Here is a 71461-nt window from a genome sequence, read left to right on the forward strand (position 1 = left end):
TTCCACATTGTAACATTACAGCCTTATTATGAAATTAATGAAATCATTTCCCCCCCTCATCAACCTACACACAAAACCCCATAATGACAAAGCAAAAACAGGTTTGAAACATCACATTTATATAAGTATTATGTAGCACCTTTAGCAGCGATTACAGCCTCAAGTCTTCTTGGTTATGACGCTACAAGCTTGGCCCACCTGTATTTGGGGAGTTTCTCCCATTATTCTCTGCAGATCCTCAAGCTCGGTCAGGTTGGATGGGGAGCGTAGCTGCACAGCTATTTTCAAGTCTCTCCAGAGATGGTCGACCGGGTTCAAGTCCGGGCTCTGGCTGGGCCACTCAAGGACATTCAGAGACTTGTCCCAAAGCCACTCCTGCTTTGTCTTGGCTGTGTGCTTAGGGTCGATGGAAGGTAACCTTTGCCCCAGTCTGAGGTCCTGAGCCCTCTGGAGACGGTTTTCATCAAGGATCTCTCTGTACTTGGCTCCGTTCATCTTTCCTTCGATTCTGACTAGTCTTCCAGTTCCTGCCACTGAAAAACATCCCCACAACATGATGTTGCCACCACCATGCTTCACCGTAGGGATGGTGCCAGGTTTCCTCCAGGCGTGATGCTTGGCATTCAGGCCAAAGAGTTCAATCAGATGAAAATCTGACCAGAGAATTTTGTTTCTCATGGTCTGAAAGTCTTTAGGTGGCTTTTGGCAAACTCCAAGTGGGCTGTCATGTGCCTTTTATGAGGAGTTGCGTCCATCTGGCCACTCTATCATAAAGGCCTGAATGGCGGAGTGCTGCAGAGATGGTTGTCCTTCTGGAAGGTTCTCCCATCTCCATAGAGGAACTTTGGAGCTCTGTCACAGTGTGACCATCGAGTTCTTGGTCAGCTCCCTTCTCGCCCGATTGCTCAGTTTGGCCGGGCAGCCAGCTCCAGGAAGAGTCTTGGTGGCTACAAACTTCTTCCATTTAAGAATGGAGGCCACTGTCTTCTTTTAGACATCCAATGCAGCAGAACCTTTTTGGTACCCTTTCCCATTTCTGTGCCTTGACGCAATTCTGTTTCGAAGCTCTACGGACAATTCCTTTGACCTCATGGCTTGGTTTTTGCTCTGACATGCACTGCCAACTCTGGGACCTTATATAGACAGGTGTGTGCCCTTCCAAATCATGTCCAATCATTTGAATCAATCAAGTTGTAGAAACATCTCAAGGATGATCAATGGAAACAGGATGCACCTGAGCTCAATTTCGAGTCTTATAGCAAAAGGGTGTGAATACTTATGTGACTAAGGAATCTGTTTAAAAAATTTTATACATTTGAAAAAATGTCTAAACCTGTTTTCACTGTCATTATGGGGTGTAGATTGATGAGGACATTTTTTCTATTTAATCCATTTTAGAATAAGGCTGTAACATAAAATGTGTAAAAAGTCAACGGGTCTGAATGCTTTCCGAATGCACTGTAACAAGCAGACTAAGCAGTTACTACCTCAAGTTTAAAAACTCACTGAGTGACAAATAGATGTGAAGTGTAAAGCCTGCAAAACAAGGACAGCATATTGTGTACTTGTAGATACTTTAAAGATATTTTTTTTAAAGGATCCTTGTGAAGTTTTATAGCTGTCACATATACAACACTGCTCAAAAAACAAAGGGAACACTAAATTAACACATTCTAGATCTGAATGAATGAAATATTCTTATTAAATACCTTTTTCTTTACATAATTGAATGTGCTGACAACAAAATCACACAAAAATGATCAATGGAAATTAACCCATGGAGGTCTGGATTTGGAGTCACACTCAAAATTAAAGTGGAAAACCACACTACAGGCTGATCCAACTTTGATGTAATGTCCTTAAAACAAGTCAAAATTAGGCTCAGTAGTGTGTGTGGCCTCCACATGCCTGTATGACCTCCCTACAACGCCTGGGCATGCTCCTGATGAGGTGGCGGATGGTCTCCTGAGGGATCTCCTCCCAGACCTGGACTAAAGCATCCGCCAACTCCTGGACAGTCTGTGGTGCAACGTGGCGTTGGTGGATGGAGCGAGACATGATGTCCCAGATGTGCTCAATTGGATTCAGGTCTGGGGAACGGTTGGGCCAGTCCATAGCATCAATGCCTTCCTCTTGCAGGAACTGCTGACACACTCCAGCCACATGAGGTCTAGCATTGTCTTGCATTAGGAGGAACCCAGGGCCAACCGCACCAGCATATGGTTTCACAAGGGGTCTGAGGATCTCATCTCGGTACCTAATGGTAGTCAGGCTACCTCTGGCGAGCACATGGAGGGCTGTGCGGCCCCCCAAAGAAATGCCACCCCACACCATGACTGACTCACCGCCAAACCGGTCATGCTTGAGGATGTTGCAGGCAGCAGAACGTTCTCCACGGCGTCTCCAGAATCTGTCACATGTGCTCAGTGTGAACCTGCTTTCATCTGTGAAGAGCACAGGGAGCCAGTGGCGAATTTGCCAATCTTCGTGTTCTCTGGCAAATGCCAAACGTCCTGCACGGTGTTGGGCTGTAAGCACAACCCCCACCTGTGGACGTCGGCCCTCATACCACCCTCATGGAGTCTGTTTATGACCGTTTGAGCAGACACATGCACATTTGTTGCCTGCTGGAGGTCATTTTGCAGGGCTCTGGCAGTGCTCCTCCTGCTCCTCCGTGCACAAAGGCGGCGGTAGCGGTCCTGCTGCTGGGTTGTTGCCCTCCTACGGCCTCCTCCACATCTCCTGATGTACTGGCCTGTCTCCTGGTAGCGCCTCCATGCTCTGGACACTACGCTGACAGACACAGCAAACCTTCTTGCCACAGCTCGCATTGATGTGCCATCCTGGATGAGCTGCACTACCTGAGCCACTTGTGTGGGTTGTAGACTCCGTCTCATGTTACCACTAGAGTGAAAGCACCGCCAGCATTCAAAAGTGACCAAAACATCAGCCAGGAAGCATAGGAACTGAGAAGTGGTCTGTGGTTATCACCTGCAGAACCACTCCTTTATTGGGGGTGTCTTGCTAATTGCCTATAATTTCCACCTGTTGTCTATTCCATTTGCACAACAGCATGTGAAGTGTATTGTCAATCAGTGTTGCTTCCTAAGTGGACAGTTTGATTTCACAGAAGTGTGATTGACTTGGAGTTACATTGTGTTATTTAAGTGTCCCCTTTATTTTTTTGAGCAGTGTATATACAGTACCAGTCAAAAGCTACACCTACTCATTTAGGGGTTTTTCATTCTTTTTACTATTTTCTACATTGTAGAATAGTAGTGAAGACATCACAACTATGACATAACACATATGGAATCATGTAGTAACCAAAATAGTGTTAAACAAATTGAGAATCTTCAAAGTTGTCACCCTTTGCCTTGATGACAGCTTTGCACACTCTTGGCATTCTCTCAACCTGCTTCATGAGGTAGTCACCTGGAATGCAATTCAATTTACAGGTGTGCCTTGTTAAACATTATTTTTTGTGACATTTCTTTCCATCTTAATAAGTTTGAGCCAATCAGTTGTGTTGTGACAAGGTAGGGTTGGTATACAGAAGATGGTCATTTACCAAAAAGGGCAAAGTCCATATTATGGCAAGATCAGCTCAAATAAGCAAAGAGAAATAACAGTCCATCATTACTTTAAGACATGAAGGTTAGACAATGCGGATCTTTTCAATAATTTTAAAAAGTTTCAAGTCAAGTTGCAAAAACCGCAAAGCACTATGATGAAACTGGCTCTCATGAGGACCGCCACATGAAAGGGAAGACCCACACTTACCTCTGCTTCAGAGGATAAATTCATTAGAGTTAACTGCACCTCAGATTACCGCCCAAATAAATGCTTCTCCGAGTTTAAGTAACAGACACATCTCAACATCAACTGTTCAGAGACTGTGAATCAGGCCTTCATGGTCGAATTGCTGCAAAGAAACCACTACTAAAGGACACCAATAAGAAGAGGCTTTCTTGGGCCAAGAAACACGAGTAATGGACATTAGACCAGTGGAAATCTGTCCTTTTGTCCGATGAGTCCAAATTTGAGATTTTTGGTTCCAACCACCATGTCTTTGTGAGACACAGAGTAGTTGAAGGGATGATCTCTGCATGTGTGGTTCCCACCGTGAAGCATGGAGGAGGTGTGATGGTGCTTTGCTGGTGACACGGTCTGTGATTTATTTGGAATTCAAGGCACACTAAACCAGCATGGCTTCCACAGCATTCTGCAGCGATATGCCTTCCCATCTGGTTTGCGCTTTAATTATTATTATTATTATTTTTTAAATGTAACATTTATTTATCTAGGCAAGTCAGTTTAAGAACAAATTGTTATTTAGAATGGCGGCCTACACCGGCCAAACCCGGATGACGCTGGGCCAATTGTGCGCCGCCATATGGGACTCCCAATCACGGACGGTTGTGATACATCCTGGATTCAACCCAGGGTGTCTGTAGTGATGCCTCTAGCACAGAGATGCGGTGTCTTAGAACGCAGCGCCATTCAGGAGCACTTAGTGGGACTATCATTTGTTTTTTGGCCAGTGTAGGCCGCCATTCTAAATAACAGCATTGCTTGCTGTTTGGGGTTTTAGGCTGGGTTTCTGTACAGAACTTTTGAGATATCAGCTGATGCAAGAAGGGCTATATAAATACATTTGATTTGATTTTTCAACAGAACAATGACCCAACACACCTCTAGGCTGTGTAAGGACTATTTGACCAAGAAGGAGAGCAATGAGTTCTGCATCAGATGACTTGGCCTTTACAATCACCTGACCTCAACCCAATTGAGATGGTTTGTGATGAGTCGGACTGCAGAGTGAAGGAAAAGCAGCCAGTATTTGTGGGAACTCCTTCAAGACTGTTGGAAAATCATTCCAGGTGAAGCTGGTTGAGAGAATGCCAAGCGTGTGCAAAGCTGTCATCAAGGCAAAGGGTGTCTACTTTGAAGAATCTAGAATATATTTTGATTTGTTTAACACTTTTTTGGTTACTACATGATTCCATGTGTTATTTCATAGTTTTGATGTCTTCACTCTTATTATACAATGTAGAAAATAGTAAAATAAAGAAAAACCCTTGAATGAGTAGGTGTAACTTTTGACTGCTACTGTGTGTATGTATATATATATACACACACACACACACACACACACACACACATATTATAATATACATAAAATAGTATAGTATGCTTTTCCTTCACTCTGCCTAGTTAAATAAAGGTAAAATAAAAATAAATGGGGAAATTGACTAGAGTTTAAGTTCAAGTATTTTTATTTATTTCAAACAACCAGATGAGGATGCTTCAAAAGAGCTATTATTATTACTCATAACCATTATTGCTTTTTTTCTGTTATTACTACTGACATCACAACCAGCTACGTAGTCATTAGAGGCATATTATGATTGTTATGTCAAATGAAACCAGTGACACTCAACACATTGGCACACAACCATCAAATTAATAATAAAAATATATATAAAAAAAACAACAACAACAAGAGTCCAAACCACTAACCACTAGGGGTACCCCAGAAATAAAGAGCCAAAAAATATAGAATACTCTTATTATCATCAATAATACACCATCATCTCTAAAACAATAAATGGCAACAAAAAAAGCGAGCGGGAATTCAGTTCATGTTATTGCCTTTAGGGAGCAGTGAAAACCAAGAGGAAGTAAGAAGCGCTTGTAGTTCCCATTGGAGCGGTGACGGCAGATAGCGAGTCAAGCAGAATAGTTCATGTTTGAAGACGCAGCATTTTCTAAACTATGGCGGGCAGTTTGAAAGAGAGAAGCCGTTTTGGGATGAAGGGAGTAAAGCAGGTGTGTGTGAACGTCAAGGTTACGCGTCTTAAGCAAAATTTTCCAGTCAGTTTTTAGTATCATCAAACACAAAATAAACTCCACACCGTCTCCACCTCTTTTTGCTAAACCCATTTCATTTGTCCTGTAACTATAAGGCAATAGAGGTTTCAAAACCTTGTCTCTTTCCCTATATTGCTCAGTCGGTCTCCTTTTAAGGTCTATACTGGTTAGGAAGAGAATTGATCAGCTTGTTACATTCTATTACACATTGTAATTTATTTCTGTCTGTGTTACCCAACATCGCCCCTCCCCACCTCTATCGCTGAAGGCACTGTTAAACGAATGTCTCACTTGTCCTCTCTTGCTCCCTCCCTCTTCACCCCTCCCAGCGTTACACCCCTCCCTGTCTGTTCCCGTGTCCGCCTTTTAAATTCGGTCTTTCCCCTGGCTCTTTGGCCCCATTTAAAAATGTTTTATAAGAGTGCACAGCGTTTCTTGGGCTTGGTCTCTGGCGGCTCCAGTGCCGCCAGGATGGCCTCATCAAACACGTTCTTCAGACCTCGCTGAGAGAGAGAGAGAGAGAAAAAAGAGAGAAAAAGAGAGGAATAAGTTAGTCAATTTACTTTTTGACCCACTAGCCTAGTTTCACAATGGCCAAAGTTGCACAAGATGGCACTATGAAATGCTGTCAACAGTAGCCATCATCCGGTAGTAGTTTGAAGTGAGTAAGTATGACATCCAACAACACGAAGGAGAACAGAGTGAGAGGAAGTTAGAGGAAGCTACTTTTCAGAAACCACACAAGCCACTTACACCCACCATTTCCTGTTTCCCTGAATGAGGGCCAGACTTAGGAGATAGAGATTGTGTCTCTCACACACACAGACACGCACCTGGGTGAGGGCGGAGCACTCCACATATTTGACGGCCCGGAGGTCCCGGGCCAGCTTGTCTCCGCTCTCGGGGGCCAGGGGCCGCTGCTTGTTCTTAGCCAGCTTCTCCACTGTGTTGCTGTCGTCCCTCAGGTCCATCTGGGTTCCCACCAGCAGGAAGGGTGTACGCGGACAATGGTGGGAGATCTCTGGGACCCACTGTGGGAGAGGAAGGGGGGGGCATATTAGGTTCTGATCCTGCATTATATTATGTCCATAGAGTATGGGAGGGTTTCATGTTGTAAATAATTTTATGGAGGTGTGAGTAATGGAGAGAGAAAGAGGGAGGGGAGAGAAAGAACACTAACCTCAACTCACGAAACACACAAACCGAAGAGGAACATAATGTTATGTTTATAGAGAATCACAGGTGTAAAGACATGGGCTAGAAAACACTAGTCCCACGTGTGTGTGTGTGTGTGTATCTGGGGGTGTTGTGAAATGCAGATGACTCATACGTTCCAGCCAATGGACACTAAAGTTATATTCCACACACACACACACCTTCTCACGGACGTTCTCAAAGGAGGAGGGCGATACGACAGAGAAACACACAAGGAAGACGTCTGTCTGGGGGTAGCTGAGTGGTCGCAGTCTGTCATAGTCCTCCTGACCTGGGGAGGGCGACAGAGAGAGACAGCAAACATTTGAGGAGTGTTCATCAAGGCTACATTTCATATGCAAGAACAAGCCTAAATAAGACAACTACACAATGGGCTCTACATTATCTTGCGAATAATTGAGCTCAGTGGACTAACACACTAGTAGACTAACTCACAAACACAAAAACACGTTTAGACACCATGGTAAATCCTATCACTACATAGGCCAAGGTGAGTTACCCATGCAATGTTCAAACGCTTAGATGGCTGGAGAGAAACACAATCCATAATCCCAATGTAAGCACCATGTGAAAGTAATACAGGCAGACCATGGTGAGTGAGAAGAAGGTATTGCAAGTCGATGCTCAAGACACTGTAGTTAAGATGAGCTCATGTAGTGGGGAGCGGCCATTTTGTTTTACCTGCTGTATCGAACAGCCCCAGAGTGTAGGGCTCCCCTCCGATCATCACGGTCACTGCATAGTTATCAAACACCTGAGGAAGAGGCAGATAGGAGAGAAATAGAATAAATCATTAGGGATTTCAATGTAAAATGTTGAGTTTTGATTGATTTTATTTGACAGTTACAACAAAAAAAGAGAAATTTCCAATGTAGCCCCCTCCCCCCAAAAAGTGATTGAAAAGTCTGACGGAGATTGAATAGTCCCTAGTAGAAGGTTCCAGGTGATGGGAAGGGAGCTGAGGCAGTGGGCTGGAAAGGCAGTATAGCTTGAGTGGTAGGGGCATTGATGATACAGCCAGGGAGAAACAAATGCAGTCTGACGAACAGGCCAGGAGCTCTTCATCAGGACACCACATCCGTTTCTGGCGTTCAGTTCCGCCACAGAAGCTGCTCCCCAGCAGGTATTGGTTCTCCATTGATGAAAATGTGGCACCCACCTGCATGATGCCATGGCTGCCGAAAAAGCTCTCAAAAACAACCACATGTCGAGAGTGGTTAGTAAGCAGACCCTTAGCCTTCACTGCCATCCCCGGACATCACATACAGTTGTCATTCGCAGCAGATTTAAATCCAAATAGCTAGATAACAAGCTGTCAAGCCAAACAAGTAGACTTTTAATCTCAGACCTGCAACTTTGTGAGTCATGACAACCAGATGTCGGTGAAAAAAACCCAGAGCAATCAAAACCCTCAAAATATATATTTTTAATGTAACAAAACATGGATATTTTTTTAATAACAAAACATATACAATGGGTGTGTTTGTAAATTCACTCTGGAGTGCCACAGTGCACTTTGGGTATCAAATTGTCCATTCGCAAATTCTAAGCGTTTCACTCTCAGAGCGCACACTGTGGTCCTCGGCCAGAGCGTCCAAAGGCAGTCAAGCACCCAAGCTAACTGGCTAAAGGTGGCTAGCTTGCTAGCTACTTCCAGACACAAATGAGAGAACACCTCACTCTGGCAATTTTACTCGCCCTAGCAGAGCTGGTTAGGCTGTTTACATGTTATCTAGAACAGTGGTTCCCAAACTTCTTATAGTCCCGTACCCCTTCAAACATTCAACCTCCAGCTGCGTACCCCTTCTAGCACCAGGGTCAGCGCACTCTCAAATGTTGTTTTTTGCCATCCACACACACTATATGATACATTTATTAAAACATAAGAATGAGTGTGAGTTTGTCACTTCCCACGAGCCGGGTTGTGACAAAGAGCTCTTATAGGACCAGGGCACAAATAACAATAATCAATAATTTAGCTCTTTATTTAGCCATCTTAATAACCCACCACAGGTTAATGAGAAGGGTGTGCTTGAAAGGATGCACTTAACTCTGCAATGTTGGGTTGTATTGCAGATAGTCTCAATCTTAAATAAGGCAAGAAGACAAAAATAAGGCAAGAAACTTTGAGCGCAGCCCTATCCAGAAATCTGGCAGTGGCTTCTGATTAAATAAATATGCCACAGAATCACTTGTTGCAATTTTGATGAGGCTCTCTTGTTCAGATATCAGTAAGTGGACTGGAGGCAGGGCATGAAAGGGATAACGAATCCAGTTGTTTGTGTCGTCCGTTTTGGGAAAGTACCTGCGTAATTACGCACCCAGCTCACTCAGGTGCTTCGCTATATCACATTTGATATTGTCCGTAAGCTGGAATTCATTTGCACACAAAAAAATACAATGATGGAACAACCTGTGTGTTGTCCTTGTTAATCCAGACAGAGAAGAGCTCCAACTTCTTAATCATAACCTCAATTTTGTCCCGCACATTGAATATAGTTGAGGAGAGTCCCTGTAATCGTAGAATCAGATCATTCAGGCGAGAAAAAACATCACCCAGATAGACCAGTCGTGTGAGAAACTCGTCATCATGCAAGTGGTCAGACAAGTGAAAATGATGGTCAGTAAAGAAAACTTTAAGCTCCTCTCTCAGTTAGAAGAACGTGTCAATACTTTGATAACCAGTGCACTTCTGTATGTTGTAAAAGCGTTACATGGTCGCTGCCCGTATCATTGTATAATTCAGAAAATACACGAGAGTTCAGGGGCCTTGCTTTAACCAAGTTCAAAACGTCTTTCAAGCTGTCAGGCAATCCCTTGGCAGCAAGAACCTCTCGGTGGATGCTGCAGTATACCCAAGTGGCATTGGGAGCAACTGCTTACACGTGTGTTACCACTCCACTATGTCTCCCTGTCATGGCTTTTGCACCATCAGTACAGATACCAACACATCTTGACCACCAAAGTCCATTTGATGCCACAAAGCTGTCCAGTACTTAAAAAATATCCTCTCATGATATCCTGGTTTCAACTGGTTTGCAGAAGAGGTCTTCCTTAATTGACCCCCCATAAGCATAACGGACATATACCAGGAGTCTGTTGACTCATCCAGCTGTAACGCATATAATTCACTGGCTTGTATGCGAAGCAGTAAATGTTTCAAAACATCTCCTGCGCTGTCACCGATGTGCCGTGAAACAGTGTTGTTTGATGAAGGCATTGTCTGTATAGTTTTTTTGGCCTCTCCCCCAGCCATATCCGCAGCAGCAGGAAGAATTAAGTCCTCCACAATAGTATGGGGCTTGCCTGTCCTAGCCACTCGGTAGCTCACCATATAAGACGCTTCTAGCCCCTTCTTATTAATGGTATCGGTTGCTTTTGTAACCGATGTGAAATGGCTAGCTAGTTAGCGGGGAGCGCGCTAATAGCATTTCAACCGGTGACGTCACTCGCTCTGAGATCTTGAAGTAGTTGTTCCCCTTGCTCTGCAAGGGCTGCGGCTTTTGTGGAGCGAAGGGTAACGATGCTTCGAGGGTGGCTGTTGTCGATGGGTGCAGAGGGTCCCTGGTTCAAGCAAAGGTAGGGGCAAGGAGAGGGACGGAAGCTATACTGTTACACTTTTATACATGTCTTACTTCTCGCTCAAAAAACTCCTGCGGCTTATTTTTTAAAATTGTCATGGTTCATTTCTAAGTGTCTGCGCAAGAGTGAAGGTTTCCCGCGAAGAGAGTAACGGTCAATGTGTTTGGATGTAAATTATTTGACTAGGCTACCTTTATTTGACATTGTGTTGCTATTTCGCTGAACACTAGATGGTTTCATTTTATTTTTGGCAGTGAAATGAGGCTACTCAGGGGAGAAATAAACATCACCCAAATGTATAGCCCCGTTGGAAAATATAAATGTACTGTTTGAAAATGTGTTTATTTTTTTATACAAAAATTATAAAACATTTTTTAAATGTGAATCACATTTTTATTTGGTGTACCCCCGACAGCATTGCGCATACCTCTGGGGGTACGCATACCCCAGTTTGGGAATACTTGATCTGGAGCATTGGTGACTAACTATGCTGCTGGCAAGAATTGATTTACGTTTTTTTGCAGATGTTTACTGACACCGGTCATATTCAATAGCTGTTGCACGTTCGGAAATTCCTCAGTTATTCTATGCTCTGGCACACCCCGATGAGAGTGCTCTGAAATTTGAGTAGATAGCCAGAGTGAATTTTCTAACAACCCTCAGACGAGTGTGTGCTGAGATCGGGAATAGATGGCCAGCATGAATTTACAAACTCAATCAATATTTACAGAACTCTCTGCCTAGGCTACCTTCCATGGCAACCATGGAACTGTCTGATGAACATGGAGGCAGTGCTTAAAAGTCAAAAGCCAAAAGTTACTCAATATGTTGATGTTCCTATACTGTTGTCAGTGTTAAGTGTCCTCATTCCCTATTAGATATCAGATGAGTGAGAGACTGGTTGCCTCGTTCCAAACCTCTGGAAAGTCTTGTACTATACAGTAGAACAGGGTTCCCCAACTGGTGGCCATGGGCCATGATTTCATTTGTCCCCCCAAGTTTTCGGGGCAATTTTATTTTTTATTGTTGGACATAAGAATAAGAAACCAGAAAATCTGCTCCATGTCATTCTAATTTGGGATATCTGTTCCAAAGTATTCCCACGCATTATAGAGAGATACACTATATTATATATACACAAATGTAAGCAAAGTTTGAAATGATTATGTTTTGGGATTCTTGCGTTCAATTTGCAGTAATTATGTTCCGCCGGCCCCCTGATCATCCGCTCAAGAAAATAAATACATAAATAAATAAAAAAATGTAAGAAATGGCCAGCGGATGAATCTAGTTGATGATCTCTGCAACAGAAAGTCTTGTACTATACAGTAGAGCTGCGCGATATGGTCAAAAATTGATATCGGGAACTATTTTGCTCGATAACAACAAATACATACACACACACATATACACATATATATACACACATACATACCTTTAAAAAATTGAAGGGACATATACTTTACATTAGCAAGCAGGGCTCTAAACAATTGTTTTCCGGTGCCAAGTAAGACAACTGAGAGGGTAGCCTATGATTCAAGCTGTTTCATCCAACATATCCAGGAAATGCATCACTGATATTTTGATGTGCAGCCTGGCAAAATTGGATCCAGAATTATCAGATTTATTGTGGGCTATTCAGAGAATTTGCCAGCATCTTTGTGCACATTGGCCTATATTATTCACCACCTGAGGAAGTGGACACTCTTCGCTAGATTGCCAACGCTAAATATGATTTTGTTGCTAGATAGATGAATCAATTAGCCTACATGGCTATCAGTAAATGTAGGCTAATGTCCTACAAAAACTTTACAGCGCTAGGCTAGCCTATTCATTCCAAATCAAAACGAACTATAGTCTACTCCGGTTGTAAAGTGGTGCCATGAACCCAATATTAAGGGGTGAGAAATACATGATATACTCTCAGATATCTTTGACTCTCCTCTATGGAACTAGAACAACAATAGTTGCTTTGAAAACTATTTTCCCCGCAATAGCCTTTTTTAAAAAGCAACTTTCATATGCTTGTGCTTCTCAGAATGCAACGCTCTCTCCTCCGTGAGCAGGGAAAGGAAATTAGAGGGAATAAGAGTCAGCACCCGACAGTGAAACAGGGAAAGGAAGATACTTTCATAGCAGGAATCAAAATAATGCATAGGCTATTGCTGTTGGCCAAATCATGGTTTTAGAACCATTGAAATGAACTGGACTCTTTTGGAGTCTTTCCACAGAGCGAGTTTACAGTTGGCCTACATCATACCTGGTGCACGTGTGGATACAGGAATATGGGTCATGCTGTGGTTCCGTTTCATAACCTAGGCCAATATTCCATCATACTGAACACATGGAAATCCCTATTTTTTTTGGTTCCCTCCACAGAACAGTCTATGACACAGAGTGGTAGTTGGTCAAAGGGATCCATGTTGTCAACTAAGTAAGCCTTGATTTAAAACATGTGGAAGACCTACAATTAGCTACATATTGCATAGGGACACTACATAGACGTGTGGCGCCCCGCCATTCATAACTTGACACAAGTTCTTGTGTTGTGTACGTAGGGTATCGTTTAGGTCTGAGACCGAATGTTTCACATTGTTCTTGTTCCTCTTTAAGGTACCTCCCACTAGAGGCAATGAAACAACCGACTGTTCAGTAAGAATGAGAAACAGTCTGACTCAGCTCATTTATATGTGCTGAAGAAACCACTATGCCTTGTCCCAAATGCTGCTGAATGGCATCGCCATTTCTCATGTTTAGTCTCCGTCGCACAATGCTGGTTGACTCCCATAGGGCAGGTTCATGGGCAGTATAATTTCCAAGCTTATCTTTAGGTCAGCAAACTTAAGGACAATTCTAATCCTGTGCTCCAAACACACTCTTTAGCCCAACCAGTGTTTCTCCTACCATTACTACCATTGGGGCTCCCGAGTGGCGCGGCGGTCTAAGGCACTGCATCTCAGTGCTAGAGTCATCCCTACAGACACCCGACCCTACAGACACCCAGGCTGTATCACAACCGGCTGTAATTGGGTGGCGCACAATTGGACCGGCGTCATCCGGGTTTGGCCGGTGTAGGCCGTCATTGTAAATAAAAGTGTTATTAACTTCTTTAGGATAGGGGGCAGCATTTTCACTTTTGGATGAATAGCGTGCCCAGAGTGAACTGCCTCCTACCCTGTCCCAGATGCTAATATACGCATATTATTATTGCTATTGGATAGAAAACACTCTGAAGTTTCAAAAAATGTTTGAATGACGTCTGTGAGTATAACAGAACTCATATGGCAGGCAAAAACCTGAGAAAAAATCCAAACAGGAAGTGGGAAATCTGAGGTTTGTAGTTTTTGAACTCAACCCTATCGAATACACAGTGGGATATAGGTTATTTTGCACTTCCTAAGGCTTCCACTAGATGTCAACCGTCTTTAGAACTTTGTTTCAGGCTTCTCATGTGAAGGGGGGCCGGATGGGACTATTCAGACTATTTCACATGAGAGGTAGCTCTTGTTCCATTGCTTTTCTACAGACAATGGAATTCTCTGGTTGGAACATTATTGAACATTTATGATAAAAACATCCTAAAGATTGATTCTATACTTAGTTTGACAAGTTTCTTCGACCTGTAATATAACTTTTTGAACTTTTCGTTCAACTGGACCAGATCGCACTTTTGGATTTGTTTACCAAAACGCCCTAACAAAAGAAGCTATTGGACATAAATGATGGACATTATCGAACAAAACAAGCATTTATTGTGGAACTGTGATTCCTGGGAGTGCATTCTGATGAAGATCAAAGGTAAGTGAATATTTATCATGCTATTTATGAATGATGTTGACTACACAACATGGCGGATATGTATTGTGTAACATGAAGTCCTATGAGTGTCATCTGATGAAGATCAAAGGTTAGTGATTAATTTTCTCTCTATTTGTGCTTTTTGTGACTCCTCTCTTTGGCTGGAAAAATGTCAGTTTTTTTTTGTGGAGCTTTCAATGTAAAGCATTTTTTTTAAATCAGACACTGTGGCTGGATTAACGAGAATTTTATCTTTAAAATGGTGTTTAATACTTGTATGTTTGAGAAATTTGATTTATGAGATTTCTGTTGATTTGTATTTGGCGCTAGCAGAACCCCAGTCCTAGACAGGTTTAAATGACTTGCCTTAAATAAAATAAATAAAAATGTTACTTAGGTGGGGTGCGAACAAGTGACTAAAAATGGTGTATCCAGTTTTTAACGTTGCTTTGGAAAATGTTGATTAGTGTTAAACACTCGGTATTCTATTTAAAAAGGAGTCTTATCGCTGTCACCTGGAAATGAGTAACAGTGTTAACTTCTATTACTTTATGTGGACATGTTTGTCTTTGTAATGTGGAACATGAGGGACATTCCTTCAATTTGGGTGGGAGATTCCAGACAACACTCCAGCCTTGTGCAGTCACTAAACCACCAATTTACCTTCTTCCCTGGCTGTCCACTACCTGTTTCATCTCAGGCCTCATCCTAGTCCATTCTTACACTTTAGTTTGAGTCAACTGCCATTTTTCTTTTAAGGGATCTCACCTGGACGACAAGGAGAGGAAGCCATTTCAGACTATTGAGATGCTTGCTAGAGTTGGGGTGCATCTCAATGGTCTAAAATGTCTTCCTCTCCTTGTCACCTTTCCTTTAACTGCACTGAATATTATTGAATACTAGTGTTGCATGGTACTTTTCAATACTAGAACATGAAAAAAGGTTTGGTACTAGAAGGTGTTACTTTCGGGCCTTCTATCAATATCAAAATGTGTCTCACGTCGTCTACTGATTGAGAGACGATCAAGCCCGTCTATCAACACAGTCGATTTCCCCTTTTAGCGCTGTACAGAAGCGCTAACATGCTGTACAGAAGTTAACACACTTGAATAATGCAACACAGCATGTAGAAATGTTGCAACTGTTAATTACTATTCGCAAAACAATGTCCATTTCAGGCTAGAACACTTTACAATGCAAGAGGCTACCGATAGCTTCCAGCTTTGTAGGCTAACTGTCCTTGCTAGTTTACAGCTGAAGCGAACATCAATTCACAACCCTAGTATTTTGTTTGTGATAATATTCAAATCATAAAGTAAAATATGCTGATTTCAAAGCTTATTGTCACCATTCAATCATTTCCAACACTACTGATCACCGTCTGAATATGAAAAAAACTGCCTATCATAGGCCTATTTCTTTCATCTCTCATACGTGTTTACACATCAGTGCAGAAAGATGAACGCGAGGAGGCGAGGTAGACACTTTCAACTATTAAGATGCAACCATGCACTTCAGTCTTGTACACACCCGTGGTCAGCTAATCGGTTATCTGATCCAGAGGGAGAACAGTCTGCCTCTATTGGGTTGAGAAACCATGGGAGGCAGGGCTTCTTAGGGCAGTTCAAGTTCAGACATAAAAAGAGTGAGGCGTTGGGGCACGTAGCGGAAAGGCGAGGCACGGCAGACCGAACACATTGAAGAGCAACCAAGCAAAGTCAAAAAAACACATCTCTGACCGTCATGACAATAATGTGTTTGGACAGAGCTAGGCCTAATGCCACAGAGAATGGTGGGTAAAAAAATAAAAAACCTGCCTCTACACCAATATTCAACTCCCAAATGCAGTAGTACAAGGACTGTATTCACCAATAAATGAAATGTTATAAGAATGCACTACATACATCTAATATAAGAATACATTAGGCTGTTGTAGGTTCTCAGCCTACTTCTGTACATGTATGACGTGTAAGACTATTTCAATGCCTACCAAATCAACCAGTAGCATTGTTTCTGAGGATTTTGAGAGTAATCTGCTTAGAATTAAAAATCTTAAATTGCCACGTGATTCTTATGAGAAGAGTGCACTGTTGAACTGCACAGACAGACAGAGAAACGTCATGGAGAAAGTTGGGGCTGTTTTTATGGGCCAATAACATGAACACACCCAGTTGAGCCTGACTGGGCAGAGGACAGAGAGGGCTGAGTCGACACACTCTCCCTGTCAGTCTCTGGTACAGCACAGTGCTGATTACTGCCAGAGACGGGACTGATAGAAACAGCTACTCATCACACACCATCTGCAGCACCCCATTGCTGTGCTGAGTCCCAATGCTACCTCAGGGATGTGCACCTGGATAACACCCCCCCCCCCCCCCCAGGGGGAACTCAGTCAGGGTCTCAACTTGGTCAATTACACAAGGTGCCATTTCTAAATGTGGTTGTGCATCAGCAGTTTTTCTCCTGTTATGTCAGTTAATTAGCCAATGTCAGCTAAACATTTTTAGATTGCTAAGTTAGCCGGCCGCTAAACTACCTAAACGTGTTACCATCCATTTCTCATCCACTTATATGCAGATGATAAATACTCCCCTGGATTGGGGGAGTATCTGCAGATGTCTTATACTCCCCTGGATTGGCCCCTGCCCGGATCTTGTGTTAAATGCTCTACAACAAAGCTTTCTTAGTGTCCAACAAGCTTTCTCTGCCCTTAACCTTGTTCTGAACACCTCCAAAACAAAGGTCATGTGGTTTGGTAAGAAGAATGCCCCTCTCCCCCCAGGTGTGATTACTACCTCTGAGGGGTTCGAGCTTGAGGTAGTCACCTCATACAAGTACTTGGGAGTATGGCTAGATGGTACACTGTCCGTATCTCAGCACATATCAAAGCTGCAGGCTAAGGTTAAATCTAGACTTGGTTTCCTCTATCGTAATCGCTCCTCTGTCACCCCAGCTGCCAAACTAACCCTGATTCATATGACCATTTGACTCCTACCCATGCTAGATTACAGAGACGCAATAAATAGATTGGCAGGTAAGGGTGTTCTCGAACGGCTAGATGTTCTTTACCATTTGGTCATCAGATTTGCCACCAATGCTCCTTACAGGACACATCATTTCACTCTATACTCCTCTGTAAACTGGTCATCTCTGTATATCTGTCACAAGACCCACTGATTGATGCTTATTTATAAAATTCTCTTAGGCCTCACTCCCCCCTATCTGATATCTACTGCAGCCCTCGTCCTCCAGATACAGCACCCGTTTGGCCAGTCACATTCTGTTAAAGGTCCCCAAAGCACACACATTCCTGGGTCACTACTCTTTTCAGTTCGCTGCAGCTAGCGACTGGAACGAGCTGCAACGAGTTCTCAATCTCTTCATTCAAAGACTCATTCATGGACACTCTTACTGACAGTTGTGGCTGCTTTAAGTGATGTATTGTTGTCTCTACCTTCTTGCCCTTTGTGCTGCTGTCTGTGCCCAATAATGTTTGTACCATGTTTTGTGCTGCTACCATGTTGTGCTGCTGCCATGTGTTGCTACTATGCTGTGTTGTCATGTGTTGCTACCATGCTGTGTTGTCATGTGTTGCTACCATGCTGTGTTGTCATGTGTTGCTGCCATGCTGTGTTGTCATGTGTTGCTGCCATGCTGTGTTGTCATGTGTTGCTGCCATGCTGTGTTGTTGCCATGCTGTTTTGTTGCCATGCTGTTGTTGTAGTCTTCGGTCTCTCTTTATGTAGTGTTGTGTTGTCTCTTGTCGTGATGTGTGTTTTGTCCTATAATTTTATTTATGATTATTTTTCATACCAGCCACCATCCCCACAGGAGGCCTTTTGACAGGCTGTCATTGTAAATAAGAATTTGTTCTTAACAGACTAGCCTAGTTAAAAAAAGGTTAAATAAAAGGCATGGTTGTATTACCGTCCGGTGGGGGGCATTGATTTTGATAGTCAGTTCCACTCAGATATATTAAAAACGGCAAATATTCCTCTCCACCCTAAGGCAAAATGTGTTATGTTGCAGGAAATTAGCTATAAAATGTTATGGCTGTGTGTACACAGACCTGTGATCAAATGCTGCCCCTCATGATGAGTTCACATTTTTGTGGCCCCCACCCCCATCAAAGTTGCCCATCCCTGGTCTACCAACTGTATTGATTTATTTCAGTTGGACTGAGTTGTCTGTTCTCATCCCTATTTGTCAAATAGTATGAAACGGTGTGTAGCCTGACTCATGCTTTTTGGTCCATAACCACTTCCATTCGAGTTTGGCTCTTCAAGGGGTTCCTCTTTTCAGTTCGAAAAACAAATACCTTCTCTCAAAACACATTCTATATTTGAGATTCTACACAAGCCAATGATTGGTAACTCCAGCCACAAAGAATTACAGATGGTGTGTGGAGGCTTTTGCTCATGCCCAGCACTAAACACACCTAATTCATCCAATGGTGGTTTCAAATGGATGAGTTGAATAAGAGATGTGATAGAAATGGTCTGGAACGAAGGGCGCAAAGTGCGGCGGCTCCTGTTGCATATCCCCTAGCCTAGACACTTGACAGACCCAGACACCCCGCCAAGTCCCGCTTGAGACCTTTCTCGACAACCCTCCAGTGCCACTCACCGTGGGGACGTATTCAGAAGGGAACTTGTTGGTGGTGTAGGAGATCAACAAGCAAGTCTTTCCCACCGCACCGTCACCCACCACCACACACTTTATGGTCTGCATCTGGAGGGAAGGAGACAGACAGACAGACACACGGTTGAATATGCTGACGCAAGTGAATCTGCACTCTTTTGGCAGCTGTCGTCATAACTTATAGACAGACACCTCTTGTCGATCATCATCGGTTTATCACACTAGAGATTAGAGGTCGACCGATTAATCGGAATGGCCTGTTAATTAGGGCCGATTTCAAGTTTTCATAACAATCGGAAATCTGTTTTTCTGGGGCGCCGATTTGCCGTTTTTTTTTTTTACACCTTTATTTAATCTTTATTAAACTAGGAAAGTTAAGAACACATTCTTATTTTCAATGACGGCCTAGGAACAGTGGGTTAACTGCCTTGTTCAGGGGCAGAACGACAGATTTTCACCTTGTCAGCTCGGGGGAACCAATCTTGCAACCTTAACAAGTCAACGCAATAACGACCTGCCTCTCTCTCGTTGCATTCCACAAGGAGTTACGCGAATGCAGTAAGCCAAGGTAAGTTGCTAGCTAGCATAAAACTTAGCTTATAAAAAACAATCAATCATAATCACTAGTTACTACACATGGTTGATGATATTACTAGATATTATCTAGCGTGTCCTGCGTTGCATATAATCTGACTGAGCATACAAGTATCTGACTGAGCGGTGGTAGGCAGAAGCAGGCGGGTAAACATTCATTCAAACAGCACTTTTGTGCGTTTTGCCAGCAGCTCTTCGTTGTGCATCAAGCATTGCGCTGTTTATGACTTCAAGCCTATCAACTCCCGAGATAAGGCTCGTGTAACCGAAGTGAAATTGCTAGCTAGTTAGCGCTAATTGTCGTTGTGTTGCTGGTTATAGCCCAGGGAGGAGCGAGGAGAGGGACGGAAGCTATACTGTTACATTGGCAATACTAAAGTGCCTATAAGAACATCCAATAGTCAAAGGTTAATGAAATACAAATGGTATAGAGGGAAATAGTCCTATAATAACTACAACCTAAAACTTCTTACCTGGAATATTGAAGACTCATGTTAAAAGGAACCACCAGCTTTCATATGTTCTCATGTTCTGAGCAAGGAACTGAAACGTTAGCTTTCTTACATGGCACACACTTTACATGGAACATATTGCACTTTTACTTTCATCTCCAACACTTTGTTTTTGCATTATTTAAACCAAATTGAACATGTTTCATTATTTACTTGAGGCTAAATTGATTTTATTGATGTTTTATATTAAGTTAAAATAAGCGTTCATTCAGTATTGTTGTAATTATTACAAATAAATAAATAAATAAATATATATATATATATATTTTTTTTAAATTTAAATCTGCCAATTAATCGGTATCGGCTTTTATGGTCCTCCAATAATCGGTATAGGCGTTGAAAAATCATCTCTACTAGAGATAAAAGATATTAAGAGGGAGAGAATTTTTAAAAAAACATCATGAGAGGGTAGGCACGAGAGTGAGAGCAGACACCACCATTGTATGACTCCTTGGCTACAGCTCCGACAGTGTGTATGTGAATAACAAGTGATAAGAATGCCACACATCTTAATAGCTCAAGTGCACACAATAGGCGGTCAGACAGTCCAAACACGGGGTGGTTGTGTAATACACTGTTTACAGCACAAGGCCCTGTGAACAGTATGTTGCTCAGCAATACACATACCTGCTCATTTGGTTAAAAAAACAACAATAGCAATGACAGGAAGAGGCTAAGTGAGAGGCTCCACTCCCGTCAAAATCTGTCCATACAGAGATAAGCAGACAAAGTGGAGACTTTTTGTTTGGAGGTCTGTAGCTAGGTTTCCATCATATTGACGACAAATTTATGTGAATATCCAAGTACTGTAAATAAATTAAAAAATATGCGCATTCTCCCACCAGAGATGTTTCTCTATCAAGTTGACTTGTTACGGATAAAAGACTGTGCGTGATGACGTAGTGCACATAAAAATGACTTTTGAGGAAGTATTTTAAACTCTGCTGATCGTTTTGTTACAACAAATGATGCAATATATAGTGAATGGTCTTGGCACGTGCGTGTTAGCCAACAACTCGCAGCTACAGTAAGGGTAGGCTACCTACACGATAAGGTTATTATGGAAAAGAGCGAGAGTCTTTTAATTTGTCAAACGCTAGCCAAGCATCGATCATCATGTCACCAGAATAAGACCACCAATATTTATTGGAGGGGAGCATCAAGTTCATCCCTGTGCACATTCGCCACCCTGTGAAGTTCATCATAAGTCGCTCTGGATACGAGCGTCTGCTCAATGACAAAGATATTAATGTAAATAACTTATTTCACCTGTTGCCTAATAAACGGCATGCTTTCCCGAGTCGTGGTGGGAGGACCACACAACTTATCATTGTGACTCCAAGTTTAATTCAATATGATGGTTATTATATCATTATTTGCACATAAAATAACTTCCAATGCCATTTCTCGCATTACTAATTTAAAAAAACACAAAAAAGATCCCACCTTGTCTAGTGTATTTTATCGACATTTGAAAAGTGTCCCGACAATTTTGCTGTTTCCATTTAGCATTTTTTATTCAACATGTACTTTACTTGGATGGAAACCTGCTTTATGAGAGTGTCAGATTTGGTCAACAAAACATGTATTGCTAATTTGCTAAGTGCGATTTATTTGATCTACACTAAACAAAAATATGAACACAAAACATGCAATAATTTCAAAGATTTTACTGAGTTAAAGTTCATATAAGGAAATCAGTCAATTGAAATACCACCCAAGAGCATACCACCCTGCACCCTACTGCTGGCTTGCCTCTGAAGTTAAGCAGAGTTGGTCCTGGATGGGAGACCAGATGCTGCTGAAAGGGGTTTGGGGGGCCAGTAGGAGGCACTATTTTTCTCTGGTCTAAAAAAATATCCCAACGCCCCAGGAAAGTGATCGGGGACTTTAAGACAGGTGTGCTGACTCCCCGTAGTCCCATGGCACTTCTCACAACTGTAGGGGTGTTAACCCTGGTGTCGTGGCCAAATTACCAATCTGGTCCTCATACCATCATGGCCACCTAATTATCCCCCGTTTACAATTAGCTCATTCATCCCCCCTCCTCTCCCCTGTAACCATTTCCCAGGTCGTTGCTGTAAATGAGCGTGTTCGCTACTTAACTTATAAAAAACGAATTTATTAGGCCCTAATCTATGGATTTCACATGACTGGAAATACAAATATGCATCTGTTGAGCACAGATAACTTACAACGAAAAAAAAAAAAAAGTAGGGGCATTGATCAGAACCAGTCTGTATCTAGTGTGACCTGCATTTGCCTCACACAGCACGACATCTCCGTTGCATAGAGTTGATCAGGCTGTTCATTGTGGAATGTTGTCCCACTAGTCTTCAATGGCTGTGCCAAGTTGATGGAACTGGAACAAGCTGTTGTACACGTCCATCCAGAGCATCCCTAATATGCTCGGTGGGTGACATGTCTGGTGAGTATGCAGGCCATGAAAGAACTGGGAAATGTTCAGCTTCCAGGAATTGCATACAGAACCTTGTGACATGGGGCAGTGCATTATCATGCTGAAATATGAGGTGATGGTGATAGATGAATGGGCCTCAGGATCTTGTCACGGTAGCTTTGCGCATTCAAATCGCCATCGATACAATTGTTTTCCGTAGCTTATGCCTGCCAATACCATAACCCCACCGCCACCATGGGGCACTCTGTTCACAACGTTGACATCAGCAAACTGCTCACCCACACAATGCAATCTGCCTGGTTACAGTGAAACCGGGATTTATCTGTGAAGAGCACACTTCTCCAACGTGCCAGTGGCCATCAAAGGTGAGCATTTGCTACGCTGAACTGCAGTCAGGTCAAAACCCTGGTGAGGAAGATGAGCACTCAGATGGGCTTCCCTGAGACGGTTTCTGACAGTTTGTGCAGAAATTCTTCAGTTATGCAAACTCACAGTTTCATCAGCTGTCTGGGTGGTTGGTCTCAGATGAACCAGCAAGTGAAGAAGCCGGATGAGGGGGCACTGGGCTGGCATGGTTACACGTAGTCTGTGGTTCTGAGGCCAGTTGTACGTACTGCCAAATTATCTAAAATGACATTGGAGTCGGCTTATGGTAGAGAAAGTAACATTACATTTTCTGGCAACAGCTCTGGTGGACATTCCTGCAGTCAGCATGCCAATTGCACACTCCCTCAAAACGTGAGACATCTGTGGCATTGTGTTGTGTGACAAAACTGCATATTTTAGAGCAGCCTTTTGTCCCCAGCACAATTGTCCCCAGCACAAATTGCACTAATGATCATGCTGTTCAATCCTCTTAGAAAAATGCCACACCTGTCAGGTGGATGGATTATTTTGGAAAAATGCTCACCACCAGGGATGTAAACAAATGTGTGCACAACATTTGAAAGAAATAAGCTTTTTTTGCATATGGAACATTTCTGGAATCTTTTATTTTAGCTCACGAAACATGGGACCAACACTTTACATGTTGCTTTTATATTTTTGTTCAGTGTAATAGTAGTTTCGTAAGTAGTTTTCGTTGTTATGAATGACATAAGTGGACGCCCACGCAACTTTGAGGAAAAACTAATTTCGGCTGTTTAAATGCGTATCTTCCCTCTCATTGGCTAGAATGTTCACAGCTGATCTTGCCTCCTCCCGAGTGCCGGAAGTGGATTATCAATCCTCGCAACCAGTGGTGATATGAAATATTAGCGATATTACTGTGCAATTTAGGACGTTTTTTCTCTCTCCAGAGATAGCAACAAAAAAAAGCATTTACCGTCGGTTCCTGGTTTCAAACAGCAACAAAACGACACTAACCACGAGCCTCAGCGTTTCTACCACCACAGAAACATCCTGGACCTGCACAACTCATCTCGTTTAACAAATAGGTAAAATCTTGCATAATTTGGTCAGATGCTCGAACTGCCCACAAGCGATAACAGGACCAACAAATTCACTTTGCAATTGGGACAGTGCTATCATGAGTTCGCTAACAGATCAAGGTTTATTTTAGGACTGTGGCTTAGCTAGCTAACATAAATTGGTAACGCAACACCTCGCCCAAACAACATGTTAATAAAAATTTCCAAGGAAAGATTCCAGGGGGACGTCACTTTTGTCTGCTCTGTGATTGGACGATACAGACCGTAATGCTGTATGGGATGAGTAGTTTGTTTGCCCCCCCAACTCGGGTTCGCCCAGCAACGAGCCATTGTGTACAGATAGATGGTTAGTTGCGGAAGCTTCCGTACCCTGGCGTCCTTGATCAACCAAATCTAAACTATTCTGTTTCACCAAAATAACATTTCCAGTCAACATTGGCATATCCAATATCTCGAGGAACAATTACTTACGACTCACCAGGTTGAATGTGTCCTTCGCTAACAATTGAGTTTAAAACGTTTAAATCCAGGTTTTTCCGCCTGTGGGCTGCCATTGTAGTACATTCTAGGTCACGTAATCTACCACTTATACAGGCGGAAATGGGAGACCCTGGATATGAATCTGTTTTAAATGCTTATTTGATAGGCAAGGCCACATTGTAAGCATTGCTCCTAGAGATATTGGATGCCACTGACAACTATTTTGGTGAATCAAGGATGCCTGACTACGGAAGATTCTGCAGCAAGCCATCAGTCTAAACAATGGCTCGTTGCCGGACGAAGCAAGTATGTTCAGGGTATTGTACCCTCATAATATATCACCGTTTAATGCAATTTTTATATATATATTTTTTTATTAATGGTTCACACCGGAAATGTGTGTACCAATTTTACGTTAGAGAACTACGCGACCAGCATGTTTTTAAAATTGTATTCTTAACATGTGGGTGTGTCAGTCCTGGAGCCATAACCGCGGAAAGACGGGCCGCTTGGAGCCTTGTTTCGACAACGACTCCCATTGTTAGGGCAGAGACAATACCACCTAGTCATTATAGAGTATGTCTGGTTTACATCACATTTTCGTCAATGAGGGTCTTATGATTTTTTTGGGGTGGGTTGTGGGCTTGGATAGGAGTAAGACAAATAAGTAATTAGCAATGCCAGTTCGAAATGCTGTTCAATAAAAACAGAACACATTCTGGCTTGCAGAGGTGCTGTGTGAGACCTGTTACCCCCCCCAAAAGTATAAGGCATTTTATCACACTGAATAGCGCTATCACAGTAGTATTACAGGCTAGCCAACCAAAAAAACATTTTCCTAAGAGTTGTCATTCACTATAACATACCGGCATGAATTGTATGTACACAATTAGAACTTACTAGCTAGCTATTTAAATTGTTAGCATTTTCCAACCTTGCTAGTTAGCCAACTACTGGCTGTCACTTCCGCATACAACGCGCGAGGTAATGACCGTAGCAAGCTAACATAAAGAAGAGGAAAAACACATGGAAAGTTAACCATACCAAATTTCAACTAGAGCTTGCCAACCCTACTAAAAATAGCGTTTTATATCTTGGATAGATCTCGTTAGGCTAACGTTACCTTGCTAGCTAAATTCCAGACACGGCCTGTAAAATCATTTCGGCACAATCATTTCAGTGTCATGTCATTTTTTTTTCTCTCTCTATATAACTAAGCAAACAAAACAAAAACGAATACCATTTCCCCAATCTGCTATGACATTCTTAGCACTTAGCTAGTTAAAAACAACAAACGAAAGCTAGCTAACGTTCTTAGCAGCTTGCTAAGGGTTAGCTAGCTGTCAAGCTGTTTTAAAATAAATACATACACTAAGTTCTTCCAAATGTAAAGTGTAAATGTGTATTATTTCAACATAACATACATTTAACGATTTATTTCATACGAATCACAGATTTAAGATTGCAAAAGCTTAACATTAGCTACCTTATCAGTCCACCACCAGGCGTTGTTAGATCTGGGGTTCGCTCGCGAGAGCTCACTGTAAAGGAGGCGTGTCATACAACCCAGCCCTCTGTATTCTTGATGTTCATCCAGCTGTGGATGAACAATGGCATGTAGTTAGTATATACTACCTTTTTAGCTACCCTCCCTCTTAGTTATATAACATCTAGACTAGAGCGTAAAAGAGAGACATCCTCTATGAAGACTACCTACATTGTCCTTGGCAAGTGGTGAGACCTTTGAATAGCTTTTAATAGAGCATGCAGGTGATCTTCAGTGGAGAGGGGTTGACATTGGTAACACGGCAACACCACATTTTTCACTCAAATAATTTAAATCTGCAGTATTGCTTTACTGATCAGTGCACAATGAGTCTGTACATGTTTAAGTTCAGAGCAAGCCTGGACCTGCCTGGTGGTGAGGCATGCCACAGGAGAGTTGAGTTAGGTGAAGTGGGTACTGAATGCTATTCTAGCAGGAATAAGTAACACATTTTTACCAGCGTGCTACTTTGTGAGCATAGTGAATGAAGGAGAGGATAGCTTGCATGGCTACCCAGAGTCCTTGCTCCTGCCAAACGCTAGCCAAGCTCAGACGTTCGTTTCCTCTCCACTATAGAGTACCACAGTATGAGTCATAATACCCATAAAACCTAGCGGTGAAACAAGGAAATGGTTCCAATCGTTTTTCCACCATTCATTTTTCCTATAGGGATTTTAGAAACACTTAAAACACGATTATATATTTTTAGCTGTTTGAAGCTGGTGTAAAAGACGCAAAAACTTAAGAACTGGAAGCATAGAAATAGCGCACAAGAACAGCTTGCCCGCTTCTTAAACTTGCTTTCAATGAGAATGACAGATCTAAAAATCACATTTCTATGTTGATTTGGACAGGCCATCCAAAGAGTTACATATTGCAGCTTTAAAATGTGATTTAAACCTTAACTCACCCCTAACCTTAACCACACTGCTAACCTTTTTCCTTACTCCAACCTTAAATTAAGACCAAAAAGCATTTTTCCCCCATGAATATTTCAGAATATAGCCCATTTTGAGACTTTGTAGCTGTGTTATCTAGTGGGAACCGGGTAAAGCGGAGGTTTGAAAATTCGTCATTGGCTTTGATACTGTGAGTGGTTAGAGATGATTCAATATCTGATTACCTTGTTTTGTACAACACCCCTTGTGCCCCTCCTCACCACAAACAACTTCAATGATGGCAGTCTCCGACTAAAGGATGTAGCAAGCAGCGGAAAGAATTTAGTGTGAGTCGTCAAGCTAGAGGATAGCAGGGCTGTGGCATGAACCTCCATCTACAAGACAAGCCTGATACCTGTCCTGTACGTACCATAACATTCAGGCCCAAAAATACTTTTTTTTCTTTATGGGCCTTCAGAGTGGCGCAGCGGTCTAAGGCACTGCATCACAGTGCTAGGAGGCAGCACTATAGACCCGGGTTCAATCCCAGGATGTGTCATGGGGAGACCCATGAGGCAGCGCAGAATTGGCCCAGCGTCGTCTGGATCAGGGGAGGTTTGGCTGGCCGGGATGTCCTTGTCCCATCGCGCTCTAGCAACTCCTTGTGGCGGGCCGGGCGCATGCATGCTGACTTCGGTCGCCAGTTGTACGGCGTTTCCTCTGACACATTGGTGCGGCTGGCTTCCGGGTTAAGCAAGCAGTGTGTCAAGATGCAGTGCGGCTTGGCAAGGTCGTGTTTCGGGGGACCTTGATCTTGATCTTCGCCTCTCGATGGGAAAAGACTGTAACTTCATTAGAATCTAGTGCGTTATACCAATGCATTATTTCAAATAATGGCTATGAATACAATGTGTTTATTTGCGAATCTTTCTCTTTCCTTTGATTTCTCTCTCCATCCATTGACACGGACGCACGCACGCTGCCCTAGGAGAGGAGTCCATGCAGACTCCCCTAGCTGTCACACTGGCTCTCTGTCCACTGGCCTCTCATATACCACTGTGCCTCCCCTGACATCTGCACCTCCTCTGGCTCCCTCTGTCCTCACAAATAACATAGACGCACACAGACACACACAAACATTCCAAGAGGAAATGAGAGGAAGGAGGATGGGACAGCAGCAGCTGCGTGGACTGAAACAGAGGTTGGAGAACCAGACGTGTGACCAGAGGGCGGACAAACTGTCAATCAACCATGATTAAAATAGCAGTTGGATAGAAGCACTTTCCCTGTACATCTCTCTCACTCCCTCTGCTCTTTGCCTCTCTCTCTCTCTCTCTCCTCTCTCTGTGTGTCTGTGAGATGGGTGTCAAGGACATTGTTTTTGTATTTCAAATATAATCCCATTAAACTTGGCCATTTAATTATAGAATTTTAGATCTCTAACTTTCATCTGTCTAGGCATACCCCTTTAAACACATACACACATGGAATGTACATTACCCCTGACACACACACGCATGCATATACATCCACAGGAATGCACACACAGAAACACACACACACACACACACACACGTACATGCATGCTCAGGAATGAAACTGGCACACACATGAATGCACATACACACAGAGGAATTCGCACACACGTGTGTGTGTGTGTGTGTGTGTGTGCACAATTGTGCACAGACACACACACACACACACACTACTTCCACACTATTTTACCCTCACCTCCTGTCTATCTGTATAACCGTCAAGCGGACCTAAAACATTAAACCCCTCCAGTAATCAACAACTTGCCATTTTTAAGGGCATGACATTTCGTGGATGGTTTTGCATATGAGCTAATTTTAAAGCAAAAACACATTTGAAATGTTTTAGTATTTCTGTGTAATTGTTCTCTTACAGCTTATATATTATATTTTTCAAACAAGATAATAGTAGTAATTTTGATGTATGCTATTCAATGGGGCATACAGTCAATGTTTCCAAATCCACTTTGATGCTCTAACAGTGCAACGATGCTGTTCACGGTGCTTAGTGCCGACACAGTAAGTCATATCCACTCGGTGGCCAGTTTAGTAGGTACACCCATCTAGTACTGGGTTGGACCCCCTTTGCCTCCAGAACAGACTAAATTCTTTGGGGAATGGAAACATTGCTCACTTGGTATCAAAGGGCCTAACGTGCCAGGAAAACATACCCACACCATTACACCACTGCCACCAGCCTGTACCGTTGACACCAGGCAGGATGGGTCATGCTGTTTACGCCAAATCCTGACACCCATGATGCAACAGGAAGTGGGATTTGTTGGACCAGGCAATGTTTTTCCACTCCTCAATTGTCCAGTATTGATGATCGCGTCGCCACTGGAGGGGCTTCTTATTGTTTTAGACTGATAGGAGGGGAACCCGGTGTGGTCATACCCGATCCGTGACAAGGATCGACGAGTTGTGCGTTCCAAGATGTGCATCCGAGATGCGCCGTTATTTGCCTGTTAGCTTGCATGATTCTTGCCATTGTCATTTGACCTCTCCACAACGAGCTGTTTTCGCCCACAGGGCTGCCTCTGACTGGATGTTTTTGTAAACACACTGTTGTGTGTGTGAAAATCCCGTCCGTTTCTGAGATACTGGAAGAGGCTCGCCTGGCACCGGCGATCATACCATGCTCAAAATCTCATAGGTCACTCGTTTTGCCCATGCTAAAGTTCAATCGAACAGTAACTGAATGCCTCCATGCCCATCTGCCTGCTTTTATGTCTGTAGGAGCGATCAATTTTCTTGAACGGGTTGGTGTACGCAATAAACTGGCCACTGAGTGTATAAGAAATGGTATACACTGTAGGTGCATCATTGCTGTGCCTGTGTTTAGTATAGATTATGTAATAGTGTATATAGATGGTGCCTTATATACCGACTACACTGCCTTTGCAGGATCATGAAAGAAAGAAAGATGACGGAGAGATGAGAGAGGAAAGAAAGAGATACGAGAGAGATGAAGCTAGATGAGAGAGGAAAAAAAGAGATGAGATGAGAGAGAATTGAAGCTAGATGGAGATGAGAGTTGAATCTAGATAAGAGAGAGATGAGAGAGAAGGGGGTAGACAGACCCTTTCCACTTCTTCCTTCCCCTCTCTATTTTTACAGCTGATTTGCAGTTCCAAATGCAGTACCCTGTCTTTTTCTCTCTGATCCACCTCTCCTCCGTCCCCCTTTCCGTCTAATTAGTCAATCCCCTTGACCTCCCCCTCCTCCCTCTTCCCTCTCTCCTCTTTTCTCAGCATCTTATTGTGAGTCATCCCGTCATCCCCTCCCCCTTCTGTCACACATTTTACCCCCTCCCTGTTTTCCTCCTTTGCTCTCCCTCTCTCTCTCTCCATTTCTCCCCCTCCCTCTGTTTCTCTCCCTCTCTCTCTCTCTCTCTCTCTCTCTCTCTCTCCGTTTCTCCCCCTCCCTCTGTTTCTCTCCCTCTCTCTCTCTCTCTCTCTCTCTCTCTCTCCCCGTTTCTCCCCCTCCCTCTGTTTCTCTCCCTCTCTCTCTCTCTCTCTCTCTCGCTCCGTTTCTCCCCCTCCCTCTGTTTCTCTCCCTCTCGCTCCCTCTCTCTCCAGTATTTTCTGGCTAGCCCTATTAGGCGGAACATACAGACGTCAGGTAACGATGGAAAATCCTCATTCTCTTCTCTTCCTCTCTATTTTCATTCTCCAGACTTTCTGTCATCCCCTGTTTTATTCCTGCATCTGGTATTGATTGCATCCCAGTAGCAGAGATGTTCTGTGTTGGAGTGGGTTGGGGTGATGCTGCTGCTTGCCTAGTTCTGTATGTGAGGTGTTACCGTTGTGTATGCTAACTAATGTGTCAGCCCTGGCACTGAGTTCTAGGTATTTTATTGTTTTACTGTGAGTGTGTGTGTGTGTGTTTACTGTGTATACATGTGTGTCAGTTTCTATAAGAGCATTTTTGTATTGTCTGGATTCTTTTGACGGTGCCTCTCTGTGTATGTGGAGAAAATGTGCTTTGTGTTTGAACTAGCAGGTGTGTCTGAGGCAGGTAGAGGAAGGGAGAGCTCTACATGTCTGTGTGTGTGTGCGTGTTTGTGTGTTTTTGAGAGACAGTGAAGGGGATGAAGAGAGCCTTGAATGTCTGTATCACTATGTGTACGGATGCGTGTGTGTACAGTGCATGTGTGAGAGAGAAGAAGAGGGATAGTGTCAGCGTCTGCAAAAGTGTGTGTGTGTGTGTGTGTGTGTGTGTGCCGTGCGTTAGACTGCTCTCCATGCGTCTGTGTCAGTGTGTGTCCAATCGGTGCCAATCCTGCGAAAATAAGCCTTCTGCTTCTCTTTCTCGCTCTCCCCCTGCTCTCCTTTTTACCACACCAACCCTCTCCTCCATCTCTGAATCTCCTCTGTTCTTCAGCCAAAAGGAGGGATTTAATTATTTATCAATTTTTCTCCCCATCGCCCCAACCCCTTCCCTTCTCCCTCCCTCTATCTTGCTCTCTCTGGGTATTTGTGCTGAGTGCTGCAATCTACAGTAGGTTCGGTGTGGACATGGGTGTCCTCATGAGGCAAGCTGCTGGGGGGGGGGGTTATATAACTTACGGCTGCATTCATATGAGTCCCGATAAGGGGGTTGATTGATGATGGGCTGAAAGTGGATAGGGATATATGCATATTGTGGCACCATTAAATTACAAGCATTTACCTGAACATGTGGTTAAATACATTCATAGTGACTGAAAACATAGGGGCTGAAAGGGAGGTATGATATATTTGTCCACCACAAAAATGTCTGTGGAAAACACATAGTGACGTTCATACGTTTATCGACAGCAATGCTCAGCTGCTGCAACATTTCAGTCTTTTTGTGAAGCTGTGCAGTTCTGGAGGGATCCTTGTTGATTTTGTTGATCCAAATAAACGACTATTAGGGGCTAATTACTATTAAGAAGGAAAATGATAATGACATCATATGGGTACACCATAGGGCAGGGATGGGCAACTTTGATGGTGGTGGAGGCCACACAAAAATCTGAGCTCATCTTGAGGGGCTGCAGTGGCTCACGGGTCTGCGTACCCACATCCGTACCCACACATGCAGTCAGAGCCCAGCCCTGCATATTTTTCTCTCCGCCCCATGGCAAAATGAGTAGAATTGCATGAAATGAGTTATAAAATTGCAAAACCTTAACTGTGTATTTCTGGATAAAGCTTGTCAAGGTGGGCTAGGCGCTGATAGTCCGATCTTGACCAATGGCAGTGGCTGATTCCCTGTGTCTCATGGAGTCGTGAGCCAGGTGACTAGGAACGATATTGTCATTTGGCTTGAGTCACTCACCACCGATTCCACAACTCTCAGTCCTGATAGCGGAATAGTGTCTTGAGTGAGCAATGTTTTTTTAGCATCATGGACTCCATCTAACCTTCTGGCACACGACATTGTAATATCAATTCAATTCCTACTGTTGGATGTCTTGCAACTTTACATGTTGGAATGCTCTCATCAACCATGACGGGTTTATAGCCATCGTAATGTCCCTCTCTGCACACTTGCTTTGCACTTTCATTATTCATTTCCTTACTGTATGCGCAAATGTAATGGTAAAAATAGATCTCCCCCCCCCCCCCCTGCTCTTTCTTTCTCTCCTTCCCTTCGCTCTCTCTTTCACAGGATGTCCATTGTGAGCATCATTGCGAGGGAGATCCTGGACTCCCGAGGAAACCCCACTGTGGAGGTGGACCTGTGCACAGAGAAAGGTGATCTCTCTCTCTCATGCATGTCTGCAAAGCTGAGCATCACACCATACAAAGAGAGCTAAGACTAGCCAAAAGCTATGATAAATTCTATAGAGGACGTCCCTCGCCTCTCTCTCTCTCTCTCTCAGGTCTTTTCAGGGCTGCAGTGCCCAGTGGAGCGTCCACAGGTATCTATGAGGCTCTAGAACTGAGGGATGGGGACAAGAGCCGCTACAAGGGCAAAGGTTTGTTTGTGTTCTCGCGCTCGCGAGTCCACGTATATCTAATGCTGGAGTAAACAGATTGATGTTTGCCCCTCCTTCACCGTCTTCTCTCCTATCTGCCTTCTTTCTCTGCTCTAGGTGTGCTCAAGGCAGTGGGCCACATCAATGACACTCTGGCTCCTGCCCTGATAGCAACGGTGAGTTGGGGACTGTGTTTTGCCAGCTAGGTGACAGTGCTCATGTTTAAGTGTGAGTACATATTGATCTGCAGATAACCATCACTTCCAGATGGACTTTCAGGAAGCTGAGTGGATGTGATTGACCTATCCAGACAGGCGTAGATAAACGAATGTGTGAAGATGGACCAAGGACAGTGGAAGGAAAAAAAGGAAATGTGTTTTATGGTCACAAACACCAGATAGGTGCAGTGAAATGGGGATGTGTTGGTATGAGTGATTTAAGAGTACGGAGTAATTGTTCTCTGTGTGTATCTATGAATCAGACAGCTGCGCCACAGACAGAGAGAGAGATTTATGCCGAGGCAGATTTGAGGGGACAATAAATCTTAGGATGCTGTCAGCCAGTAAAAACGCATTGATGCAACGTACGAAAATCACATTGCCATTGTGCTGCACTTATAGAACGTAGGTATAGGATGCATGTAGAAATGAGACGAACATCTTACAATTTAATGATGTTGTACTCTGATTCTTTACAAGAAAATCTGTTATAGCTATGATATGTGCAAGAGGTAATACTTTTGAGGGTTTGGCTCCTTGCTCAAAGGTGGCTGCAAATATGAGATCTTTTTTTGTGTGCAGTCGCCATATGTTGCGGGTTATCCATCCATTTGTTGAAGAAGAGAATTGGTCCTCGATGACATATCAATTTAAATAATGTTTTAATATGCTTATAAATATATGTCCCATAGGGTATCAGTGTTGTGGAGCAGGAACAACTGGACAACACGATGATTGAAATGGACGGCACAGAGAACAAGTGTGAGTATCCAGGTTCCTACCAGAGAAACAGATCGAATGTGTCAAGCTGTATCCCCTGATCAATTCAGGTCCACCATTAACTGAAAGAATGGGCTTTTGTCTGAACCTAGATTTTGGTAGCCCTTTTGGAATTGATCACATTTCCTTCATCGTCGACAGCTCAGTTTGGTGCTAATGCTATCCTGGGAATCTCCCTGGCCATTTGCAAGGCTGGTGCAGCGGAGAAAGAGGTCCCCCTGTACCGTCACATCGCTGACCTGGCGGGAAACACCGAGCTGGTGCTGCCAGTTCCAGTGAGAGACTCTACTTATATAACTGTCATATCAGAGGAGGAGGTGGTGTAGCATAATAACAATAATTAACACTGAAACATAATGGTATGTATGATAAAAGTAACATATACGGTATATGAAAAAAATATGGGAAATGTACTGCACCATACCAGCTGAACAAGGGTATTGGTCGAACGGCTAATTCCCTTCTGTCTCCTCTCATCTCCTTTCCAGGCGTTCAACGTGATCAACGGCGGCTCCCACGCGGGCAACAAGCTAGCCATGCAGGAGTTCATGGTACTTCCTGTCGGGGCGGAGTCTTTCAGGGATGCGCTACGAGTGGGCTCGGAGCTGTACCACACGCTCAGGGGGGTGATCCAGGAGAAGTACGGCCAGGATGCTACCAACGTGGGTGACGAAGGGGGGTTCGCCCCCAATATCCTGGAGAACAGTGAGGGTAAGTGTAGCAGAGTTGATTTAGAGAATCACAGTCCTGTGAGGGGCAGACCTGCCTGAGACCGATAAGCCCAATTGTCAACCTCGGACTACAGGGACTTTAATGATAAACTCAGCAAAAAAACAAACGTCCTCTCACTGTCAACTGCGTTTATTTTCAGCAAACGTAACATGTGTAAATATTTGTATGAACATAACAAAATTCAACAACTGAGACATAAACGGAACAAGTTCCACAGACATGTGACTAACAGAAATGGAATAATGTGTCCCTGAACAAAAGGGGGTCAAAATCAAAAGTAACAGTCAGTATCTGGTGTGGCCACCAGCTGCATTAAGTACTGCAGTGCATCTCCTCCTCATGGACTGCACCAGATTTGCCAGTTCTTGCTGTGAGATGTTACCCCACTCTTCCACCAAGGCACAGCATTTCTGGGGGGAATGGCCCTAGCCCTCACCCTCCGATCTAACAGGTCCCAGACGTGCTCAATGGGATTGAGATCCAGGTTCTTCGCTGGCCATAGCAGAACACTGGCATTCCTGTCTTGCAGGAAATCACTCACAGAATGAGCAGTATGGCTGGTGGCATTGTCATGCTGGAGGGTCATGTCAGGATGAGCCTGAAGGGAGGGTACCACATGAGGGAGGAGGATGTCTTCCTTGTAACGCAATGACAACAAGCTCAGTCCGATGATGCTGTGGCACACCGCCCCAGACCATGACAGACCCTCCACCTCCAAATCGATCCTGCTCCAGAGTACAGGCCTCGGTATAACTCTCATTCCTTCGACGATAAACCCGACTCCGACTATCACCCCTAGTGAGACAAAACCGCGACTCGTCAGTGAAGAGCACTTTTTGCCAGTCCTATCTGGTCCAGTGACGGTGGGTTTGTGCCCATAGGCAACATTGTTGCCGATGATGTCTGGTAAGGACCTGTCTTACAACAGGCCTACAAGCCCTCAGTCCAGCCTCTCTCAGCCTATTGTGGACACTGAGCACTGATGGAGGGTTTGTACGTTCCTGGTGTAACTTGGGCAGTTGTTGCCATCCTGTACCTGTCCCGCAGGTGTGATGTTCGGATGTACCGATCCTGTGCAGATGTTGTTACACGTGGTCTGCCACTGCAAGGACGATCAGCTGTCCGTCCTGTCTCCTGTAGCGCTGTCTTAGGCGTCTCACAGTACGGACATTGGAATTTATTGCCCTGGCCACATCTGCAGTCCTCATGCCTCCTTGAGGCATGCCTTAAGCACGTTCACGCAGATGAGCAGGGACCCTGGTCATCTTTATTTTGGTGTAGAAAGGCCTCTTCAGTGTCTTTTAGTTTTCATAACTTTGACCTTAATTGCCTACCGTCTGTAAGCTGTTAGTGTCTTAACGACCGTTCCACAGGTGCATGTTCATTAATTGTTTATGGTTCATTGAACAAGCATGGGGAAATGGTGTTTAAGCCCTTTACAATGAAGGTCTGTAGTTATTTGGATCTTTATGAATTATCTTTGAAAGACATGGTCCTGAAATGGGTCCGTTTCTTTTTTTTGCTGAGTTTATAATGGTTAATCCGTTAGATTCCCGAGCGAGACATCCGCGGTACAAATCTGTTTTAAAAACATTTTGCTATGTGCTCCACTGAACACGACTCTGACCAGAGTTCAAATTATACATTCTTGGGGACTGTTTGAAAATAGTGGACTGTGCCAATGTTAATATACTATATGTGCATTTACCCCACTAGACAAAATCTTCTCACCCACAAACTACACTACGCTACAGAAATTAAATCCTAAGGTGGTAATGAGTTTGCAACCTGCCTCTGTGACCGTGTCTGCTCATCTGTATGTTTGTCACGACGTGTTCTCATATTTCCCAACAAGCCAAGGCAATGTGTATCAGATGATCTTTGGACTGACACTGTGTGTGTGTGAGCGCTTAAGCTTGTACTTGAGCTTGCATTGGTGTGTGCGTGTATGTGTGCGATAACACTGGGCCTTGGGCTAAGAATGATGCCGCTATCCCACTATTGAATAAGTAGCTAGGTGTGACAGGAAGTCAGAACCCTGGCAAGATCAAAAAAGAAGTGTGAAAAGCCTAAAGGAGTGTCAGCTGTAGCCTCTTAGAATATATTTTGGTCTGTAGTATCTCTCAAGCATCTAGAACAGAATCGTGTGTGTAGTCTTGCAACCTTTCTGCCTCACTCTCAACCCCACCCCAGCGTGGATACTTGACTATTTCTGCTTTCAGCAACACAGCAGCATCATCTCACCAAACAAATGACAAGACAAGTTGGCTAAAGCAGAAACGGAGTGGTTCAGATTAGAGGTCGACTGATTATGATTTTTCAACGCCGATTCACATTATTGGAGGACAAAAAAAGCCGATGCCGATTTTTGAAAATGTATTTGTAAAAATGACAATTACAACAATACTGAATGAACAATTATTTTACCTTAATACAATACATCAATAAAATCAATTTAGCCTCAAATAAATAATGAAACATGTTAAATTTGGTTTAAATAATGCAAAAACAAAGTGTTGGAGAAGAAAGTAAAAGTGCAATATGTGCCATGTAAGAAAGCTAATGTTGAAGTTCCTTGCTCAAAACATGAGAAAATATGAAAGCTGGTGGTTCCTTTTAACATGAGTCTTCAATATTCCCAGGTAAGAAGTTTTAGGTTGTAGGTATTATAGGAATTATAGGACTATTTCTCTCTATACCTTTGACTATTGGATGTTCTATATAGGCACTTTAGTATTGCCAGTGGAACAGTATAGCTTCCGTACCTCTCTTCTTGCTCCTACCTGGGCCTGAACCAGGAACACAACGACAACAGCCACCCTCGAAGCAGCGTTACCCATGCAGAGCAAGGGGGACAACTACTCCAAGTCTCAGAGCGAGTGACATTTGAAACGCTATTAGTGTGCACCCTGCTAACTAGCTAGCCATTTCACATCACATCGATACACCAGCCTAATCTCGGGAGTTGATAGGCTTGAAGTCATAAACAGCAGAGCTGCTGGAAAAACGCACAAAGGTGCTGTTTGAATGAATGCTTATGTGCCTGCTGGTGCCTACCATCGCTCAGTCAGACTGCTCTATCAAATCATAGACTTAATTATAACATAATAACACACAGAAATGCGAGCCTTAGGTCATTAATATGGTCGAATCCGGAAACTATCATCTCGAAAAAAAACAAGACGTTTATTCTTTCAGTGAAATACGGGACCATTCCATATATTATCTAACGGGTGGCATCCATCAATCTAAGTATTCCTGTTAGATTGCACAATCTTCAATGTTATGTCATAATTACGTAAAATTCTGGCAAATTAGTTCGCAATGAGCCAGGCGGCCCAAACGCAAGAGAAGTGACACAATTTCACCTGGTTAATATTGCCTGCTAACCTGGATATCTTTTAGCTAAATATGCAGGTTTAAAAATATATGCTTCTGTGTATTGATTTTAAGAAAGGCATTGGTGTTTATGGTTCGGTACACGTTGGAGCAACGACAGTCCTTTTTCGCGAATGTGCACTGCATCGATTATATGCAACGCAGGACACGCTAGATCAAATCAAATCAAGTCACATTTATTTATATAGCCCTTCGTACATCAGCTGATATCTCAAAGTGCTGTACAGAAACCCAGCCTACTAGATAAACTAGTAATATCATCAACCATGTGTAGTTATAACTAGTGATTATGATTGATTAAGTTTAATGCTAGCTAGCAACTTACCTTGGCTTCTTACTGCATTCACGTAACAGGCGGGCTCCTTGTGAGGCATGTGGTTATTGCGTTAGACTAGTTAACCATAAGGTTGCAAGATTGAATCCCTGAGCTGACAAGGTAAAAATTTGTTGTTCTGCCCCTGAACAAGGCAGTTAACCCACCGTCATTGAAAATAAGAATGTGTTCTTAACTGACTTGCCTAGTTAAATAAAGTTGTAAAAAATAAAATTGGCAAAATTGGCATCCAAAATGACCGATTTCCGATTGTTATGAAAACTTGAAATCGGCCATTCCGATTATTCGGTCGACCTCTAGTTCAGATGCTAGGTAGAGTCTACCCTTACACTCTTCCTCTCTCGTTCTTTCTTTCCTTCCCTCCTTCTTATTTCTGTCTCTCCCTTCAGCGTTGGAGCTGATAAAGACAGCCATCGAGAAAGCGGGCTTCACGGATAAGGTGGTGATTGGGATGGATGTGGCGGCGTCCGAGTTTTACCGCGAGGGGAAGTACGACCTGGACTTCAAGTCTCCTCCGGACGCTAACAGACACATCAGCGGAGAGGAGCTGTCAGATATCTACCAAAGCTTCGTTAACGACTACCCAGGTAGGCAGACGGTTATCTTTTTTTATTTTTTTATTTTACCTTTATTTAACCAGGTAGGCAAGTTGAGAACAAGTTCTCATTTACAATTGCGACCTGGCCAAGATAAAGCAAAGCAGTTCGACAGATACAACGACACAGAGTTACACATGGAGTAAAACAGACATACAGTCAATAATACAGTATAAACAAGTCTATATACAATGTGAGCAAATGAGGTGGGAAGGGAGGTAAAGGCAAAAAGGCCATGGTGGCAAAGTAAATACAATATAGCAAGTAAAACACTGGAATGGTAGTTTTGCAATGGAAGAATGTGCAAAATAGAAATAAAAATAATGGGGTGCAAAGGAGCAAAATAAATTAATAAATAAAATTAAATACAGTTGGGAAAGAGGTAGTTGTTTGGGCTAAATTATAGGTGGGCTATGTACAGGTGCAGTAATCTGTGAGCTGCTCTGACAGTTGGTGCTTAAAGCTAGGGAGGGAGATAAGTGTTTCCAGTTTCAGAGATTTTTGTAGTTCGTTCCAGTCATTGGCAGCAGAGAACTGGAAGGAGAGGCGGCCAAAGAAAGAATTGGTTCTGGGGGTGACTAGAGAGATATACCTGCTGGAGCGTGTGCCACAGGTGGGAGATGCTATGGTGACCAGCGAGCTGAGATAAGGGGGGACTTTGCCTAGCAGGGTCTTGTAGATGACATGGAGCCAGTGGGTTTGGCGACGAGTATGAAGCGAGGGCCAGCCAACGAGAGCGTACAGGTCGCAATGGTGGGTAGTATATGGGGCTTTGGTGACAAAACGGATTGCACTGTGATAGACTGCATCCAATTTGTTGAGTAGGGTATTGGAGGCTATTTTGTAAATGACATCGCCAAAGTCGAGGATTGGTAGGATGGTCAGTTTTACAAGGGTATGTTTGGCAGCATGAGTGAAGGATGCTTTGTTGCGAAATAGGAAGCCAATTCTAGATTTAACTTTGGATTGGAGATGTTTGATATGGGTCTGGAAGGAGAGTTTACAGTCTAACCAGACACCTAAGTATTTGTAGTTGTCCACGTATTCTAAGTCAGAGCCGTCCAGAGTAGTGATGTTGGACAGGCGGGTAGGTGCAGGTAGCGATCGGTTGAAGAGCCTGCATTTAGTTTTACTTGTATTTAAGAGCAATTGGAGGCCACGGAAGGAGAGTTGTATGGCATTGAAGCTTGCCTGGAGGGTTGTTAACACAGTGTCCAAAGAAGGGCCGGAAGTATACAGAATGGTGTCGTCTGCGTAGAGGTGGATCAGAGACTCACCAGCAGCAAGAGCGACCTCATTGATGTATACAGAGAAGAGAGTCGGTCCAAGAATTGAGCCCTGTGGCACCCCCATAGAGACTGCCAGAGGTCCGGACAGCAGACCCTCCGATTTGACACACTGAACTCTATCAGAGAAGTAGTTGGTGAACCAGGTGAGGCAATCATTTGAGAAACCAAGGCTGTCGAGTCTGCCGATGAGGATGTGGTGATTGACAGAGTCGAAAGCCTTGGCCAGATCAATGAATACGGCTGCACAGTAATGTTTCTTATCAATGGCGGTTAAGATATCGTTTAGGACCTTGTGCGTGGCAGAGGTGCACCCATGACCAGCTCTGAAACCAGATTGCATAGCAGAGAAGGTATGGTGAGATTCGAAATGGTCGGTAATCTGTTTGTTGACTTGGCTTTCGAAGACCTTAGAAAGGCACGGTAGGATAGATATAGGTCTGTAGCAGTTTGGGTCAAGAGTATCCCCTCCTTTGAAGAGGGGGATGACCGCAGCTGCTTTCCAATCTTTGGGAATCTCAGACGACACGAAAGAGAGGTTGAACAGGCTAGTAATAGGGGTGGCAACAATTTCTGCAGATAATTTTAGAAAGAAAGGGTCCAGATTGTCTAGCCCGGCTGATTTGTAGGGGTCCAGATTTTGCAGCTCTTTCAGAACATCAGCTGAATGGATTTGGGAGAAGGATAAATGGGGAAGGCTTGGGCGAGTTGCTGTTGGGGGTGCAGTGCAGTTGTCCGGGGTAGGAGTAGCCAGGTGGAAAGCATGGCCAGCCGTAGAAAAATGCTTATTGAAATTCTCAATTATGGTGGATTTATCAGTGGTGACAGTGTTTCCTATCTTCAGTGCAGTGGGCAGCTGGGAGGAGGTGTTCTTATTCTCCATGGACTTTACAGTGTCCCAGAACTTTTTTGAGTTAGTGTTGCAGGAAGCAAATTTCTGCTTGAAAAAGCTAGCCTTGGCTTTTCTAACTGCCTGTGTATAATGGTTTCTAGCTTCCCTGAACAGCTGCATATCACGGGGGCTGTTCGATGCTAATGCAGAACGCCATAGGATGTTTTTGTGTTGGTTAAGGGCAGTCAGGTCTGGGGAGAACCAAGGGCTATATCTGTTCCTGGTTCTAAATTTCTTGAATGGGGCATGTTTATTTAAGATGGTTAGGAAGGCATTTAAAAAAAATATCCAGGCATCCTCTACTGACGGGATGAGATCAATATCCTTCCAGGATACCCCGGCCAGGTCGATTAGAAAGGCCTGCTCGCAGAAGTGTTTCAGGGAGCGTTTTACAGTGATGAGTGGAGGTCGTTTGACCGCTGACCCATTACGGATGCAGGCAATGAGGCAGTGATCGCTGAGATCTTGGTTGAAGACAGCAGAGGTGTATTTAGAGGGCTATCTGACACCTACAAGATTGTTAATTCAATCGAACATGAATTTGATTTATTTATTTTATTTGAGAGTTAAGCAAAAAAACACACACAGTGCATTATTTTTTTTAAACTAGACAGTGATAACACAATACCTTTGTCCCCTTTGTAGTGGTGTCCATCGAGGACCCATTTGACCAGGACGACTGGGCCGCCTGGTCCCGCCTAACCGCTTCCGTGGGCATCCAGGTTGTCGGGGACGACCTGACGGTGACCAATCCCAAGAGGATAGAGAAGGCTGCCGAGGAGCGGGCCTGCAACTGCCTGCTGCTCAAAGTCAACCAGATTGGCTCTGTCACTGAAGCCATCCAGGCGTAAGTGACCCCATGTCACATGACCAGTCAATCAATCACGTTGATATACTTGTATATAGATGTCAATCTCTGTCACTTGGCCGGGCTAGGTTGTCCTTGAAAAAGAGATGAATTACCTAGTAATATATAGAAGGAACACTATGATGCTCTATAACAAGGTTATGTAGCTCTAATGATGTAGGTCCGTGTTTCCTCACTCTGGTCCTTGAGTAACCCCAACAATAGCATTTTTATTGTAGCCCAGGACAAGCAGCTGATTCAACTTGTCAACTAATTATCAGGCCCTTTAATGAGTTGAATCACGTATGTTTGTTCAGGGCTACAACAAAAATGTATGCTGTTAAGGGTACTGGAAGACAAGAGTTTGGGACCGCTGAGGTAGGTAATTCTGATAAAATGTCACGGTCTTGGTCGGATCTGATATGATTGTCACGGGTCTTGGTTATGTGTAATTATAACCGACTTGTCCGGAAGGACCCATACAGATCCGAACGCGACTGCTGCAGTAGTGAGAAAGAGAAATGTTGTAATTTATGCTGCTGCTCTTGTTTGCCAATCATGAGTCGTCAAAGCGGCAATAGTCTACAGTCATATAGAGCCTGGCTCTTTCTGCAAAAGTTAGACATCTAATCAATGGAAGATGGACGGAATGAAAAGTTAAAGGAGATGGATAGACTACAATGACCAAGAGCCAACAGATACTTAATATTCTGAACATAGAGTTGTTGTTATTTGTAACTGTAGGATTATAAAGTGAATGCAATGTAGCTAACGTTAGCTAGCTTAATTAGCTTCTCCCGGTTTGAAGCAGTCAAGACAGGTGCAACGTCATCCTATTTGATGATAAATAACCTAGATTTGGCAGCTATTAGTCTACTATAGCGCAAGTCGGCTGGTTATTAGTCTACTATAGCGCAAGTCGGCTGGTCACCCGCTCAGGGTACGGCCTCTCCCAGCTCCGGTTAATAAAGTAGCTTAAAAAATGACTTTACTGCTGCTTCCCTCACTTGGATCGGACCGGGTCTGGATCCGACTAGGTCTATACGGAACAGGTCTAGTTGTCATCGGTTCGGAACGGGTCTCTATATTTACAATTGTTATTTTGGGCCCGGGTGGGAAAGCCCCAGGTCCATTTAGGAACGGATCCAAAATACCTTTAGTAGGTGATGTCATTCATACACATTTATGTAGCGTCAATCATCACGTCTGTCTCTTGGCCAGGTTGGAAGTCCTTGAGCAAGAGATGTCAATGGTGGTTACCTGCTCAAATAAAATATAATTTAATTAAGCAAATAATGAGCTTTTTTACATTCACATGATCATCAATCAGTCATATTTATATAGCCAATACTTCCATCTATATACCTGTCAAATGTTACAACACTCATAGCCATCAATCATTGACATTTTACAGCTATCCATCATCTATAACTGTTGTCATCAATCTTGACCATAAGTACAGCCAACGGTCATTGAAAGTTGTTCAATTAAAATGTATTAATATAGCCGTTAATCACTTAGAATCCTACATTCATTTAACTATCCTTTTGGTACCCTCTCTGATAGTCTATCGCCCACACCCCACCTATCCTCGTTGTCTCACGCTTATTTTACTCTCCATCTCTCTCTATCCCTCTCTCTTTATGTCTCTTGCTTACTCTCGGTTTCTCTATCTCTCTCTCTATATATCTGCCTGACGCCTTCTCTCTCCCTCTCAGGTGTAAGCTAGCCCAAGCCAATGGCTGGGGAGTGATGGTCAGTCACCGTTCGGGAGAGACAGAGGACACTTTCATCGCTGACCTGGTGGTGGGGCTCTGCACTGGACAGGTACACACTCACTCAGAGAGATGCGGAGCATTCCACACAGACACAGAAGTCCCTGATCATTATACAAATCTGACCACAAAATTGTATCGCTTTCACTAAATTTGTTCTAATTCTCTCTCTCTCTCTCTCACTCTCGCTCTCTCTCTCAGATTAAGACAGGAGCCCCGTGTAGATCTGAGAGGCTGGCCAAGTACAACCAGCTCATGAGGTCAGTGGTCAAACATGATCGTCTTTAGCTATCCTGACAAATGCTATTCAGTGGCTTATTGCTTCTTGATGGAATTTGCACCTCAAAACAATAAATCATTTTTACACTGTGTGTACAATTCATTAAGAACACCTGCTCTTTCCATGACAGGCTGACCAGGTGAATGCTATGATCCCTTATTGATGTCACCTGTTAAATCTACAGGTTAAATAAGGATTTGTAAGCCTTGAGACATGAGATTGTGTATTTGTGCCATTCAGAGGGTGAATGGACAAGACAAAATACACTGAACAAAACTATAAACGCAACATGTAAAGTGTTGGTCCCAAGTTTCCTAAACTGAAATAAAAAATCCCAGAAATGTTTTTTACGCACAAAAAGTGTATTTCTCAGAAATGTTGTGCACACATTTGTTTATATCTTTGTTAGTGAGCATTTCTCCTTTACTAAAATAATCCATCCACCTGATAGGTGTGGCATATCAAGTTGCTGATTAAACAGCATGATCATTACACAGGTGCACCTTGCACTGGGGCCACTTTAAAATGTGCAGTTGTGTCACACAACATAATGCCACAGATTTTTGGAGAGTGTGCATTTGGCATGCTGACTGCAGGAATATCCACGAGTTGTTTCCAGAGAATTTAATGTTAATTTCTGTCTGTAATACAGCCCTTTTGTGGGGAAAAACTCAACTCATTCTGATTGGCTGGGCCTGGCTCCACAGTGGGTGGGGTCTATGCCCTCCCAGCCTACCCATGGCTGCACACCTGCCCAATCATGTGAAATCCATAGATTAGGGCCTAATGAATGTATTTCAATTGACTGGTTTCCTTATATGAACTGTAACTCAGTAAAATCGTTGAGATTGTTGCATGTTGCGTTTATATTTTAGTTCAGTATATTTAAGTGCTTTTGAACGGGGTATGGTAGTAGGTACCAGGCGCACCGGTTTGAGTGTGTCAAGAACTGCCAAGCTGCTGGGTTTTTCACGCTCAACAGTTTCCTGTGTGCATCAAGAATGGTCCACTACCCAATGGACATCCGGGCCAACGGCAGAACAGGGGTCGAAAATGGCTCATTGATGAAAGAGGACAAAGGACACTGACACGAATTGTGCAGCATAACAGACGGGCTACAGTTTGTCAACTGACAGTCCAGTACAACATTGGTGCCCAAAGACCCATAAAATAATGCACAACTTGTCGTACCTTGACACGAATGGGGTATGGCAGCCAACGATGTACAGAGTTCAACTTCATTCCTCAAAAAACAAGAACAACCACAGTTTGCTAAGGAACGAAAACACTGGACACTGGGGAATTGGAAAAACATTGCTTGGTTGAATCTCGGTTCCTGCTGGCAGGACTAGGGTATGGCGAAAACCACATAAGTACATGCATCCATCATGCCACGTGTCAACATTGCATGCTGGTGGTGGTGGTGTGGAGCGTTTTCATCCTTGATAAAGATGGAGCAACGTTTGAATGCCGCAGGATATCTGAACATCATTGCCAATCAGGTGCATCCCTTCATGGTGTATCCATCTGCAAATATATTTTTTTCAGCAGGATAATGCCCCATGCCACAAGGCTAAGATTGTCCAGGAATGGTTCCATGAACATGACAGTGAATTCAGCTTACTGCAGTAGCACGCCCAGTCACCAGATCTCAATCCAATTGAGCATCTATGGGATGAGATGGAACAAGCTATTCGGAGTAGAGATCCACTCCCAGCCAACTTGACACAACTGTGGGAAGCATTGGAGTCCACATGAGCCAGCATCCCTGTGGAACGCCTTCAACACCTTGCAGAGTCCATGCCCCAGTGAATTGAGGCTGTTCTGAGGGCGCAACGCAATATTAGGAAGGTGTTCCTAATGTTTTATACACTCCAGTGTATTTCCATAATAAACACTGCATCTCAAAGGAATAATAATATGCTTCTATTATTGCATGTAAGCATATACTAACATATACTGTGTAGAGACCAACAAGCTACTGTTACAGGTCAACAATCCCTCAAAGTAAGAATAGGAGTAGGACCACATTGCCCCAAGACACTGATCGAACGTCCGTTTTACTTTCCACCTTGAATGGTTTACGGTCAGGTTAGTAGCATTCAGTTACCGTAAACTGAACCTAGACCTGCACCTGCATATAAGGCCAGCTTCCACCTTGAGTGTGACGAAGCGCAGCCCAGGAGCGTATTCCTACACATCCCACTCTAAAACAGCGTCGCTGAGCTAATTGCTGTGACACTCATGCTAACACGCCAATGTCACCCCATGAGAGCCAGTCAGAGCGCAGACAGCACCTGGGATCCGCTCAGGGTAATCCCATTGGGCTCTTAGCAGGGCAGGGAGGGCCTCTTACCCAATCATAGCAGCATTAACCGATAACAGCCACTATAACACCCAGATCACTGGGTTAATGGTCCAGGTAGAAGTTGCACAGTTCTAGAATCTGATTGCATGACTCCTAATAATGATCACTGGGTTAATAGTTGCAGGTGGAGGTGTACAGTGCATTCAGACCCCTTGACTTTCCAACGTTGTTATGCTACCGCCTTATTCTAACATTTTATTCAATTGTTTTTCCCCCCTCATCAATCTACACACAATACCACATAATGACAAAGCAAAAACTGGTTTTGAGAAATGTTTGCAAATATATATATATATATGTATATACTTTTTTTTTTTTACTGAAATATCACATTTACATAAGTATTCAGACCCTTTACTCAGTACTTTTGGTGAAGCACCTTTGGCAGCGATTACAGCCTTGAGTCTTTTAGGAGATGATGCTACAAGCTTGGAACACCTGTATTTGGGGAGTTTCTCCCATTCTTCTCTGCAGATCCTCTCAAGCTCTGTCAGGTTGGATGGGGAGCGTCGCTGCACAGCTATTTTCAGGTCTCTCCAGAGATGTTCGATCGGGTTCAAGTCTGGGCTCTGGCTGAACCACTCAAGGACATTCAGAGACTTGTCCCAAAGCCACTCGTGCGTTGTCTTGGCTGTGTGTTTAGGGTCGTTGTCCTGTTGGAAGGTGAACCGTGGCCCCAGTCTGAGGTCCTGGGCACTCTGCAGCAGGTTTTCATCAAGGATCTTTCTGTACGTTGCTCCGTTCAGCTTTCCCTCAAGCCTGACTAATCTCCCAGTCCCTCCCGCTGAAAAACATCCCCACAGCATGATGCTGGCACCACCATGCTTCACCGTAGGGATGGTGCCAGATTTCCTCCAGACGTGGCGCTTGGCATTTAGGCCAAAGAGTTTAATCTTGGTTTCATCAGACCAGATGATTTAGTTTCTCATGATCTGAGAGTCCTTTAGGTCCTTTTGGCAAACTCAAGTGGGCTGCCAAGTGCCTTATACTGAGGAGTGGCTTCCGTCTGGCCACTCTACCAAAAAGGCCTGATTGGTGGAGTGTTGCAGAGATGGTTGTCCTTCTGGAAGGTTCTCCCTGACCAAGGCCCTTCTCCCCCAATTGCTCAGTTTGGCCAGGCGGCCAGCTCTAGGAAGAGTCTTGGTGGTTCCAAACTTCTTCCATTTAAGAATGATGGAGGCCACTGTGTTCTTGGTGACCTTCAATGCTGCAGACATTTTTTGGTATCGTGCCTCGAGACATTCCTGTATCGAAGCTCCATAGACAATTCTTTCTACCCCATTTCTTGGTTTTTGCTCTGACATGCACTGTGGGACCTTATATAGACAGGTATGTGCCTTTTTTCAAATCATGTCCATACAATTGAATTTACCACAGGTGGACTCCAAGTTAAGATAAGAATACCTCAAGGATAATCAATGGAAACAGGATACACCTGAGCTCCATTTTGAGTCTCATAGCAAAGGTTCTGTAAATAAGGTATTTCTGTTTTTAATTTTTAATTAATTAAAACATTTCTAGACGTCTCTTTTTTGCTTTGTCATTATGGGATATTGTGTGTAGATTTTTTGTATTTTTAATAAGGCTGTAATGTAATAATGTGGAAAAAGTCAAGGGGTCTGAATGCTTTCCAAATGCACTGTATGTAACCCCAGATCTAGGATCTGATTGCCCAATTACAGCAGCATTAACCAATAATGGCAACTATATTTCCCTGATCACGGGGTCAGCTGCAGGTAGAAGTCGCCCCCTAGCCTAGCCACAGATCTAAGTTCAGATTGCCTGGGCTTTTACCTAGAGCATATGGATGTTGGATGCATTTACCTGTTGTATCACTGTTTTATCGTTCTCTCTTTGTCCATTCTGTTGGTCTCTTTAGGATCGAGGAGGAGTTGGGGGATCAAGCTCGCTTTGCGGGCTATAACTTCAGAAACCCCACTGCCCTGTGAGACCAGACAGACCGACCGACACATCACCGCCGACTATACTCAGAGCCTCTAAACTACATGCACAGAAGAACTACAGGGTAACATTAAATATGTACAGTTAACTCTGATTTTGAGACACATAGACTGATAGACAAAAATGTAAAGAGACCGACTGACTGACCGACAGACACAAACATGAAAATAGAGACACACAAGTGTAGAAATGAAGCCTGAGGCACACCTAAGCAAGACTGAGATGAGTGTCAAAGAAGAAGAAAAAGAGAAAATGAAACACACACAAATAATTTGTAAAAAAATACTTAAAAAAGAAATATACACCGCTGTAAACAACAACAAAAAATACTGACCGATGGCCGACAAGGACACACTAACTAGGCGGACTGAGGAGAAGAAAAAAAAGAATACATATTGTATTGCACAGTTGTTTGCTTTTTCACCCATGATGACACAAACTGAACTCTCCCTCCTTCATCCCCCTCTCTTTTCTGGCTCTGCAGTCGTCCCTTGTTCTTGTTGTTGTTTCTTGGTTACCTCCACACTCCCTCTCCTGGTGTTGCTATGATTGCAGAAATGGGCCTGTTCCTCCATGCTTGAAGTCCCAATTTCCCCTTTCCCTACTTTCCATTAATTCCTCTGTCAAAATAATTGCTGTTGAAAGACAAAACTACTGTCATGAAAAAAATAAATGTGAATTAAAATTATTGTAATTTACAGTTTCAACCACATTGGTGTCTTTTTTGTTGTTGTTGATTAATATCAGTGTTGTACAAATCTAGATCAGTTTACCCTCCCCTAATCTTAATGTTACACAAAAATGACTCTAGATCAGCATATGGGGGGCAATTTTTTCCTACATCATGTAAATGGAAAGGTTTGAATAGTGAGAAAAGTAAATTACTGAAATGTTAAAACCTTTTCTGGTTCTACAACCAATGCACATACATCGCTGTGCTCTACATGTAGTTCTCAATGTAAGACACTGGAGGGCAACAGAATGCTCCCACTGTCAACACACAACTTTCCATGTAGTAGTCAAATAAATACACAGCAGATGACAAACACTTGATGTAACACAATTTTGTGTTTGGCAAGTGAATTGATTATATCACATTTGTTAACTGCTTGTAAATCCAATGTTAATTTTCAGCAGCGGACGGTGGCAGAGTCCGGGATATTTTTTGTTGTTGAACAACCGTGAGGTCACTTCTACACCCCAAAAAAAACGAGTGTCAAAACATTATGAATACCTGCTCTTTCCATGACAGACTGACCAGGTGAATCCAGGTAAAAGCTATGATCCCTTCAATCAGTGTAGACAAAGGGAAGGAGACAGGTTAAATAAGGATTTTTATGCCTTGAGATATGGATTGTGTATGTGTGCAATTCCCGAAGGAGAATGGTGAAGAAAAAATACTTCAGGGCCTTTAAACCGGTTAGTGTAGAAGTTGCCAGGCGCACCAGTTTGTGTCAACAACTGCAATGCTGCTGGGTTTTCCCATGTGTATCAAGAATGGTCCACCACCTAAATAACATCCAGCCAACTTGACACAAGTCATCATGGTCCAGCATCCCTGTGGAATGCTTTCGACACCTTGTACAGTCCATGCCCATACGAATTGAGGCTGTTCTGAGGGCAAAAGGGGGGTGCAATGCTCTTAATGTTTTGTTCAGTCAGTGTACATCTATTGAAGGTATACTTCAGGATTTTGGCAATGAGCGTATCTGACTACTCCCCTAGAGTCAGATACACTCCTGGATACAATGTGTATGTCTCTGTGTTCAGTATGAAGGAAGTTAAGCTGTGTTTACACAGGCAACCCCATTTTTATATTTTTCCACTAATTTGTCTTTTGAGCAACCCCATCAAAACTTTTCACACCAGATCCTTTTCAGAGCTGATCTGATTGGTCAAAAGATCAATTAGTTAAAATATCAGACTTGCGCTCTTTGCATTCTCTCAACCATCTTCACCTGGAATGCTTTCCCAACAGTCTTGGAGTTTCCACATATGCTGAACACTTGTTGGCTGCTTTTTTCACTTTGCAGTCCAACTCATCCCAATCCATCTCAATTGGGTTGAGGTCGGGTGATTGTGGAGGCCAGGTCATCCGATGCACCTTTCCATCACTCTCTCTTGGTCAAATAGCCCTTACACATGTGTGAGGTGTGTTGGGTCATTGTCCTGTTGAAAAACAAATGATAATCCCACTAAGTACAAACCAGATGGGATGGCGTATCGCTGCAGAATGCTGTGGTAGCCATGCTGGGTAAGTGTGCCTTGAATTCTAAATAAGTGTCACCAGCAAAGCACTTCCTCCATGCTTCACAGTTGGAACCACACATGCGGAGATCTGTTCACCTACTCCGCGTCTCGTGAAGACACATCGGTTGGAATCAAACATCTCAAATTTAGACTCATTAGACCAAAGGATAGATTTCCTTCTGTCTAATGTCCATCGCTCATGTTTCTTGGCCCAATAAAGCCTTATTGGAGTCCTTTAGTGGTTTCTTTGCAGCAATTCAACCATTAAGGCCTGATTCACACAGCCTCCTCTGAACAAATGTTGAAATGTCTTACTTGAATTCTGTGAAGCATTTATTTGGTCTGCAATTTCTAAGGCTGGTAACTAAAGAACTTATCCTTTGCAGCAGGGTCTTCCTTTCCTGTGGCGGTCCTCATGAGCCTATTGCATCATAGCGCTTGGTGGTTTTTGCACCTACCCCTGAAGACATTTTCAAAGTTCTTAAATCTTCCAGATTGATTGCCCTTCTTGTCAAAGTCATGGACTGTTTTTCATTGCTTATTTGAGGTGTTCTTGCCATAATATGGACTTGATCTTTTACCAAATAGGGCAATCTACCTTGTCACAACACACATGATTGGCTCAAATGGATTGAGGAAATAAATTCCACAAATGAATTTAAGGCACACCTGTTAATTCAAAGGCATTTCAGGTGACTACCTCATGAAGCTGGTTGAGAGAATGACAAGCATGTGCAAAGCTGTCTAAGGCAAAGGGTGGCTACTTTGAAGAATCTCAAATATTTTGATTTGTTTAACACTTTTGGTTACTACATAGTTTTGATGTCTTCTATTATTCTACAATATAGACAATATTAATAAAGAAAAACCATTGGAGGTGTCCAAACTTGACTATAACTTGTAACCGATTTTAAAAGCTGTGCATCGCTGCTAAATGAATAGGGAAAACACTGAAATCATTATGTTTAATGGAAAGAAGTAGAGGGTGCATACAATAAGTGATACTTGAAAAGGTTCTAATGAAGGCCATTGATTAAACTATAAACTTGATGTTTCAACTTAAGATTTTTTTTAAATCGTTGAGCCTTTTCAGTCATTTTGAAAAGTTATCCAGCCTACTTTGGGTGGGTGGATGAAAGGAGCCATATTTCTGCTAGAGACATGCAGTAACCGGAGACATGCCGACTTTTAGAACCAACAGAAAGACAGACGCAAGTTCACAGCAGACTAAACCATTTATTCAAGTGGTCTTCAGCCTTGTGGGTCTGTCTTGACAGTCATTTGCTGGAAAACGTTACTGACATGATTCAACCAATAGGAGAGAAAGGGGGGACTAAACCAAGCGTGAGCATGACTGCTTCTAGTGACAATGGAACTTGTACAGTCACTAGCAATACACAAAGTACTGGTCCCCTTACAGTAATGACCACATATCCTATATGGAACATCATTAAGTGCAGTGCTTATTAATATATCAGGAATGTACATTTTTAGAATGCATGTAGTTAGGATCTTCCATCCAAAGTGACATTCCATAATAAAAGTCCCACCCTCACACAGAATCCGTCAACCAATGGAGACTGACATGTATTATCAATGTGGGACTTTTACTGTGGCCGGACCCTAAACTATAGTGCATTTCAAAATGAGTCAAATCATCCCTTGTTAACACAAGCAGGTCATTCATTTTCACACAGAAACTCGGGGAGGAGATGCAGTCACAGGACACAACTAGCAGCAGGTTAGGTTGCTCGTGCGCTCTATGCACGTGCATTGATGATGTCAACAAACTCAGGCTTGAGGGAGGCTCCGCCCACCAGGAAGCCATCCACATCGTTTTGGGAGCCCAGCTCTTTGCAGTTGGCCCCCGTCACGGAGCCTGGAGAATGGAGGGACTTTGGTAAAAACACTCAAGTGCGCATGTAATACATAAAATGATTGTATCAAAGGTTTAGGAGCACATTCATATTCTTCCAAAAGACACAAAAATAATGTTACTCATGCTGTAAGCTCCATTTGATGTAAGTAATGTGTGTTTTTGACCCCCCCCCCCCCCCCCCCCCCCCCCCAACTATTCAGCCCAATACATATGTTTAGATTTCCATTAGAAACAGTGGCTCTGGGGATTTTCTCGTTGCTATTAGCAGCCTGAGTTCAGTGTGGTCCCTACTGACCTCCATAGATAATGCGGACGGAGTCGGCCACGGCCTCAGAGACGTTGGCCCTCATCCACTCCCTCAGCTTCTCATGCACCTCCTGGGCCTGGGGCGAGACAAGTTCACAGTGTCTTGTACAGCCAACTTTGTGGGGACACACAATTCAGTTCCACTAACCCATACTCTTTCCCCAATTCTAACCTTAACCCTAAACTCCCTAGAAATCACACTTGACCTTGTGAGGACAAAAAAATAACTCCCCAGTTGGTCAAATTTGTGTTTAATTTGAATGAAAATGGTCAAAAAACAAACAAATAGCTTCTTAGCAAGAGCAATTTCTCAAGCAATTTTGCTAGGACTGTCTGGGAGATGTCCGAGTGGGGAGGGAAAAACTGAAAACTAGCTGTTATTGGCAGGGAGGTTTAGAACTCACTCTTATCCGTCTATCACCTAATTTACCACCTGGTGATATCACCAGGCAGGCCAAAACTCCATCCCACCAAGGGCTGAAATTTCAAACCACTCTTACACTAAAAGGGCATTATCATTTTCACAGTATAATTCCAACCTCCATCTGGAAATGTATATAAAAACACAGGAAAAAATAAACATTTTTTTTAAATCACATTTGACTGCACTGGGCCTTCAAATAAATTAAAAAACAGAAAATACACTCTTGCAGCAGAAACAAACTAGTGCTTAATATAACCACTTTTAGCATAAACCACTAGGCTGTTTCTAACAATACAAAAAAAACAATGGAACTATTGTTGAAGATTTACTTAAAAACATAGTGAGCTACAAAACTATTGGCACAGACATGTTGTTTTGGCTCTGTACTCCAGGACTTTTGATGTGAAATCAATGACAATGAAGTTAAAGTGCAGACTGTCAGCTTTAATTTGAGGGTGATTTCAACCACAGGTGAATCGTTTAGAAATTACAGCACTTTTTGTACATGGTGCCCCATTTTAGGGGACCAAAAGTATTGGGCCAAATTCACTTAAGTGTATTAAAGTAGTCAAAAGTTAAGTATTTAGTTCCATATTCATAGCTTGCGTTGACTACAAATTTGTTGGATGCATTTGCTGTTTGTTTTGGTTGCGTTTCAGGTTATTTTGTTCCCAATAGATATGAATGGTAAGTAATGTATTGTCATTTTGGAGTCACTTATTGTAAATAAGTATAGAATGTTTATAAATACCTGTATATTCATGTGGATTCTACCATGATTACGTATAGTCCTGAATAAATCTTGAATGATGAGTGAGAAAGTTAGACGCACAAATACCGTAGCATATCTTGGGGGGTATGATATTTGTGCGTCTAACTTTCAGTCATTCACATAGATTCCCCCCCCCATTGCTCCATTGTCAAAAGGCGGCGAGCTTTACACCACTCCAGCCGATGCCTGGCATTACGCATGGTGAGATTGCATGGCTGGCTGTGTGCTCGATTTTATATACCTGTCAGCAACATCTGTGGCTGGAAATAGCCAAATCCACTGATTTGAATGGGCGTCCACCAGTGGAGGCTGCTGAGGGGAGGACCACTCATAGTAGATGGCTAGAATGGAGTCAATCGAGTGGTATCAACCACATGGAAACCACGTGTTTGATGTGTCTGATACCACTCCATTCCAGACATTATTCCATTCCGTCCTCCCTCAGCAGCCTCCACTGGTGTCCACATACTTGTGTACATCCAACAAGTTTCTAGAGTCACAAGCTTGATGCAAATCATTGCGCGCTAGGAATATGGGACTAAATACAACAAAAAAGTTTAACTCATAACACACGAGTGAATTTGGGGGGGATGAAAATACCCTCAAGCTAAAGCTGGCAGTCTGCCCTTTAACCTCAGTCATTGTAGCATCTCCCTAACAACAATGATAACAGTTTGTGTGAATGCAGTGGACTGTGAGCCCAGCATGCACAGTGCTCGTTTCTAGTGAGCATACTGCAGGCCTAAACATGCGGTGGTCTATAAAGATTTGATGGAAGTGGGCCATCCCGAGAAGCCAACGGGTGCCTTTCACGTAACAGAATCCCGCTCACTGCAGTCAAAACCAATAGCCATTTCCCACAGATCTGTGTGTAACTTACAAAAAACATAGTAAAGTATGCATGTTGTAGGTAAGTAAATATTGTTATGAAACAGCAATGAGTCGTACCTGTTCGGGTGAGGCTGTCTTGCCAGTACCGATGGCCCACACCGGCTCGTAAGCCAGCACCACTTTGCTCCAGTCCTTCACGTTGTCTACAACAACAACAACTTTACATCAATATAATGGACGGCACTGTATGTAGATCATGATAAGTTATGTTTGGCCTACCACTAATTGCCTTAAGATGTATAATACAACATGTGGTACGTAGACTAATGGAATGGACCCCGGAGTTAGTTATTTTAGGTCTCAGGCAAAGTTCTGAGAAAGTGTGATGTCATTGTTTGTTGAATATGTATGTAAATCGTAAGTTGTGTTTTTTTGGACAAAAACATTAGACAAAAAAAGTAACATTTTCAACTTAAACCAAAATAATGGCTCAAATATTTTTGGAAGGAGTGCAACAGAACAGGTAGAATATATAAAATGAAGATTTCATGGACATTTTTAGTCAACTTTCCCAAAGAGTTATTCAGGAGAGAAAATAAAGGATCTAAATGTTTACACTGGTCATTTAGCAGAGACTCTTATCCAAAGCAACTTACAGTAGTGGGTGCATACATTTTCCTGCTGGTCCCCTGTGGGAATCGAACCACAACCCTGGTGTTGCAAGGGTTCAACGCTTGCATGATGAGAACGCTTTAGATGAGCAGACTAATACATTCCTGTGATACACAGCGAACATGGGGTTTGAACCTAGCGGTTACCTGCGATGGCCTGGGTCTGGGCGTACACCACCTCCTCTGTGGTTCCAGCCTCTCTCTCCTCCAGCTTCTCTCCGATGCAGGCGATCACCCCCAGGCCACTCTCCAGGGCGTGGGCCACCTTCTGACCAATCAGCTCGTCACTCTCCCCGAACACGTGGCGCCTCTCCGAGTGGCCCAGAATCACCCACTCCACACCACAGTCCTTGATCATCACTGGGCTGAGGGAGAGAGAAAGAGGGAGAGGGATTAGCAATACATCCACTAAATAGTAGATTTAATTGAAAATGGACATATTTTTAGTATGTCAGATTATTCTGGCATTTCTCACAGAACCTTCATTAGGAGGAAAGATGTTAAAAATCTTTTTTTACATTTGTATCAAACTTCCAGAGTGGGCTCTGCTAATTCTGAAGGTATGATACATTTTATGAGCACCACCAACTCGGTGAATGGGAAAATGGATTCAAAGGGTATCTGGATAACCAGGCAAATAGGAAAGTAGCCAGCCAGGCCTCCCCGGCCACAACCTATATTTCGGTGGCCTCTGGTACAGTCTAATGTCTTGATTCCACCCGAAACACACAGCAAAATTATGACCGTACGTACATACCCCAACCAAAAGCCATGGATTACAGGCAGCATCCGCACTGAGCTAAAGGCTAGAGCTGCCGCTTTCAAGGAACGGGACTCTAACCCGGAAGCTTATAAGAAATCCTGCTATGTCCTCTGATGAACCATCAAACAGGCAAAGCGTCACAGGACTAAGACCGAATAGTACTATAACGGCTCTGACACTCGTCGGATGTGGCAGGGCTTGCAAACCATTAGACTACAAGGGGAAGCACAGCCGAGAGCTGCCCAGTGACACGAGCCTACCAGACGTGCTAAACTACTTCTATGCTCGCGCCGAGGCAAATAACACTAAAACATGCATGAGAGCACCAGCTGTTACGGAAGACTGATCATGCTCTCCGCAGCCGATGTGAGTAAGCCCTTTAAAACAGGTCAACAGTCACAAGGCTGCAGGGCCAGACCAATTATCAGGACGTGTACTGCGAGCATGAACTGACCAACTGGCAAGTGTCTCCACTGACATTTTCAACCTCTCCCTGTCCGAGTCTGTAATTCCAACATGTTTTAAGCAGACCACCATAGTCCCTGTGCCCACGAACACTAAGGTAACCTGCCTAAGCGACTACCAACCCGTAGCACTCACGTCTGTAGCTATGAAGTGCCTTGAAAGGCTGGTCATGGCTCACATCATACCATCATCCCAGAAACCCTAGACCCACTCCAATTTGCATACCACACCAACACAGATGATACACACTCCATTGAACTCCACACTTCCCTTTCGCACCTGAACAAAAAGGAACACCCATGTGAAAATGCTATTCAATGACTACAGCTCAGCGTTCAACACCAGAGCCCTCAAAGCTCATCAATAAAATAAGGACCCTGGGACTAAACACCTCCCTCTGCAACTGGATCCTGGACTTCCTGACGGGCTGCCCCCAGGTGGCAAGGGTAGGTAACAGATCCACCACGCTGATTCTCAACACAGGGGCCGGTGCTCAGTCCTCCTCTACTCCCTGTTCACTCATGACTGCACGGCCAGGCACAACTCCAACACCATCATTACATTTGCAGATAAGTGGTAGGCCTGATCACCGACAACAATGAGACAGCCTATAGGAAGGAGGTCAGAGACCTGGCCGTGTGGTGCCAGGACAACAACCTCTCCCTCAACGTGATCAAGACAAACGAGATGATTGTGGACTATAGGAAAAAGCGGACCGAGCACGCCCCATTCTCATCGACAGGGCTGCAGTGGAGCAGGCTGAGAGCATCAAGTTCCTTGGTGTCCACGTCACCAACAAACTAACATGGTCCAAGCACACCAAGACAGTCATGAGGGCACGACAAAACCTCAGGAGATTGAAAAGATTTGGCATGGGTCCTCAGATCCTCAAAAGGTTCTTCAGCTGCACCATCAAGGTTGCACTACCAGGCACTGGTTGCATCACTGCCTGGTATGGCAACTGCTCGGCCTCTGACCGTAAGGCACTACAGAGAGTGGGGGCTAAGATTCCTGGGGCTAAGATTCCTGCCATCCAGGACCTCTACACCAGGCAGTGTCAGAGGAAGGCCCTAAAGATTGTGAAAGACTCCTGCCACCCTAGTCATAGACTGTTCTCTCTGCTACCGCATGGCAAGCAGTACCGGAGCGCCAAGTCTTGGTTCAAGAGGCTTCTACCCCCAAGCCATAAGACTCCTGAACATCTAGTCAAACGGCTACCCAGACTATTTGCAGTGCACCCCTCACCCTCTCTTTAAACCACTGCTACTCTGTCATCAATGCATAGTCACCTTAATAGCTCTACCTACATGTACATACTACCCGCAAACAGGTTCCCCCACACATTGATTTTGTATCAGTACCCCCAGTATAGTCTCGCTGTTATTTCACTGCTGCTCTTTAATACTTGTTACTTTTATCACTTTTTCTTATCTGTATTTTTTAAACTGCATTGTTGGTTAGGGGCTCGTAAGTAAGCATTTCACTGTAAGGTCTACACCCGTTGTATTCAGCACAGGGTGACTAATACAATTTGATTTGAATACTTATTAAATTTACCTCCCAAATTGTAAAAATTACTTTACAATTTAAATGACTGAAATTGTTTGAAGAATTCAGTGTATTGTTAGTTGTTTTGGATATCGTCTAGTCCTAGGCCTACACTGAGTGTATAAAACATTATGAACAAATGTCAAATCCACTTCAAATCAGTGTAGATCAAGGGAAGGAGACAAGTTAAATAAGGAATTTTTAAGCCTTGAGAAAATTGAGACAAAATATTTAAGTGCTTTTGAACAGGGTATGGTAGTAGGTGCACCAGTTTGTCTCAAGAACTGCAACGCTGATGGGGTTTTCCACACTCAGTTTCCCCGTGTGTAACAACCAAAGGACATCCAGCCAACTTGACACAACTGTGGGAAGCATCCCTGTGGAACGCTTTCAACACCTTGTAGAGTTCATGCCCGACAAATTGATGGTGTTCTGAGGGCAAAAGGGGGGTCAACATTAGGAAGGTGTTCTTAATGTTTTGTACACGCAGTGTATAAGATCAGGACTATGTTCTATGTGAAAGAACATTAATTAAACTAGTCTTCTTTAGAGATTAAAGTAATTCAGTTTTACTGCAAGATATGAACTGCCACGATGTTTGTTCAAATTGCTCTTTTTTCTTCTTTTTTTAAATAGCCCACATCTTCGAAAAATAAATCAAAGTTTACTAGTATATGAAAGTCAAAAGAAAATAAATTAATGTGCCAGAAAACAAAAGGCTAGGTGGATTTTGACTCATCTTTACAACTTATGTTAAAAACATGGGACATGCGAATTCAGGGCTCTAAGCTGACATTTTGTACAAGGAGCACAATAAGCAGCACACAAAACTGCAGGAGTATAATGAAAGTATTTGAGAAAGCGTTATGATAAGAAATGACTAAAAGTTATTTGGATTGTTCCATGCTCAATAAAGTACAAATGTACACGCAAATATTTTAGTCACATGGGTGCAAGTGTACACCCGCAGCCCGCAATTCGGGGCAGGAATGATCCCCCTCGAGCAACCCATTGGTTCTTTCAAGCCTGCTGTGTACTGGATAAAACAATGCCTGACAGCTGGACGAAGGACAGTCTACTGGTCGTCCCGCCTAACGCTGGAACAGCATGCGGGAGGCTGGGGCGACACAGTGTGCTAGCAAGCGGCACTGTGCTAGCTTGCTAGTTCTCCAGCTAGAACAGTGTCACCCCTCCTGCACATGGACAGGTCTACTAGTCAACCCCGCTAGCACAGCAGCTAACGTTCGTTAGCGACAGTGTTGCTCCAGTGTACCGGACTAGCTGGCTCCGCTAGTGCAGAGTCCTTGGCTCCCGCCTGCCAAACACCTGCCGTCGTTAACAGAACTGGGGGAAACAGTGTCCGACAGGCAGGGGCTGTCTACCAGTGTACGGCTAGCTAGTTACCGTTCACATCCTCTTCTGTGGGGTTTATTGGTGGCTGGCATCCAACGTTATTGTGCATTAACGTCACCTACTGTACTAGAGCGCCCCGCCTCCCCCAACTTAAAAATGTACCAATAAAAGTATAAAGAGGAGTTCCTGCAGATGTAGGAATACCCACATTCAGGAACACCATGTTCACCAATGGTGGGATTCACATGTCTGAGAGACGATATTCTCCGAAATTCCTTTGCTAGCAGTAGTTGAGCAAACTCAAATCTGAACAACCTGGTGTAGTCGGCTGTTCATCGAGTCTAGTGGAAAACCACTTGGTGGTGAATGGTTTATGACCTGTAATATTACATTTCTATGTATATAATGTGTCAAATCAGACCCCACTGACATTTGACGTGTTTGAATGGTATATTGTTAAACAATGTCTAAAAATAAACGAGGTAAAAAAAGGGTCGTTTTGAGATTTATTTCAGAATTTAGACATGCTATATATTTGAGAACACTATAAAGAGTATGACACCAAGATGTCCGTATTATGTACAGTTCACAGACCATAGGTCTAAAAAGGGCCTAACATTACCAATTTAAACCAGTTCACAGATTCCGTCTCAAGGTGGAAGACGTGTCGTCATATGGAGCATTACCTGATCTCGCCTGTGAAGGCCCCCTTGGCAACTTTGTAGCAGTTCTGTGCGGCAACGCCGATCCTGGCATCCAGGTTCGAGCGGGCAAAGTCAAGGTAGACGGTGGGAGCACCACACACCACCTCTGAGTATAAGAGAGGGAGGTAGAGAGAAGAGACAAGAGGGAGACAGTAGGAGGAGTGTAAAGCGTCCTCATGCTTCCCATCTGAAACAGTTCGGAACCGTTTGTGCATATTAGGTGGACATTTAGGTCTTCGGCAAGGGTTTTTTCAGTTGTTTGTGCACACTACATTTTTTACCTCCAGGCAAGCTGAAGTCAGAAGATTTACACCCCTTCGACTGGTGGATAGGCTGTTGGTAGACCAAGTCTTCAGTTGAGCAGTGGCAAATATATATATATAAAAAAATATATATGGCACAAGAGACCTGCCTGATTCACACCTGTCTGAGTGGACTAATCCATTGAGAAGGCCGCAGAGATGGTACACCAGTAGTTCATTGAGCATCATTTCTAATCTACAATGTTTGTTTGGTTACAGTAATTTCTGTTAATGCATTCAATATATTACTGCAGTCTTACTGTTTTCATTGTGGGAGTGGACGCGTTGTTTACAGAGCCCACAACCTAGGCTAAACTTGCAAGGAAAAAAAAAGTTTCATTCAATTGAACAGTTGTCAATATAATCAGTCTTTTGTTTGGCACGCTATTGTCAATCTTGAGTAAGGACACGCACCTGATAACGCATATAACTATGCCTAGACTACCTGGACTGCACGCAAATGTAGGCTTATAAAATATGCCCATTTGGGGATCAGTTGGTGAATTAAGACAATCTGAAATTCTGTGGAGCTTCTCAACTTCTCAAGTCTGTTTTCACATTCATTGAGAATGACAGTTCCTCAACGTAGCTGATTTGAAATACCTTTTCAGCGCTATCCCTTTCGATAACCAAAACGGATGAGCAGGCTTATTACTGGGACTTTAAAGCCCAGGTCTCATCAATGCACACAGATGTTATGGGAAACTATGCTGAGTTTAATGAGCATAGCTCTCACTAACAGAAGTTCAAATTTCAAATGGTTGAGGTAACGATTAAAACGTAGGTATAGGTTAGGGTAAGGGCGTCCCAAGGATTCCACATGCGGTCAAAAGATACGTCACGTGACTTCAATGTCATGGTGTTATTCTCGCGTCGTTTGACGCAATCATCAGCATCATTCTTCTGTTTAGTGATAAAAAAATATATATAAATACTAGTTTCATGTTAACATGTGTGTGTATATGTATTGGTATCAATAAGAATGTAGTGTCAACGTATTAGGGCACATTTTAGACTGAAGATATTGAGACGAAAATAGAATGCCGGTTACCGGTTTCATCGTTGAGGCTTGCAGTGTTCAGGGTCGTTATAAGGTCGCCCAGGCTCTTCTTGTCACCGTTCATCTTCCAGTTTCCTCCTACGAAAAATTTTCTAGAAGACATGATGGCTGGGCGTTAGACGATACCGGAAAACCGACGACACGGGCCTAGGATGTGATGTGCTCGCAACAAACAGTGGGTAGCAGAAGCAGTCTTCTCCCCGTTTTTCTTTAAGCTTCTTCTTCTTCGGTGGGGTTTAACGGCAGTTGGCAACCAATATAATGTTACATTACCGCCACCAACTGGACCGGAGAACAAATCCATTCTACTTTGTGATAGAAAAAAATGAATTACACTGCCAACCACTGTATTAACCCTACACTCATAAAAAGACACTCCCCCCATTCCACTAATTTAACCCTATCTAATCCTTTACCAGGCCAATGGCCTGGGAGGAGGGGACAATACCATTCAACACCCCCTGTAACTCTTCACATTAAAATCTCCTAATTCCAAGTACTTCTCTGCAGCTGCCACCACAATACCTGTTTTCTGTGACTTACGTTCCATACCTGCTGTACAGTTGATAACCATAGCAATGAACACTAAAAAGACAACCTTACTGAAGCACATTTCATTTGTAGGCCTATTACTCTGTACTGGCAACATTCTGCAACTCACCGGGAGCCTCTTCACACACACACACACACACACACACACACACACACACACACACACACACACACACACACACACACACACACACACACACACACACACACACACACACACACACACACACACACACACACACACACACACACACACACACACCACCTTTTATCTAATCTACCACCCCTTTGCAGGTAGCCTAGTGGTTAGAGCATTGGGCTAGTAACCAAAAGGTTGCTGGGTTGAATCCCAGAGCTGCGAAGGTAAAATTCTGTCGTTCTTCCCCTGAGCAAGGCAGTTAATCCACTGTTCCCCGGGCGCTGAAGACGTGGATGTCGATTAAGGCAGCCCCATGCACCTCTCTGATTCAGAGGGGTTGGATTAAATGCGGAAGACACATTTCAGTTGAAGCCATTCAGTTGTACAACTTTCCCTTTCCCATTTGACTCTTACAACAATAGTGAGGGGATTCAATTAAGCTGCCCCGGGTTGAACCGGACTATGGCCCATTACGTGACCGGGCGAAGCCAGTGAGGGAGGTGTGCCATGCTCAAATCAACCGGTAATCTGCATCCCCTGGTCATATTGTCAACAATGCAGCATGGTGTGAATCATTCAGAAACAGAAAGTTCCTCTGTCCAGTGTCTGTTCTTCTGCCCATCTTAATCTTTTCTTTTTATTGTCAGGTCTGAGATATGGCTTTTTCTTTGCAACTCTGCCTAGAAGGTCAGCATCCCGGAGTCGCCTCTTCACTGCTGACGTTGAGACCGGTGTTTTGCGGGTACTATTTAATGAAGCTGTCAGTTGAGGACTTGTGAGGCGTCTGTTTCTCAAACTAGACACTGTAATGAACTTGTCCTCTTGCTCAGTTGTGCCCTGGGGCCTCCCACTCCTCTTTCTATCCTGGTTAGAGACAGTTTGCCCTGTTCTGTGAAGGGAGTAGTACACAGTGTTGTACCGGATCTTCAGTTTCTTGGCAATTTCTGGCATGGAATAGCCTTCATTTCTCAGAACAAGAATAGACTGATGAGTTTCAGAAGAAAGGTCTTTGTTTCTGGCCATTTTCAGCCTGTAATCGAACCCACAAATGCTGATGCTCCAGATACTTAACTAGTCTAAACGCCAGTTTTATTGCTTCTTTAATCAGAACAACAGTTTTCAGCTCTGCTAACATAATTGCAAAAGGGTTTTCTAATGATCAATTAGCCTTTTAAAATGATACATTTGGATTAGCTAACACAATGTGCCTTTGGAACACAGGAGTGATGGTTGCTGATAATGGGCCTCTGTACACCTATGTAGATATTCCATAAAAAAAGTCAGCCGTTTCCAGCTACAATAGTCATTTACAACATTAACAATGTCTCCACTGTATTTCTGATCAATTTGATGTTATTTTAATGAAAAAAATTGCTTTTATTTCAAAAACAAGGACATTTCTAAGTTACCCCAAACTTTTGAACGGTAGTGTATGTTCTAATTTTTAAACTAGTTTTCATTGGGAACTCAGATAAAGCATTTTTATCAAAAGCGAACACTTTTGCACGTCAAAACACAGAATCCTACTCATTATTCAATGTGCTGAACCTACGTCAAAACACAGAATCCTACTCATTATTCAATGTGCTGAACCTACGTCAAAACACAGAATCCTACTCATTATTCAATGTGCTGAACCTACGTCAAAACACAGAATCCTACTCATTATTCAATGTGCTGAACCTACGTCAAAACACAGAATCCTACTCATTATTCAATGTGCTGAACCTACGTCAAAACACAGAATCCTACTCATTATTCAATGTGCTGAACCTACGTCAAAACACAGAATCCTACTCATTATTCAATGTGCTGAACCTACGTCAAAACACAGAATCCTACTCATTATTCAATGTGCTGAACCTACGTCAAAACACAGAATCCTACTCATTATTCAATGTGCTGAACCTACGTCAAAACACAGAATCCTACTCATTATTCAATGTGCTGAACCTACGTCAAAACACAGAATCCTACTCATTATTCAATGTGCTGAACCTACGTCAAAACACAGAATCCTACTCATTATTCAATGTGCTGAACCTACGTCAAAACACAGAATCCTACTCATTATTCAATGTGCTGAACCTACGTCAAAACACAGAATCCTACTCATTATTCAATGTGCTGAACCTACATCAAATAAAATGATCTTGTGGATGTCATGTGTTGTCAGTTCTTATATCCTTCAAGCCGACTTCAACATCGGCCAGAGGCGGAGGCCATCTGGCTCACACCGCGTAGGCAACCTAGTTCCAAATCAACATTCAGCCAGTGCAAACCGCGCCTACACAGGCGCCCAGGCGAGATTAATCAACACCCCCCCCCCCCCACACAATGTGGTCTTAATCTACAAAATATTGGCCTGGGATCCAATCTGGTAATAGCTTCAAAATATGTTTAACATTATCTTGTGGTTGTCAGTCCTTATATCTAGAAAGGTGGTTACATTTTCACAGCCCCACTAAAACCAAAACGTGGTCGCTTATCAATGTTTCCACAGGTTGAGTAGTTATGTTTATGTTCTGTTTAAATTGTGTTTTATTATGAAGCATTGGAGTACAGCATGCAAGCTTTTTTTTTTTACATAAGACGACAAGTAAAACATTTAGTAATGTCCTCCAGAAAGAGGTCTGTATATGAAATACAACTGTGTACATTAGCCTGGTCAAACTCTGTTCTAAATGGTTGACTGTCAAAGCACAAATACACAGACATGGTGTTAATGCAGTATTCTAGGTTTATTAGAAAGGTTTTTCAACGAACATAGCATGTTTACAGAGTTACTGCCGATGGGTAAAAGTGCTACAAAATGCAGTTGGGAGGGAATATATTGGTATCTGATATGTAACACCTCAAGAACCTTTTTCCTGAAGTAGGATTCAAGAATGCTGGACACTCAAAGTAGAGGGATAGACAAACTCGGATGTATGTGATTGAACATGGTTTAATTTTGTTGGTGATTGGTGATGGCAGCCATTTTGGGGCAAAGACAGAGGATGCTGCTGGTTAGCATGTATCATCATAGGCCCAAAATGGCATCATACATTGGATTTGTGTGACCAAACGGCACTGTACATCAACTCTGCACTCCGATAAATAATAAATGACCTAAATGTAAATAAATGTACAGCTAATAAGTGTGGGCTTTATACATCAAAGATCTCAAAACAATACAAATACATCTGTAATACTAAACCTTTATTTCTGTTCATTATATTTCTGTATTTATTTCACATTTTTATTGTCAAAAATCTATATGTGCAATTGTCACTCTCACCTTAGATACAAGTAGAGCATATTTTCTTCATTAATTCATTTATGATTTCAAATAATCCTATTTTTTTTTATGTTTGTCGTTGTCTCGGTATTGATAGTCTGAACAATAACTTTAAAATTCTCATGTGTACACGTAGTGTGGCTGCATTTTGTTCTGCTGTCGATGTCATTTATACAGTATGTTCTATGAAGTCCCATTCACCACCTCTCACATTGCATACATAGATGAAAAGGAGGGGAGAGAGAGAAGGGAAGAAATTATGTGAACTGGTACGACAAACATGCTCCGCCTGATATCTCCCCAATCCCAAAATGAGCATCCTTATTTCTCAGGCTTGTGTTTAACCCCTTCTCCTCTCCTCCCCCCCCCCCCCCCCTCCTCCCTGTCTTCCCCTCTCTCTTTCCCAATGTCGCCTCTGGAGGACCAGCTCAGTTCCAGATCTTCAGGAAGCTATCCCAGGATCCTGTGCAGACACCCAATCCATCGTCTGGCACCCCAATGCAGCTCACTCTGTTGTCATGGCCAGACAGAACACCTGAGAGAGAGAGAAAGAGAGAGAGAGAGAGATGAGAAGAAGAAAATAGTCATCTACACTGTTGCAAATGATGCAGTTCTAGTTTCTATTCCCTTTTTACCCGTGTTTCTTTGACTGACTGCCTCTCATCCAGACTTCTTTGACTATACGCTTTCTCCCTTTCATTACCTGTGTTTAAACCACCCACTTATTTACATTTACATTTGAGCCATTTAGCAGATGCTCCTATCAAGAGCAACTTACAGGAGCAATTAGGGTTACGTGCCTTGCACAAGGGCACATCGGCAGATTTTTCACTCATGCCATCTATCTCCTCTTCTGCCTCCCTCTCTTTACATTGACTGTTCTCTTTGTTTGTCTCTGTCTCTACTCACTCCTTTTCCCCCCTCCCCTCAGTCCTCTCCCTTCTCTCTCACTGGTTTCACCACACACTTTTACTCACCAACTTTCTCGGCCTTCAGAGAATCCCAGATGTTGCAGTTGAAGTTGTCGTAGCCGGCGAAGATGAGGCGTCCTGAGCTGGAGAGGGAGACTGACGTGACGCCAGCATTCAATGCAGCGTCCTGGTAGCCATTGACCTCTTGGTCAGCACGGAGGTCGTACATCTTGAGGGTGCAGTCATCGGAACCTGTGATAACTGCAGTGCCACTAGGGTAGAACTGGGGTATAAAGAAGGCCATTTCAGTATGTAGTGTTTTGTATTGAACTTGAAGGTTAGTTTGCCCGGTGAGTTGACTGAGTTAGCAATGTACAGACTCCTTGGAAAGATTTGGTGTTGTGAAGCTAAATTATGTTTCGATTTTGGATCGCACTACCCCCTGACTACTGAAGTCACGTGGGTAGTCTCAACCGGAGCTCGAAACCAGAATCTTGTACCTGCAACCCAACATCTTGACAAGGTCGATAGTTGTTGGGTTAAGGTCACCACAGTATATAGATCATTCAGAGTCATTCTGACCAGGAAAAACCCTGGGGCGTGTCTTATGTGCTCACCGCAATAGCGTTAATGTCACTCGTGTGGCCGATGAAGGTCTGCTTGCAGCCGCCATCTCTTATGTCCCACAGCTTGGCGCTGGAGTCACACGCCCCTGAGATGAAAGAGTTCTGGTCTGGTGACAAGGCCAGGCACATACAGTCACCCACGTGGCTCTTGTAGATCACCTTCTGCTTGCCAGTCTCCAGATCCCACAGGCAACAAGTGGTGTCACCAGATGCTGTGAGGATCTCATTGTCGTTCAGGAAGCGGCTATGAGAAAGGTAGCCTGAGATGGAAGGAGAAAGATAGAGATGTTATTGTTTGTACTACTTATTTCCTACGTATTTGGATCTCATCCAATTTATGAACACGCTTTTGATGAATTCTCTTGTAGTTGGTCACGGAGTTGACCGTAAACCCAGTTGGTATCGGAGTTGACGATAACTCGGATGAAGCAGACATTGTACTACGATACCCACCTTCATGTGCGTCCAGCTCCCTGAGGGTCTTTGGGCTGGCACCCTTGATATTGGCGATGGTGCACATGTTATCCAGACCTCCGCTGGCCACCAGATTGCCAGAAGGGGCCATGGAGCAACTCATTACCCAGGAGGACTTGAGGGGGACGGCATATACCTGGAGGGCAGGGAGAAGAATGCTTAACCACTCACTTTCTAGTTTGCTTTGTCTCAAGGTTAGAAGACTTAAAATACCCAAATAGCTGACTTATAGCATATAAATACATTCGTAGTGTGTAGTCAAAGTCAAGACAATCTAAAAGAAAAGTGGGTACTGCTTCTACACGTCGGTGGTTGAAGTAGGGATTTACTCCACACATTTGCAAACCAAGTAGAAAGTTCTCTATATAAATCCTATGCATTAAGAGGAAAATAGTTAGAGATGTGAAGATGATGACTGATCAGTGATCACTCCTTACCTTGTTGCCGGTGTAGGTGTCCCAAATCAGAAGCTTGCCATCCTGTGAGGCACTGACCATGTGCCTGTTGGAGAGAAAAAGAAAATGGCTAGTCAGTATATCAAATTCTGTGAACAGGATTTAGGCACGAGGTCCAGTATGAATCTGGCTCAATACTTTGACAATGCAACATTTGAAACAATGAAAGCATTTTCATTGAACCCCATGACACCTGCATGCCATGGTGGACACATTAAACAATGGGACCTTTTGATATCAGAGTCCATTTGGTTTGAGTGGCGCATCAGACAACCCCTTGTATCGACCTTCTCTGTCTTGCTCAAGGTAGACCTTCTCTATGTTTTTCAATAGTCCCTATTCCACACTGGCTAGTGGTAGTGGTGGGGCGTCTATGGTGAGCTCGACTGTCCCTGGCGCCATCCCCATTCTCAGCTATCTGGACAAGAAAACCTTCTCACCTGTTATCAGCAGACCAGTGCAAGCCGTAGATTTTGGCCAAGTGTCCCTTCAATGTCTTTCTGTTTTTCAGCTGAACACGTGGTGCAGCCGCCACACCAGATGCTAGAGTGGCCATGGTGGTGTCATTGACCGCCTTGCGGCCTGCCTAGTGGTGGGAAAGGGATTCACAGGTAGGAAAGGAATAAGTTAAGAGTCAAATAGTTGTAGAAAAATAAGCATAGATTGTTTGGAGCAGAATGTTTTCCATACTTCTGTTGTATTTAAATTTTTCAGGAACCAGACACTGCTTACAATGTCTTAGTATAACTTTATCTCCATGCCAGTGCTGGTATGTGGAGGAAACTAAATGTAGGCTATATGTTATCAACTCTGTACATGAATTCTTGTGCATTATTGGTTCTATAATTCCAAGTTATTTATCTGATTGTTTTTGACTGGGGTGATATTGAAGATTGTAACAAACCCAAAAAATGTGTCTTGTGGCAACCATTGACATGCTGTGATAACGAGACTCACTTCAATCTGGGCCTTCAGACCATCGGCCTCCTTTTTCAACGTGTCCATTTCACCCATGGCAACGGTTGATAGGGGCTGTTACCGCTGGAGAAAAAAAAGTAGCAGACTGGACGAAAAGGGAGAAAGAGAAAAGGAAAATAGTTTTATGTTTAGAACTTATTTGATTGCATACATATACAGATCAAGGCTTGGCAAAAATGCTGTCCTCGTTGTAAAATGTATACAATGTAGAACTCAATCATGTAACGAAGATCTTAATTAAATAGAACTGAGAATTCATGTTCTCAAATATGTGCAGTAGATGTACTGCATAAGGTGGCCATCTGTTTGAGGAGAACGTAACTGGACTCATTGCTCCAGTAACTCCCCCATGGCCTCTGACCCCCTAAACTAAACCAATCAGGTGCTTTCGTCATTTAGTATGGTGCAAGAGCCTAGATTGGCCTTCTTAAGTACGGTACGAGGTATAATCCCACATCCACTGTGCTAGAAGTCTAATATGCAGAATTAGTGACATATCCAAGATCTACCTTCATGTATCTGAAGAACAAGGCAAATTACTGGCCATTTTATCTGTAACACAGACAGCCATTTTGTTTTTTTATAGTTCTTTACGGAAGTGATGTCTGTCTTTCAAGAGCACTTTCCATTTTTACTTAGAAGGCCTCATTTAACTTTACAACTATACTTTATTACTTATATTTTCCTATTTATTGCTTAAATTCTTATTATTTTGTGTTACAATTAAAACAAGTTTAAGACACAATTTAGCATGAACCTTCTTTTCTCCCCCCTCACTCTGACTTTCAATGCCTTTTAAGAGAGAATATTTCAAGATCAAGAGGGAATTAGGGGTTAGCTGTGTGTGGCCCTAATACTCTTTAATTGGATGCTGACGTTTTCATAATTGCAGGCCAATTACCAACACACACCACTTTTGTAAACCGCTTAAAGGTTAACAACAAATCTCGAAAACGAATCCAACTACTACAGCACACATCCCTGCAAATACAGTATTAACAAAAGGCATTACTTTCACAGAAATACTTGTTCACAAATAGGCTAAGCAAAGCATAGGCTAAGCATGTTCAGTAGGTGGTTTGACCTATGATGAGAGCCAGTGAGACAGAGGGCGAGGAGGGGTGAGAACAACTTACTGGGCACAAACTGGTTGAATCAACATTGTTTCCATGTACTTTCAATGACAAAAAAAATCAATGCGATGATGTTGAATCAATGTGGAGAAAGTCGTCAACGTAAAGGAATTTCTGTATTTTCACCCAATTTTGAACTTAAATCCAATGACCCGGTTCAAATTCTTGTTGATTTCATGCTGAATTCACATTAGTTGACAACTCAATCAGATGTAAATCAAAACTAGACAAAATGACGTCTGTGCCAAGTGGGAATAGAGCTTTAAAGCCCCATCAGGGGATCTTAAAGGAGGCTTTTCCAGTCAAATCTCCTGTCATCCGATTACTGACTGCCCTTTACCACTGGATCAGAAAGGGGGAGCAAGAGATGGTAGAAGAGAGAAAGAGTGGAGAGAGGGGACAAGACTAGGCAAGGATATGGGACAAGACTAGGCAAGGATATGGGCCTATCAGGTAGAAATGTGAGTTTTTTTTTATGGAGTCTTCTTCTTCAGTTTCCTGTTTGGTTATTTCCTTTGAAATGATCTTTGCACAGAATGGCCTCTATTCCTGTTTGTCTAGATAGAAGTACTCTAGACATGCACCATTCTATTAGCATGGCTGCAGAATTCAGGAAGACTTCAATGCACAAAATCAATACATGTGAGACAATACATGTGCGAAAAGTGAGATAGAAGATATGCACAAGCTCTGCAGTTTGCTGCTTTCACTCTGGGATTTTGTTTTGGTGTTGTTCCTCTTTTACTGGATCTCCAGAATCAATGAGGGAGGATTTGCAACCTTCGTGATAATGCTGATAACATCTTTCTATGCTGTTGTTACCTAATAAATTAAACAGATTCTGAGAAGAAAAGCACTCAATTCTGTCACCGTCACTCCCTACTGGTGACAGCCATTTCAACCCGACCTACCAGTTCTCTGTCTCTGTCTCTGTCTCTGTCTCTGTATCTGTCTCTGTCTCTGTCTCTGTCTCTCTCTCTCTCTGTTGCTCTCTCTCTCACTTGCAAAGACAGCAGTCAACATGTTTTCCATGGACTACAGTGCACTTGTTGCATGCCATTAGAATTCATCCTCTGGTGGAAATGAGCACATCTGAGAACTCCATTTATTACTTCTTGTAATTGACCGACAATTGAGTAGTTTATTTCACTCATATTCAATCCAT

At 43.2% G+C, this 71461-nt stretch overlaps 4 protein-coding genes across 6 annotated transcripts in view; 1 reads left to right on the plus strand and 3 right to left on the minus strand.

Moving 5' to 3' along the window:
- Positions 1-5261: 5261 nt before the first annotated feature.
- On the minus strand, positions 5262-26322 carry LOC109903633 (cell division control protein 42 homolog). The gene is made up of 7 exons (XM_020500458.2): positions 26263-26322; positions 26032-26142; positions 19096-19200; positions 7771-7843; positions 7251-7360; positions 6708-6905; positions 5262-6377 (listed from the first exon to the last, which is right to left on the minus strand). The coding sequence occupies exons 2-7, from the start codon at positions 26104-26106 to the stop codon at positions 6288-6290; spliced, it is 651 nt and encodes a 216-aa protein (XP_020356047.1). The 5' UTR covers positions 26107-26142; positions 26263-26322; the 3' UTR covers positions 5262-6287.
- LOC109903630 (gamma-enolase) lies at positions 23846-49127 on the plus strand. Of its 3 annotated transcripts, none has more exons than XM_031789405.1 (12): positions 23846-24071; positions 32642-32727; positions 32856-32951; positions 33069-33127; positions 33862-33931; positions 34091-34224; positions 34438-34660; positions 38804-39001; positions 41834-42035; positions 43754-43862; positions 44012-44070; positions 48338-49127. In XM_031789405.1, the coding sequence occupies exons 2-12, from the start codon at positions 32643-32645 to the stop codon at positions 48405-48407; spliced, it is 1305 nt and encodes a 434-aa protein (XP_031645265.1). In that variant the 5' UTR covers positions 23846-24071; position 32642; the 3' UTR covers positions 48408-49127. The 3 variants fall into 3 exon arrangements, with proteins under 3 accessions (XP_031645265.1, XP_020356044.1, XP_020356046.1); XM_020500455.2 differs by lacking the exon at positions 23846-24071 and adding an exon at positions 24628-24851; XM_020500457.2 differs by lacking the exon at positions 23846-24071 and adding an exon at positions 30232-30625.
- A 2759-nt stretch (positions 49128-51886) lies between these two features.
- Positions 51887-62003, minus strand: tpi1a (triosephosphate isomerase 1a). The gene is made up of 6 exons (XM_020500454.2): positions 61740-62003; positions 60369-60492; positions 55701-55918; positions 55000-55085; positions 52845-52932; positions 51887-52549 (listed from the first exon to the last, which is right to left on the minus strand). Exons 1-6 carry the CDS (start codon positions 61849-61851, stop codon positions 52431-52433), a joined length of 747 nt encoding a protein of 248 aa, XP_020356043.1. The 5' UTR covers positions 61852-62003; the 3' UTR covers positions 51887-52430.
- Positions 62004-65161: 3158 nt separating this feature from the next.
- The window catches only part of LOC109903120 (guanine nucleotide-binding protein G(I)/G(S)/G(T) subunit beta-3), a 6704-nt gene continuing 404 nt past the window's right edge, over positions 65162-71461 (minus strand). The window contains exons 2-8 of the mRNA XM_020499745.2: positions 69143-69248; positions 68626-68771; positions 68168-68231; positions 67710-67866; positions 67248-67516; positions 66697-66913; positions 65162-66254 (exon numbers count right to left, since the gene is read on the minus strand). Coding sequence (XP_020355334.1) covers positions 66148-66254; positions 66697-66913; positions 67248-67516; positions 67710-67866; positions 68168-68231; positions 68626-68771; positions 69143-69199 — 1017 coding nt within the window. The 5' untranslated portion in view covers positions 69200-69248 and the 3' untranslated portion in view covers positions 65162-66147. The remainder of the gene's footprint in view (positions 66255-66696; positions 66914-67247; positions 67517-67709; positions 67867-68167; positions 68232-68625; positions 68772-69142; positions 69249-71461) is intronic.

This window comes from Oncorhynchus kisutch, linkage group LG14, assembly GCF_002021735.2.
Source record: "Oncorhynchus kisutch isolate 150728-3 linkage group LG14, Okis_V2, whole genome shotgun sequence".
Taxonomy (NCBI): Eukaryota; Metazoa; Chordata; class Actinopteri; order Salmoniformes; family Salmonidae; genus Oncorhynchus; species Oncorhynchus kisutch.

Bases quoted from the DNA above. Each gene is read 5' to 3' on its own strand.
- LOC109903630 (XM_020500455.2), top strand. From the start codon at position 24,751: ATGCCACTGACAACTATTTTGGTGAATCAAGGATGCCTGACTACGGAA. The intron at 33,932-34,090 runs GTGAGTATCCAG...CATCGTCGACAG, and splicing joins GGACGGCACAGAGAACAAGT to CTCAGTTTGGTGCTAATGCT. The intron at 44,071-48,337 runs GTCAGTGGTCAA...TGGTCTCTTTAG, and splicing joins AAGTACAACCAGCTCATGAG to GATCGAGGAGGAGTTGGGGG.
- tpi1a (XM_020500454.2), bottom strand. From the start codon at position 61,851: ATGTCTTCTAGAAAATTTTTCGTAGGAGGAAACTGGAAGATGAACGGT. The intron at 52,933-54,999 runs GTACGACTCATT...GTCTCGCCCCAG, and splicing joins AGACAGCCTCACCCGAACAG to GCCCAGGAGGTGCATGAGAA. The intron at 52,550-52,844 runs GTCAGTAGGGAC...TCCATTCTCCAG, and splicing joins CGTCCGCATTATCTATGGAG to GCTCCGTGACGGGGGCCAAC.
- LOC109903633 (XM_020500458.2), bottom strand. From the start codon at position 26,106: ATGACACGCCTCCTTTACAGTGAGCTCTCGCGAGCGAACCCCAGATCT. The intron at 19,201-26,031 runs GTAGCTAATGTT...CCTTCCCTCCAG, and splicing joins CCTGGTGGTGGACTGATAAG to ATGCAGACCATAAAGTGTGT. The intron at 7,844-19,095 runs GTGAGTGGCACT...CCTCTTCCTCAG, and splicing joins CTTCTGAATACGTCCCCACG to GTGTTTGATAACTATGCAGT.